Genomic DNA, 72,089 nt, shown 5'->3' with positions numbered 1-72,089 from the left:
CTTTTCTCGAACGAAATGACAATCGAGATCAATATGTTTCGTGCGCTCATTGAAGACATGATTTTTAGCAATAAAAATTACTGCTACGTTATCACATTTTAAAGGAATAGGTTCAATGTCTGGTATCTCAAATTCAACCATGAGTTTACTTAACCAAGCAAGCTCCGAAGAAACTCTACGCATGGACCGATATTCGACTTCAGCTGATGATAATGAAACCGTGACTTGTTTTTTAAACTTCCATGAAATAGGACTTCCACCCATAGTAATGAAATAACCACTTATAGATCTTCGTGTAGAAGGGCAGGCTGCCTAATCAGAGTCGCAGAACGCTTCCAGCTTAAAGTCATTCGTATTATTGAAGAAAATTCCTTGCGATATTTTACCCTTTAAGTATTTAAGAACATGTAGAGCAGCATCCATGTGTTATGTAGTAGGTTTGCTATTGAATTGGCTTTGAAAATGAGTTGTAAAAGCAATGTCAGGTCTTGTGTGAAGTAAGAAATTGAGTTTCCCAACAAGGTGTCGATATTCTGTTGGATCACACAGGGATGCAGAAGAATTGAACAAGTATTTTAACTTGCTTGGAAGAGGAGAAATTACAGATTTGGAATCTGTGATATAATAAGCTTCTAGAAGTTCCTTGATGTATTTATGTTGATGAACAATCATTCCATCATTAACATGTATGAATTCCAATCCCAAGAAGAAATTGATACTTCCCAAATCCTTTATTTTGAACTTATCATCAAGAATTTGTTTGAGTGAATTTATTTCTTCAATATTGTCCCCTGTGACTAATACATCATCAACGTATACAGCCGCAATTACAATGGAATTCTCAAGCTTTTTGATGAACAAAGAATGATCATTTTTGGATCGAATAAAGCCTTTAGCATTAAGTTCAGAAGAGAGTTTATCATACCATTGTCTAGAAGCTTGTTTAAGGCCATAAAGAGACTTCTTTAACTTGCATACAAGTTGTGAAGAAGAATTATTCATGCCAGGGGGAAATCTCATATATACATCTTCATGTAGATCTCCATGAAGAAACGCATTATTAACATCAAATTGATGTACTTTCCACTTCTTTTTGACTGCTAAGTTGACCAAAAATCTAACAGTTTTGAACTTTACAACAGGAGAAAAAGTCTCTTGATAGTCAATACCTTCCTTTTGAGTGAATCCCTTAGCAATAAGCCTTGCTTTATATCGTTCAATACTACCATCTGCCATATATTTGACTTTGTATACCCATTTGCAAGAAATTGGTCTTTTTCCTTTTGGAAGTGGGACAATTTCCCATGTTTGATTAGCATCAAGTGCATCAAATTCTTTTTGCATAGCTTCTTCCCATAATGGATTACCCTTTGCTTGATGATAGTATAATGGTTCAACAACTTTGGAATTGACATTAAATGCTGAAACTTCTGTCAAATTAACAACATGAGAACATAATATAGAATCAGGAATGAACATGTTTGTGATAGTATGAGGACAATCACAACCATTATAATCATGATTTGTGACATTTTTACATAGGTAGTCATTGAGATAAGTTGGAGGATGAGTTGCTCGTGTTGATCTTCTTAAAGGATCATTTAGATAAGACTCATAGTATGTAGGGGTAGAATTGTCATTTGATGGAGCTGCAGCAGAATGATCATTGGTTGAAGAATCATTATGATCAGCTGAACCATTTGAACAAAAATCAGAATCTGGACAATCGTAAGCTTTAGGAAAACATGAAGTAACACCTTCTTAAGAATGATTGTTGTGTAAGGGAAAAACAGTTTCAACAAACTTAACATGTCTAGAGACAATGATTTCATTTGTGGAAAGATTGAGAACTTTATACCCTTTTTGCCCAAATGGGTATCCTATGAAAATACATTTCTCAGCCCTTGGCATAAATTTATCCCTATTTTATGAAATAGTAGACACATAGCACAAACAACCAAAAGACCTCAATAATTCCAAATTTGGTTGTTGTTTATGTAATATTTCATAGGGTGTGAGATTATTTAGAATCTTGGAAGGAATTCTATTGATTAAGTAAGCAGCAGTTAGAACACATTCTACCCAAAAAAAAATTCCTAGACCAGATTGAAAAAAAAAGAGCTCTAGAAACTTCAAGAAGGTGCTTGTGTTTTCTTTGAACAACCCCATTTTGTTGGGGTGTATGAGGGCATGATTTTTGATGAAGAATTCCATGAGTTGCATAAAATTGAATTCCTTCTTTGCTTGATCCCAATTCAAGTGCATTATCAGAACGGATGATTTGGATATGGGTTTTAAAATGAACTTGAGCATACTTAGTAAATGCTTGTCTAAGAGAAAAAGCATATCCTTTATTTTTGAGTAAGTGAACCCAGGTGCATCTTGAATAATCATCCACACGAGTAAGAAAATATCTATACCCATTATATTTTGGAATTTTGTAAGGTCCCCAAATATCAACATGTACAAGTTCAAACAACACATGTGAAATGGTATTACTATCAGCAAAAACCAATTTGTGTTGCCTAGCTTGATAACAAATAGTACAAGTATCAAAATTCTTGTCATTACAATGTTTAGACAACAAAGAAATGGATTTCATCTTATAAAGAGGAAGATGTCCCAATCTATTGTGCCAAATATTGTGAAAATCATTCTTATTACAAGATTGACAATTATTGAGAGAATGAACTAAAGGACTAGGATTCTTGATGAATTTGTAATCTCTAATGTAAAGATTCCTCACTCTTTGTCCAATGATGATTTTATTATTCGACAAAGGGGCCTGCATTGCACATAATTCATCAGTAAAAAGAATCCAAACCTTGAGTTGAGAAGTGACACAAGCAACTGAAATAAGATTTTGTTTGAACTATGGTACATAAAGAACTTGATGAAGCAAAATATTCTCGTGAATTGGAACATTACCATTATGAGAAACATGAATAGATTGCCCATTTGGTAAACCGATTAAATGAGGTCGTGTAAATGTTTTCGAAGATGAAAACATTGATTTGTTTGAACAATTGTGATATGATGCTCCCGAATCGATTATCCATGATGTAGATTCTTGGCTATTAGAATCAATTACATTAAAAATGTAAGAAACATGCTTGCCATAAGAATTGACAAAATTACCTGCAGTATCCATAGCTCCATCAGTAATAACAGAATTGACCCGTGTAGATTCATTGACATTATTATTGAGAAGATGCATCAGCTGTTTGTACTGTTCAGGAGTGATGGATTGAGAGCTAGATGAAAGTGTATATGGAGCACTTGATGAAGACAAATCATTCACATTTTGAATTGTAGACTCAACTTTCTTTGTCTTAGTGAATTTAAAATTTGCAGGAAAACCATTTAGTCTATAGCATTGAGACTTAACATGACCTGTCTTTCTGCAATGAGTACATTGTAATTGTTTCTTGTGTGAAATATGAGTACTGTTAACATTCATAGCCATTGCTTCAGACACAATAGTAGGGCTAGTAGTGAAACAGTGCAGAAGCTTCATCAGGTTGAACTTGGGATCCATCAACAAATCCAAGTTTATTCTTGGCTAAAAGTGCTAGAATCATCGATCTCTTCCACATTGAAAAACCAGATCCATCAAAAAATTTTGAAACTAAAATTATGCTAGGATTATCTGAAGGTCCTAGAAACAACGGATTAGAAACTTCAATTGTACCAGATGAATTTGTAGATGAAGATGAATTTGTAGACATGATGCAAAATTAGATCGAAAAACAAAATCGATCTAATGAAAATGAAAAAAAATTGAATTAGATTGAAGAACAATAATCAATCTGTGATTTGAATTAATCGAAAAAAAAATTATGTAGATTGAAGAACAAGAATCAATCTACAGAGTGAAGCACGAAGAACGCATGATCGTATTTTCCATGCTCTGATACCATGTAGAAGTTCAAGATTTGCAAAGAATTTCTCATCTCATTAATTTTTCTAGAATCACCAATACAATCTATATAAATCAAGTGAAAACAACTAATTAACTTAACTTTGATCAACTAACTAAACTATAGCTAACAAACAACTAACTAACTAACAGAAAGTCAAATATAGTCAAGAAGTCAACGTTGACTAACTTCATCTTCTCCAATAATTTCATTGTATTTTTTTTCCTTTTTTAACTAGCTTCTTAGCAGTTATTCTTAAGAAAATATGGTTATTCAAAAAAGAAGTCATATAATGTCTAAGTCTAACCCTATATGATTCACTAGACTTTTAAACTACTACTTGGAAAATGCGACTCAAGTTATAGGCACCAAGAATAGTAGAGTGGAAACGGTAATAGAAGAAATGAAGGGGGGGGGGGGGGGGGGGGGGGGGTATTTAATTGGGCTAAGTGGGTAGCTGCACATGATTTAATTTTTTTATTATATATTTTTGTTTAGAAATAAAAATTTATAATAACGATAAGCGTCATTTTTTTTTCTAGTTTGTTCTGAGCATTTTAGGATATTTAATTTCTAGGACTGCTTGATGAAAATAATCTAGTAGGCCAGAAAAAGTAGAGATAATATATCTTGTATATGAAATTATGAATGAATTATCACTCCTATTTGTTTTTAAACATTATTGGAGATTATGTTTTAAACATTAGACAAATCTTGAGACCCTTCCAAAATATTTTGAAACAAGCGTTTTATTTTTTGAACTTTGAAAATACTATTTCAAATAGATTCTATCGAAGGTGTTTCTCACATTATGCAAAAACTTTTTCCTATATGCCTACTTGTATTTCCTTTAATGATATTAGGGGCTTCCTAATGAGTTCTTTCGCATAATGTTGGGCATTCTAAGATGGTGTTACAAGGGTCAAGGAAACCATAATAAGCTACATCCAGGAACCAAATGAAACGCACAAACTGTAATCAATACATTTTAGAAATGCAACAGGAATCAATACATTTTTTTAACAGGAAACATGATACCAAAAAAAAAAAAAAAAAAAACAATAACGCTTACAAATTCACACCTATAAGGCTATAATATAATATTTTAAGAATCCACTTAGAGATATTATTTATATATGCCATGTCACTTTTTCCTTCTTCCCTTTCTGACGTGTATGCAAAAGCCCGGATAACTTTTCACATTTAGTGCATGTTTGGAAACGCTCACGTGTTAATTAAATATTTTAATTAATTTTATAATTGGTTTAGATTTTTCATGATTATCTCATAAGGGAGTCATGTTAATGAACATTATTTGAAAAAAGAACTATTTACTCTGTAATTTTCTTTTTTGGTTTTCTTAAAAGATACGGTAAAATAATAAAATATAGTAAAACGTGTGAGGATCGAAAACTTATACAGTAAAATAATAAAATATCAGTTGCTACAAACTAAATTTATAGATAAGTGTCGATAATCTATTATAATAAATGAAGAGTTTTTTATTACATGTCATTTTTTTTTATCTGGATACATGACATTTTTTAAAATTTCTAAATTTTTTATTTTCCACTTGTCATTTTATTGTATTTTTTATTTTATTAAATTCAAATTCCACATTTAATATGTAAGGTAATATATATGTAACATATTTATAAGAAATGATTTATATATGTAATGTATTCAATACATTAAAGCCTCATTAATTTTAATAATTCAAAAATTTTCTCATTTTTCTTATAAATTCAAACTTTTCAAATTATTAAAATTTCATATTTTTTTTAAATAAACTCATATGATACATGAGTCTCACGCCTTGTTCTTATAATTAATGTTTTGATGTTTGAATCCAAAATTAACACTTCATAAATATTTTTGATATATATAATGTGTACTAGAGTCTAGAAGAACACATTAAGCAAATAAATAGAATGACAACAAATATAAATATATTTTTAATATATACATACATTTTGTGAGTATTTAAACTCTATTAAATGCACGGACAAAGTTATGCAAACACAAACTTTGAATTAACCTTTAATATCAATGGTTGCTAGTAATTAAGATCCAGTTAAGTCTGGTCAAATCAGTCAAGACTTAAAATAAATAGCTCAACAAAGTATTCAAGAAAATTAAATAAAACAAAATATAAACGAAATAAAGTAATTAAGAACAAGAGTAATTTATGAGAGATGATTGATAGAAATATGAGAGTGAAGTGAATGATTCTGTAACGTCCCAAAATTCAAGACTAAAAATTTTCTTTTAATAAAACATTACTTAAAGCAAAATCATCAATCCAAAACATAATCAGAGTATTAATTTCCAAACATATGTTCATTATCAGAGTAAAACATTCTCAGGCTGTCTAATCTATGGTGTGTGTCATGCGATCACCCCGAGCTCTTCCCTCCGCTACCGGAAGTACCTGAAACCAAAACTAAAAACCGTAAGCACAAAGCTTAGTGAGTTCCCCAACCTACCACACACCATGCATAACCACATATTGCACATATTGGGCCACGCCCGCTATTTTGGGCCTCGCCCCTACCTTTGGGCCTCGCCCGCTACAACGGCCCCGCCGCTCCAGGCCCCGCCTGGCTTCGAGCCCCGCTTGGACACAGATCTGTTTCACTTAGGCCTCGCCTGTCATAGGGTCTCACCCGCTAACATATAATAGCATATATCACAACACATAAGCTAAACATATACTAATGGATCCTGTCCTAAGGCCTCGCCTATCCTGGGCCTCGCCCTTGTCCTGCTACTGATGAGTCATGGAACCCCCTCCATGCTCCTACTGATAGTGAGATACGGGCCCAACCCACACTCACTCTTTCCCTAACTTGGGCCTCGCCCCTGATCTGCTGCTAACAAGATGTGGAACACCATCCACACTCTGCTATTGGTGAGATACGGGACCTCGCCCACACTCACCTCCCTACCAGGCACATACAAGTATCACACAGACAACAAGTATAAACTATCACATAAACCATTCCTTGGGCACCCACCCGTTATCATTGGACCTCGTCCTGAATATCATACTAGCATACTATGCCTAGGGCTAACCCCCGGGTCTTCTACTCATAACTACATGGGCCGGTATTATGGCCTTAGACCCATTCACACAAAGGGAAACTCACCTGCACTTGCTGAACTTGCTGATAACCTTTCTAGCTGTTGCCCGACAACTCTCTGAACTCCTGCTCCACTAGCTCCCTGAGCTACCAATATCAATGCAACACTTAATCTAACTGTCCCCCGAAAGTCAACTAAGTCAACTCTGGTCCAAGTCAACGTCCTGGTCAAAGTCAACCTTCCATGTCAACCCTACTCGCCGAGTCTGCCTACTGACTCGCCGAGTTCAAATGCTCAGATTCCTTCCATTCACGATTTGACTCGCCGAGTCAGTCCATGACTCGCCGAGTCCACCGATTTCCGAGTCCAGACCTGTCCAACTCATTGAATCTCCACTCGACTCACTGTTTCGAGTCTCAACTCGAAGGGTTTGGGGTTTCGCGACTTGACTCGCCAAGTCCAAGAACAGACTCGCCGAGTCCAAGGCAATCTTTAACAAACTCGCCGAGTTGTTCTTCCAACTCGTCGAGTTCCTGCCCAACTTCATCCAACTCGCCGAGTCCACCCATGTGACTCGCCGAGTCGCTCCAGTTCTTAATCCATTCAGTAGGTTTTCGAGCCATGCAGGGGTTCCAAATCATAGATCCATACTTCCAGAGCTCAATCCTTACCTAAAGTTGCAGACTTTACGTATAACTAAAGAGATCTAGGCTCAAAACACACTAGGTCTAGGTTTTAGGACAAAAGGGCTTCACCAACTACTCAATATCTGATGCTTTATGACATATTAGATCATCCCAACATTAGATCTGAAGTGGCACCCACATATCTAAGCCCCAAGCCTGAATTGGGTCTCAAACAACCATAAAACCCCTAAATCTCATAATAAAAATAGATCTAGATACAATGGAGGGAAGATAGCAGCTTATTACCTCCAAGATGAACACTAACTGAAGTAGATCTCGGATCTACACCTCTCCTTTGAAGCAACCTTCTTGATCTTCAAGTTCCTTTCAAAGTTTCCTTCCTCCAAGGCTATTTCTCTCAAGTGATGGAAGCTCACACGAAATCTAGGGTTTACAGGCTCTCTAGGATGATATGGAGGCTGAGGAAGGGACATAACACCCTTTATATAGGATACAAATCCCGGGATTAGGGTTTTCCTTGTTCAGACCAGACTCGCCGAGTCCCCTTAGTCGACTCGCCGAGTCGGTCACTTACTCCTCGACCCGGATCCTGCCCGGACTCGCCGATTTCCTCCTTGGACTCGACGAGTCGGCCCTTTAACTTAGGGTTTCCTTTCCTTCTTAGGCTTCCTGATTTTGGGTGTTACAGATTCTATTTGATACACAAAAGAGGTGTAAAGGATGTATATATGGTACAAAGTTGACATTCCTTTTATACCCACACGAGTCAATACATGACAAATACATAGAATAGAGAGTGTTTGCAACAGTAAACAAAATTGTGATAAAGTGGATTTTCTCTAAATCGATGGTATACTAAAATTACAACCAAAATAACTTTCTTCATGTCAGGGAAAGTTGACTAAGTTCCAAATCCAAGGCATCTCGAAAATAGTCATCTCGGAGTTGTAACACTTGAATTTGTGAAACGTCCCAAAAATAAGACCCAAAAATTTTCATTTTTAAATTAATAAAACAGTAAACCTGTAACGTCCCAAAAATATGAGCCAAAAATTTCATTTTTAAAACATATACTTTGCAAAACATTAGAAATAAAACATTCACCGATCATATCATTTCATAAAAGATGTCGTGTGTCTGGAAACCATTTCATAAAACATAATAATATCAGAGTACAAATCCCCAGGAGGATCTCATAGTGCGGAATACAAAGCATGTATGTGATGTGCCGCTACCGCGCCAGCTCCTTCCCCTTCGAAGAAGAGGTACCTGAAATCAAAACTATAAACGGTAAGCACGAAGCTTAGTGAGTTCCCCCCATCATACCACATACCATACAATCACATATCATACATACTGTCGGGCAATTCTGGGGTGCCCGACCTACCCGGTACGGCCATTATGGGGTGCCGACCTACCCGTGTCAAGCCGTTCTGGGGTGCTGACTACCCATCGGTCCTAACAACCGATCCTCAGGGACTATTTCACCCCTTACTGCTACTATCACATATATCATAACGTAACATATTATCAGACATATCTGGGGTGTCCGATCTACCCTTCGGTCCTAACGACCGAACTTGGGGACTATTCCCCTCCTACTACCACTATCGCATATAACATTTCATGCCAGCATATAAACATATCATCACATACTGTCAGACATATCTGGGGTGTTTGACCTACCATTCGGTCCTAACAACCGAACTCTTCTACTATCACATATACATATCATGCCAGAATATAACATATCAGGTAGTAGCAAACCTACATGATATCACAAAGACAATCATCCAACATACAACTCCTACTAGTGGGCCGACATTGTGGCCGTAGACCCACCGCTACTGGAAGGTAACTCACCTCAAAGTAGTTGCTGATCTGCGTGGGAACTGACTGTCTACTGCTGCTGCTGCCCCATAAATCCTCTAGCTATAACTCCCACAAAACACTCAGTCAAAAACTGCTAACTGACCTCAGGGTAAAATGACCATTTACCCCTAACCAAACTAAGAGTCAAAGTCAAAGTCAACTTCCAGTTGACCCGACTCGTTAAGTTGGCTCGCCAACTTGTCAAGTCCCTATCCATTCGATTGACCATAATCTCGTCTCTACTCGTTGAGTTTGGCATTGACTCGACGAGTTTTCCTTCTAAACCGAAGTCCAAAAGTCCTTCATCCTACTCGTTGAGTTGTATGAACAACTCGTCGAGTTCATCTTCATCCGAAGAACATTCTATGCTGAGTCTCGTTGAGTTGTAAGAACAACTCGCCGAGTATGTTCTTGAGGCAAGAAGATTACCTTGGACTCGCCGAGTAAGGGCATTGACTCGCCGAGTTCCTTCATGGGTGATTCTGGCTTCCGACTCACTGAGTCACACCCCATGACTTACTACTCCACTCAACAAACACGTAGGGGAAAACTCGGGGACTCGCGACTCGACTCGCCAAGTCCGATGAACGAATCGCCGAGTCTTTCACATGCAAATACTATATAATCGATTTTACTTGAATACAACTCATGCCATACATAGATCTGGGTTCTTAGGGCTTGATTAACACGTAAAGTTTCCAAATTTACGTGTAAATAAACACCAATGAAGGTTTTAGGGCTCAAAATGCACTAAAAGAGTAGATCTAGGGCTTTCCTACAATATGGCTCCATAAAGGCAGTAGATCCGAGCTCCTGGAGCTCAATCATGCCTAGATCTAAAGGTTAATCAACTTATCACAAACCCTAATTCATACCCAAGCTTGGAAATGGCTCAAGAAGGACTTTAATGGAGCTCTAAGGGACTATAAGCATGAAAACAGGGGGAAACTGAGTTATACCTCAAGGAAATCTCTGAAATAACACCAAGATGTCTGGCCTCCTTCTTCTCCTCTTGATCTACTCTCCCTTTCTCTCTCAAAGTCTTCAAGAAAACACACCAAGGCACTTCAATCTCACAAGTAACGATGTTAGAACGATATAGGGGGCTCTGAGGGTGAAGGGGGCGAGCTTGGGGGCGCACATGATGGTTTAAATAGGGTGCAAACCCTTGAAATTAGGGTTTCATCAGACAGCGGGGACTCACCGAGTCCAAAATATGGACTCGCCGAGTCGCCAACTCAAACGTGTTCCAACTCCCGTCTCTACTCGGCGAGTTGGGCCTGCAACTCGCCGAGTCCAAGGCTAAAAATGCAAAATACTTAGATAAATTTTACATACCAGGAACCAGGTGCTACAAAACCATATCATTGTCACAAAACCAAGGTAATCGAATTTTATCAATACATCATCATCATCAGAGTAAATCACAAAATGCGGAAACGAATGGTGTGTGCTCTGAAATCATCCCGGGCTCTTCAATTTGAAACCAGAAGTGTATGAAACATAAACTGAAAACTGTAAGCACAAAGCTTAGAGAGTTCCCCAAAAGACCACATACCAAACATACATAGCACATAACGGGTCCCGCCCAATGAGTATAACGGGCCCTTCCCTCACAGCATAACGGGCCACACCCTAACTCGCATAACCTGCCCCACCTAATGAGTATAACGGGCCCCGCCCTAACTCACAACACATATACAAATCATATACACATAGTAAGATAATTATATAAGATATTAGCACGTGCAAAAATCACAAAGATAATAGCATACCGTACAACCATCGGGCCCCGCCCAGTAAAAATACAAGCACATACACATACAAGAGTCACGCAGACATCTAGCACCCTACATAACAAACCATGGGTTGGCATTGGTTCCTTCGACCTGCTAAACATAGTGAGGAAACTCACCTCAATCCGCTAATAATCAAATAACTGCTCGGACCGCCGAACGGTATAACCTCGCGCCAACAAACAATAAATATAATCTTAATCCATAATTAACCCGATAACCCAAAATACCCTTAGGTCAAACTTGGTCTACACTGGTAAAAGTCAAAGTCAACGGTCAAGGTCCAAAAGGCAATATTTCTTCCCAGTGGAGTACGCCCTGCATACCAAAAGAGTACTCTAAACGTACTCTGAGGTTGACCAATAGCAAGGCGTTGACCGCATACGAGGCGCATACCACCGGGTACGCCTAGTGTACTCAACCTAGTCCCAAAACTCCATTAAGAGCTTATTTCATTAAGTTCTTACTTCCAAAACTCAGATCTAAGCCCAAAATGATGTCCTAAGTCATAAAGTTTCCAACTTTATGACTTTGCATGGCTATAATGTAGCACCCGGTTCCTGGTACATAAATCTTATTTGAATTATTTCCTTTCTTTTAGCCTTGGACTCGGCGATTCATAGGTCCGACTCGCCGAGTAGATGCGGGACCCGGGACACGTTTAAGTTGTCGACTTGGCGAGTCCATATCCTGGACTCGATGAGTCACAGCTGGTGGATGAAACCCTAAGTTTCAGGGGTTTGCACCCTATTTAAGCGACTTATCCGCCCCAGGCCAGCCCCCATTCTCTCCCCAGAGCTCCCAACCCTCGTTTATGCTTGTTCTTTGAAGAATTGAAGTTGTGTTGTGTGCATTTGAAGGCTTTGAAGGAGGAAGGAAGTAGATCCAGAAGAAGGGAAGCTATCCAGGCATTATTGTATTCCTCCAACAGTTCCTTTGAGGTATAACCCGTTTTCCCCATGATTTTATGCTTAGTACTTCATTTAGGTCTTTCTTGGACAAATCCCCAAGCTTGTATGTGCCTTATATGTCGTAATAAGATGTTTGGCCTCTGGATCTAGGCAAGATTGAGCTCCAGGAGCTCAGATCTGTTAGCTTTATGGCCCCATGTTGCTTGTTCAACCTAGATATACCCTTTTAAGGCATTTTGAGCCCTAAAATCCATATTGGTGAATATCTACACGTAAAGTTGGAAACTTTACGTGTGATTCGTGGCCTAGAAGTCCAGATCTGTGAATGGCATGGACTGGAATCGAGCAAATCTGTGTATTTGGTGGGTGCATGGCAACGACTCGGCGAGTCGTTCATGTGACTCGGCGAGTCTGTTCGCGAGTCTCCGAGTTTGTCCCCTTTTCATAGTGTTGAGTGAGCAGTGAGTCACGGGGTGTGACTCAGTGAGTCGGAAGCTGAACTCATCTATGGAGGTACTCGGCGAGTTAATGCCCTGACTCGGCGAGTTCAAGGCAATCTCCTTAGATCAAGAACAGACTTGACGAGTTGTTCATACAACTCGACGAGTCTTAGCATAAGTGTTCATCAGATGAAGATGAACTCAATGAGTTGTTCATACAACTCGGCGAGTCTTAGCATAAGTGTTCATCGGATGAAGATGAACTCGACGAGTTGTTCATACAACTCGGCGAGTAGGATGAAGGACTTGAGTATCTGTTAAGAAGGAGAACTCGTCGAGTCGTCGCCTAACTCGACGAGTAGGAACGAGATTCAGGGAAAACGTTTGGGTAGGGACTTGGCGAGTTGGAAAGCCAACTCGGCGAGTCTGGTCAACTGGAAGTTGACTCTGACTTTGACTTAGGGCTGGACCAGGGGTAAAATGGTCATTTTACCCAAAGGACAGTTAGCAGTGTTTGATTGAGTATGTTGTGGGAATTGCAGTCGGAGGATTTCCGGAGCAGCAGCAGCAGCAGTCAGTAAGTTCGCGCTCAGATCAACAGCTATTTCGAGGTGAGTGACCTTCCAGTAGCGGTGGGTCTACGGCCACAATGCCGGCCCACCAATAGGAGTTGCATGTAGATGATTGTCTCTGTGATATTCATCTAGGGATTACTACTACCTGTGTTGCGTTTATATGCTAGTATGATATGATGTTATATGCTAGTGACAGTAGGGGGAGATAGTCCCCGAGATATCCGATCATTAGGGCCGAAGGGGTAGTCATACCCAGCCATGTTAGATAGATACTGATATTGCGATACATGTTATGTGGTAGTAGTAGAGGGGAGAAGTAGTTCTCCAGTATCCGATCGAGAGGACCGAAGGGGAGGCCAGCACCCAGATATGCTAGGCAGAATCCGGTCGAGAGGACCGAAGGGGAGGTCAGCACCCAGATATGCTAGGCAATGTCCGGTCGAGAGGGCCGAAGGGGTAGGTCAGGCACCCAGATATGCCTGACAATATGTGTATGTTATGTGATTATATGGTGTGTGGTACAGTGGGGGAACTCACTAAGCTTTGTGCTTACGTTTTACAGTTTTGGTTTCAGGTACCTCTTCTTCGAAGGGGAAGGAGCTGGCGTGGTAGCGGCACATCATACACACACACACTGGTTTCCGCATTTACGAGATTTTCTGGGATTTGTACTCTGACATTTTGATGGGTTGTATGGTTTGGCCTTTAGACATGGATTACGTAGTGTTATGTTTTGATCAAACAATGTTTTTAATTATTAATGTTTTCTAAGTAATGTTTTTAAAACGAGATTTTTGGACGTGAAAATTGGGTCGTTACAAGTTGGTATCAGAGCCTTGGTTTGAGGGATTCGGAATCAACTTCGGGGGTGTCTGAACTCAAATCGAGGGATTAAAAGAATTTCTAAAAGAAAATGTTTTCAAAAAAAATTGAGAAAAGAGTTTAAGAAAGAACGAAGTGTGTGATGTGCGCGACCGGCCGAGCTCAAGTAAGTATTCCCCAAAGTACCCATACAAGTTTATGTTATGTTTATCAGCTTTTGTAGAACAGCATGCTAGAATAGGACTAAGGATCTAGGAGTGATGCCTTATGTGCCTGCTTTATGTGTTCCAGCTGTATGAGAATTGCATGCTAGTATCGAGTAGACAGCAGTAGGGTAGCCTGTTAGGGTTGTGCCCGATAGTGTGAGTTAGCACTGTGTGCTAGTTCAGTTTCCCTCCATGAAAGCGGAGTTGCTTGAGGTTGTTTCCCTTGTCTGAATGCTGCTTGCTTCGTGCTATATGGGACTCCGAATAATGGGAATTAGCCATTAGACGAATACGTCACGTCACATGTGATCAGAGTTGAATAATCTTAGAGTGTCGTATTTGATCCTACTGCGCAGCTCTTGTTTGAGTCCAACCATTGTAGGGACGAGTCGGGTACTCGAAGGATTATCTGAGTCTCGTCGCATGTGATGGTATTCGGGTGATGGCTAATTGGCATTACAATGAGGTCTGCAGCAACTAAGGACTGGATCGAGTAGAGTCGGAGATTTCCTAGGGCGAGCCTGGGATGAGTATAGAAGTGATCAGCGATAGGGAAAGGGATCTGGTGGAGTCGAGGTGGTCCTTGAAGAAGGTACGGATAGATGTGGAAGGTAGTATGGGCCCGTACTACTGAAAGCAAAGGATCCGTACCCGAACCAAGGAAGGCCAAGACAAGACCGGGGAACTTGTAAGTAGTTGTGATCCTTCAGGAAGTATCAGTATCTCTAATTATTGTTGTGATGTATTGCAGAATGGTGGTACTTCGATCGAGGCCGGTAGATGGCGGTTCAGGAGAGGGGTCAGGTTCGGGATCGGGTTCCGAGCCGATAGATGAGGGACTACGCAAGTTCATCGCGTCAGAGATCACCAGGGGCATCCTTGAGTTGACCCCCATCCTCTTTGGGTCGATCAAGGAAGGGATCATGGAGTTGATGGAGGATCGCCTGCGGGCATTCAGGAGTGATTTGGCATCTAGCCAGTCAGGATCTCGCACACTGTCCTTCAAGGACTTCAGGGGCAGTGGTGCGCCGGATTTCCATGGGGTGAAAGACTCCATTGCTGCCAGGCGATGGATTGCAGACATTGAGTCTGCACAGTTGACTAGCTTCTGCCCCGAGGGGTCGAAGGTGAGGTATGCAGTCGGGTGTTTACGTGATCGAGCCTGAGATTGGTGGGAGTCAGTGGGTGACTCGTTGGGGGCCTCAGCTATTGAGGCTATGACCTGGTTGGACTTTGTGACCAGGTTCAGGGAAGAGTTTGCGTCGGCTGTCGAGCTTCAGCAGCTGGCCAGGGAGTTTCTGGACATGAGACAGACGACGGAGACTGTGACGGAGATCACCGCCAAGTTCCGGGAGAGGGCTTTGTTGGTGCCCCGGTATGCTGGTGACGAGGACATAAGGAGGACTCGTTATCACGATATGCTACGAGCTGACATCCGGGAGCATGTTAGCTTTTCTGCTTGCCCTACCTTGGACTCTATGATTGCCAGGGCGAGGGAGAGGGAGATAGATTTGGAGCACATCCGGAAATGGAAGGCAGAAGAGGGTCAGTCAGGAGGGGCTTCGGGGAAGAAGCCCAAGGGATCGGATGCGGGGCCGAAAGGCCAACAGGGACGGGGACGCTGTAGGAAATGCGGCAAGACGCACGAGGGAGTGTGCCGGTTGGGATCATCAGGATGCTACAAGTGCGGCAAGTCTGGGCACTTTAGCAGGGATTGCACTGTTCCGACAGCAGTTATTCAGACATCGGAGTTGCTGTGTTTCCACTGCAACCAGAGGGGCCACAAGAAGGCCAATTGCCCCCAGTTGTCAGTTTCAGCGCCGGTAAAGGCGCCAGCTCCAGCGACCATGCGGATCACGGATGGCCGACAGGGCAGGGCAGAGGCTCCGGTGGTGAGGAGCCGAGCATTCCAGTTGACTACCGAGGAGGCACGTGCCGCACCCGATGTGGTGACGGGTATGATTCTTTCCCTCTATTTTTATTTTTGTGATGTTATGATATTGATATGTGCTCCATATATATATATATATATATATATATATATATATATATATATATATATATATATTTGTATGCATTAAGATCGTTCCATGTGAACGGCATCCCAGTTCAGGTATTGTTCGACTCGGGTGCATCCCGATCGTTTGTTTCTCTTACGCTTAGCAAGAGGTTTCATGAGACTTCAGGCGAGTTAGATTGCCCTTTAGAGGTAGAGATTGCTGATGATCGATCGGTGCAAGCATCGATGGTGTTTCGAGATTGCGTTCTGCGTTTGTTTGAGGAGCGTTACCTGGTAGACTTGGTTCCCATTCCGTTGCGTGGGAACAAGGTGATTATTGGCATGGATTGGTTGAGCCCTAATGAGGCGGTGATAGATTGCGCGCAACAGCTAGTGTGGGTCAGGACCCCAAGCGGGGGAGAGTTAGTGATTCATGGCGAGAGGCTGCAGTGTGGGCCCGCTGTATGTTCAGCAGCGAGGGCTAGGCGCTATATCCAGCAGGGATGCGCAGGGTATGTCGCGTATGTGATGGATACCCGGGAGGCGGGTAAGGCGACAGTGAGCGAAGTTCCGGTGGATCGGGATTTTGCAGATGTTTTCCCAGAGGAGCTACCTGGGATACCCCCGGAGTGACAAGTGGAGTTCAGGATTGACCTTATCCCCGGCGCGGCTCCGATAGCCAAAGCACCGTATCGGTTGGCTCCTCCCGAGATGCAGGAGTTGTCTATGCAGCTGCAGGAGCTGCTGGACAAGGGATTTATTCGTCCGAGTAGTTCGCCTTGGGGAGCCCCGATTCTATTTGTGAAGAAAAAGGATGGGTCGCATCGGATGTGTATAGATTTACCGGGAGTTGAACAAGGTAACGGTGAAGAACCGTTACCCACTCCCGAGGTTAATGACCTCTTTGACCAGCTTCAGGGAGCATCTTGGTTCTCCAAGATTGACTTGCGTTCGGGATATCATCAGATGAGGGTCAGGGAGGAGGATGCGCAGAAGACTGCGTTTCGGACGCACTATGGCCACTATGAGTTTGTGGTGATGCCGTTTGGGCTCACCAATGCTCCTGCCGCGTTCATGGACCTCATGAACCGCGTGTGCAGACCGATGCTGGATCGGTCTATGATAGTCTTTATCGATGACATCTTGGTATATTCCAAGACTCAGGAGGAGCATGAGGAACACCTGAGGGAGGTGTTGGAGACCCTGAGGAGGGAGAGCTTGTATGCCAAGTTCTCCAATTGTGAGTTCTGGTTGCGCGAGGTGCAATTTCTTGGACACCTCGTCAACCAGAACGGGATTCTGGTCGATCCGGCCAAGGTCGAGGCTGTGATGAGATGGGAGGTTCCGAAGTCTCCATCTGAGATTCGGAGTTTCCTAGGATTGGCAGGCTACTATCGGAGATTTATTCCGATTTCTCCAAGATAGTCGTGCCCCTGACGCGGCTGACGAAGAAAGCCGTGGTTTTTCGGTGGGGACCCGAGCAACAGGCTGCATTTGAGACGCTGAGACAGAGATTGTGCGAGGCGCCAATCTTAGCCCTGCCAGAGGGCGTAGAGGATGTTGTGGTTTATTGTGATGCGTCCATTTCTGGGTTGGGCGCGGTACTGATGCAGAGGGGGCATGTCATTGCCTACGCTTCGAGGCAGCTCAAGCCTCACGAGGCAAACTACCCGACGCAAGATTTGGAGTTGGGGGCGGTGGTTTTTGCCCTCAAGATTTGGCGACATTACCTCTACGAGGTTCGATGTACCATCTACACGGACCACAAGAGTTTGAGGTACCTCATGGATCAGCCAAATCTAAACATGAGGCAGCGTCGGTGGTTGGATGTGGAGAAGGATTATGATTGCGAGATTCTTTACCACCCGGGTAAGGCCAACGTGGTGGCTGATGCGCTTAGCCGCAAGGCAGCGCCGATCAGGGACGTCTGCTTGAGGATGACCGTGGTGACTCCCCTGTTGGAGCAAATTCGGGAGGCTCAGCAGGAGGCTATCAAGGAGGAACATCGGAAGAGTGAGCGTGTAGTGGGTCAGGTGTCCTCCTTTGGTTACGATAGCCGAGGACTATTGACACTACACCGTAGGGTGTGGGTGCCGTATCACGGAGGTGTGCGCCAGACTTTGATGGAGGAGGCACACAAATCCCGATTCTCTATTCATCCCGGGGCGACGAAGATGTATAGGGATCTTCGTCTGGATTACTGGTGACCCTGCATGAAGCGGGATGTGGCATGGTACGTCTGTTGGAATAATGTCTAAGGCTGTAACTATATTAGTCAAGTATTTGATCCGGTTGTGCATAGTCCTTTTGGGTTGCCTTCACCATAGCAACTTGATAGGATGATTTAATAAGAGAGAGTAAATATTATTAATATATTATGGGAATAATATAATGAATAATATATTGTTATTTGATTAATATAAGTCATAGAATTAATTAGAATTAATTTGGTGACTTAAAGAGATTAATTAAATAAAGGGGTATAAACTGTCAATTGTTTGATAGTTAAACTTTAGACTGTAAATCCATTGGGATATGCTTTGGACGAATTCTAAGAGTGTTAGGATAGCCAAAATCGTCCAAAGGCTTATCTTAGGAATGGATTTGGATAGCCTTAAGAGAAGATTATCCAATTAGGGTTTAGGTTGTAACCCTTAAGGAGTCTACAAGTATAAATAGACCCCATGGCATAGGGAATTCGACACATCTCAAAAAGTAAGAGAACCCTGGACGAATTCCTCCCCTCTCCTCTCTCCTAAATCATTCTTCTTGCTATTGGTGTTTGTAAGCCATTAGAGGAGTGACATTTGTGACTCTAGAAGCTCCAAGACCTCAAGATCAACAAGGAACTCAAAGGTATGATTCTAGATCTGTTTCAATGTTGTTATTTAACCTAATTAGTCATTAGAAGACTTGGATTCAAAGCATGTTTATTAGAAAGCCTAGATCCAAGCATTAGGGTTTTGCATGCGCACATAGGAAACTTCTTATGGCTAAAACCCATCAGTGGTATCAGAGCCTAGCTTGGTTTTCTTTAAATTGTTGCTTGATTAACTGAAACAAACCTGCAAAATTCAATTTTTAGGTTTCTGAGTCACTGACTCGGCGAGTCCCAAGGTGGACTCGGCGAGTAGGCCTGACTCGGCGAGTCCCCTTGTGCACTCGGCGAGTCCAGGCGTCAGGAATGGCCAGATTCGGGATTTTTTCATAATTATCTTATGGAAACTTACCTTAATCATAATAGATCAATCTAAATCCGATTTTTTGATATATATATGACTATTATGTTGATCTAGTTAAAGGTATTTATCAACTAATAAAATATTTAATTTCCTTATATGATAATTAATTAATTATTTTAATTATGTTGGTAATTATCTTTCAAAGAAATCTTGAATAAAATCAAATATAGATAATTAGGATATTAATTGTTAATTGGAATTATTTGTTATTTGATCCTCCATGTTTTAAATGTTTAAAACTTACCTTCAAGTTTTGAAATTTATATTTGTGATTAAAAGTTTTAATTTAGACAACTTAAATTTCAAACCCTAGATTTTAAAAGGTTTAAAATACAACCCTATACTAATATGATATTACTAGAATAATATATATATGTATAACTAAATGCTAGTCTTACCGTTAGTAGGCCTCATTCATGAAGTCGATCTATAAGGTGGGTATAAGGTGGCGGCCTATAAAATGGCGCTTAATGGGTGTACACTCACATCCACCGCTTGCTTGATTGGTGGAGGGTCGTTAGCCGAACGGGTAGGATAGGGCAACCTCATCCTCTCATTAAAAGTATAATAAGAAATATAATGTAACTACACATATTTTTAAAAATTTCCCAATCCTAGTTACTTTAGGAAAAGTGAATTGATGCAATCCCATGAAATTACACTTTGCACCTTGCTAAGATGTTAGTGGAGCGTGTGTGGTTTACCGGCACACTAATTGGTTCTAAGCAAAGGTGGCAAAGGGTGATTCATTGTATATCATAGTTCGATGGAGCGTGTGTGGTTTACCGGCACATCGAATAGGTGATCGTTACAATGAAGGCACCATGTGAATTTGCATGGTAATTCACACCCGCTTTGTGATCCTCGGCATCCCAGTCACAAACAAGAGGGGCATATTGAGATTTAAACATGCCATTGAATAGTTTCAATGAATCTTATCCGAACCTAGGAATTCTCAAAACACTTAGGGCTAATAGTTTAGGTTTTTGTGATGGAGAATTAGTGAATCGTCATTCACTTACCTTCAATTTATTTGCATGTTAGATTACGGCATCCCTTTTCTAATATGTAAATGTTATTGTTGAATCCTAGCCCTAATTTTTCTTATTGGGTGATTATTAGGGATTCTTATTCAAATCTATCTTTGTCCTTTTCTAATTATAGATGTCGAACGCAAACAACGTTGCTGCTAGTTCTTTCACGTTGATGAGCCTTTGCCAAAAGGTCACCTTCGATGGAACGAACTTTAGCGAATGGATAAGATACATTCGCACCATTGCTCGCTATGAGGACAAGGAGTATGTCCTTGATGAGAAGCTCGAGAAAATCAACACCGAAATCGCTACTCCAGCCGAAATCACCGCCTTTGAAACTCATGAGCGAGATGTAACGAAGGTACATTGCATCATGATTGCTACCATGAACTCCGAATTCCAAAAGTCCTACGAGGACATGTACCCGTACGAGATGCACCAAGACTTATTGGAGAGGTACCACCAAAACGCGAGACAAGAGCGGTATGAGATTTTCACTAACATGATTTCCGCGAAGATGGGTCATGGAGAATCTCTTACCGTGCACTTGCAAAAGATGCAAAGGTATGTCGACCGCCTTCGCAAGTTAAATGTTAACTTCGGTGAAGACTTGGCGATCGACATGGTGCTTCACTCTTTGCCTCCGATGTACAACCAGTTCAGGATGACCTACCACATGAACAAAGAGGAGGTCACCCTAAGCAAACTCCAAGGTCTCTTGAGAGTCGCTGAGAGCAACTTAAAGGACAAGTCTGTTGCACCTACTCCCAATCCGCCCGCTGCTCCTATCTTGGCTATTGGTCAAGGGAAGGGAAATAAGAGGAAAGCTTCATCGAAGAACTATCGCAAGGCGAAAGCCCGAGATGGTGCCTCTTCTAGTGGGACCAAAGTTGATCCCGCTAAGCCCTGCTCTAACCCGAAGGAGGCAGAGTGCCCCCACTGCCACAAGATAGGACATTGGAAGAGAAGCTGCCCAGATTACCTGCAAGCAATCAAAGAGGGAAAGATCAAGCCATCTTTCGTAGGTATATACACAATCAAATCTAACGATTCTAGTCATGCTATTTCTTGGGTCTTGATACCGGTTGTGGTTATCACATTTGTTCTAATGTGCAGGGACTAAGAAGAAGTAGGGATGTGGAGCAAGGAAGGATCAATCTAATCATGGGGAACAGAAGATCGTCGCATGTAACCAAGATTGGAGTGTATTCTTTAGTGCTTATGAATAGTTTGGTTTTAGATTTGAACAATTGTTGCTATTCGCCAGAAATGGCAAGAAACATCATTTCATTTCATGGTTTTTATAGACAAGGATTTAGATTTTCTTTTAATAATGAGAATGGTTCTATTTTGGCTTATCTAAATGGTGTCTTTTACTTTGAAGCTATACCATGTAATGTAATATATGAAACTGTTATGATTGTTGATAACTTAGGAAATGATGTTTTGAATATTGATTCTTCCACTAGTATGGATAAAGCATCCTTGTGGCATTGTCGTCTTGGACATGTCAACAAGAAACGCATAGCCCAACTCCAAAAGGATGGAGTGTTGGAATCATTCGACCTTAGAGAAGATGACACATGCGAGTCTTGTTTACTTGGGAAGATGACTAAATCACCCTTCACGAGTACATGTGAAAGGGGCGAAGGTCTATTGGACCTAATACATACCGATGTATGTGGACCGTTTAGATCAACCACGAAGGATGGGAACCGCTTCTACGTGACTTTTACCGATGACTATAGTAGATATGGGTATATCTACTTAATCAAGCAAAAGTCAGAAACCTTTGAAAAGTTCAAAGAGTTCAAGAATGAAGTGGAGAATCAATTGGGCAGGAAAATCAAGATGCTTCGATCCGATCGAGGAGGAGAGTACCTAAGTCTTGAATTCCACGATCATCTCAAGGAGTGTGGAATAGTTTCGCAATTGACGCCTCCTAGGACACCGCAGTTGAATGGTGTGGCCGAAAGGCGTAATCGAACCTTATTGGATATGGTTCGCTCTATGATGAGTCGTGCTTCACTACCTATCTCTTTTTGGGGGTATGCCTTAGAGACTGCCGCCCATATCCTTAACCGAGTCCCTACCAAGAAGGTTGCCAAAACACCTCACGAGATGTGGACAGGGAAAGCTCCCTCGTTGGCGCATATCAAGGTTTGGGGTTGCGAGGCTTTCGTAAGACGAGATACTCACGACAAGCTTGAACCTCGAAGTGAGCGATGTATTTTCATCGGCTACCCGCAGACATCCTTTGGATATCTCTTCTATAGACCGAAGGACAATGTGGTCTTCGTTGCGAGGAGAGGAGTTTTCCGAGAGCGAGAACTCATAAGCCAAGGAGACAGTGGGAGGCAAATCGAGCTTGAAGAGATTCAAGAGTCGATAGATGAAGGAACCTCTATCGCTGGCACTCAACCCGAGGAGGAAACTCCGGTTGAACCGATTGACGAATCCTTACCTCTTAGACGTTCCGATAGAGTTAGAGTTCTACCCCAGTTTTATGGTCTTCATATTACTACCGAAGGGGACACGTATATTAGTGATGGTACACTAATAAATCGTGATGAACCTGATAGCTATAAGGAAGCCATGGCAGGCCCGGAGTCTGCGAAATGGAAAGAGGCAATGGATAGCGAGATCCAATCCATGTATGATAACCAAGTTTGGAATTTGGTTGATTATGTGCCCGGACGTAAGACCATTGGGTGCAAATGGATCTTCAAGAAGAAGACCGACGTGGATGGAAACGTGCACACATATAAAGCGCGATTGGTTGCGAAGGGCTTTACTCAAACTCCTGGAGTTGACTATGATGAGACCTTCTCACCAGTTGCGAAGATTAAATCTATTAGAGTGATGCTAGCTATTGCCGCATTCCATGATTATGAGATTTGGCAAATGGATGTCAAGACCGCTTTCCTTAACGGGAAGTTGGCTGAGGATGTTTACATGGCTCAGCCCGAGGGGTTTGTGGATCCGAAGCATCCGAATAGAGTGTGTAAGCTTGAGAAGTCCATTTATGGACTTAAGCAAGCATCTCGCAGATGGAATCTTTGCTTCGATGAGAAAGTCAAAGAGTTTGGATTTGTACGAAGCGAAGACGAGTCTTGTGTATATGTCAAAGCCAGTGGGAGTATAGTAAGCTTCCTCGTTCTATATGTCGATGACATATTACTCATAGGAAACGACATCCCGACTCTGCAGGAAGTTAAATCCTGGCTCGGGAAGTGCTTCGCTATGAAGGACCTCGGAGAGGCTTCTTACATTTTGGGAATATGGATAGTGAGAGAAAGAAGTAAGAGACTAATTGGACTTAGTCAAAACACTTACTTAGAGAAGGTACTAAAACGTTTTAGTATGGAAAACTCAAAGAAGGGAGAATTACCGATACAAAGCAATGCCAAGTAGAGTAAGACTCAAAGTCCGAGTACCGAAGCTGAGATAGCAGAAATGAGCCGAGTACCATACGCTTCTGCAGTTGGCTCAATCATGTACGCTATGACTTCTACTCGCCCTGATGTAGCTTTCGCTTTGAGCATGGTTAGCAGATATCAAGGGAATCCTGGCAAAGCACATTGGATTGCGGTGAAGAATATCCTTAAGTACCTTCGGAGGACGAAGGAATGGTTCTTAGTCCTCGGAGGGAGTGATGACTTGAAGGTGCGAGGGTATAGTGACGCCAGTTTTCAGACCAACAGGGACAATTACCGTTTGCAATCGGGCTGGGTCTTTACCCTAAATGGAGGAGCAGTGACATGGAAGAGTTCCAAGCAGGAAACCGTAGCTGATTCAACGTGCGAATCAGAGTACATTGCAGCGAGCGAAGCGTCGAAGGAGGCGATATGGCTAAAGAACTTCATCGGTGATCTTGGAGTCGTACCTGCCATAAAGGAGCCAATAGAGATTTTCTGTGATAACGAAGGTGCGGTTGCCTTAACCAAGGAACCGAGGGATCATGGTAGATCAAGACATATCGACAGAAAATATCACTTCATTAGACATCGTGTAGAAGAAGGACAACTCGTAGTAAAGAGGATATCATCAGAAGATAACCCAGCAGATCCGCTTACGAAGGGACTGAGTAGGGTTAAGCACTTGCAGCATGCTAGGAGTATTGGGCTGAAGGATGATCTTAGCATAGATTAGATAGTATTAGAAACGTGTAATAGATAAATGTAATTGACATTTGATGATTAAATAAAGGAGTTTTATTTATGAGTAATGTTACTGTCTTATGTTAATTGTTTAACTATTGTTTCACTTTGCATGTTTTGACTTCCAGAATAATTGAAATTATTAGGAATAATAGAATTGTTCAAATGGTCCACAATCGTTCATATGTTGGGAGTAGATATGAATGAAGATTGTCATGAATTGGTGTGTAGAATGTCTAAATGGTGTTAGACATAGCAAAAGATTGCTGCAACGTTCATGAGTGCTTATGAACTAGTTTTGAGCATTGGAACAAACCCGCGCTTGCTGGAATCACCTTATGGAATAAGATATAAAAGGGTGATCGCAAGACGATAATATCATATAGTCTTAAAACCTAGATATATGGTTTGTTATTTGTTAATTGGTTGTACATTGATAATGCGAAAACGCATCAGTAACTCGGTGTCATAAAACGCATTGTTGTGTATAGTTGGTTAATGAATAAGTAAATGCATATAAGTCGAAGTTTATCTGTAACTTTTATCTAAGAAGGTAAAAGCGATATCTCGGCCGCTCGATGATTTGATTTGACTTATGTGCCGGGCCCGGTCAGAACTGAATTGATGTGTTCGATTAAGTTCTATGTCAAATAAATCAGAGATCGAGAAACCTAAATGCTTGACTAACCATTCCATAGGATTGTCAGCATGATATCTAACAGAGGACTGTACGTTCCCTTATCTAAAGGACAAGATTGATTAGATCAGAGTTTGACAGCCTCTTTGAGAGCTACGATTGCAAACCGAATTGTACTTGTATAGTTACTAGACTTATCCAAGTGGGAGACTGTTGGAATAGTGTCTAAGGCTGTAACTATATTAGTCAAGTATTTGATCCGGTTGTGTATAGTCCTTTTGGGTTGCCTTCACCATAGCAACTTAATAGGATGATTTAATAAGAGAGAGTAAATATTATTAATATATTATGGGAATAATATAATGAATAATATATTGTTATTTGATTAATATAAGTCATAGAATTAATTAGAATTAATTTGGTGACTTAAAGAGATTAATTAAATAAAGGGGTATAAACTGTCAATTGTTTGATAGTTAAACTTTAGACTGTAAATCCATTGGGATATGCTTTGGACAAATTCTAAGAGTGTTAGGATAGCCAAAATCGTCCAAAGGCTTATCTTAGGAATGGATTTGGATAGCCTTAAGAGAAGATTATCCAATTAGGGTTTAGGTTGTAACCCTTAAGGAGTCTACAAGTATAAATAGACCCCATGGCATAGGGAATTCGACACATCTCAAAAAGTAAGAGAACCCTGGCCGAATTCCTCCCCTCTCCTCTCTCCTAAATCATTCTTCTTGGTATTGGTGTTTGTAAGCCATTAGAGGAGTGACATTTGTGACTCTAGAAGCTCCAAGACCTCAAGATCAACAAGGAACTCAAAGGTATGATTCTAGATATGTTTCAATGTTGTTATTTAACCTAATTAGTCATTAGAAGACTTGGATTCAAAGCATGTTTATTAGAAAGCCTAGATCCAAGCATTAGGGTTTTGCATGCGCACATAGGAAAGTTCTTATGGCTAAAACCCATCAACGTCGAGCGGTGTTTGACCTGCAGGAAGGTGAAGGCCGAACATCAGAGACCGCATGGCAAGATGCAGCCGTTGGATATTCCACTGTGGAAGTGGGAAGATATCACGATGGATTTTATCACGAAGCTTCCCAGGACCGCACGTGGAGTGGATACGATTTGGGTCATCGTGGATAGATTGACCAAGAGTGCTCATTTTATTCCGATTCAGGAGAGCATATCGGTCGAGAAATTGGCCGACATCTATATCAGGGAGATCGTGGCGCGGCACGGGGTGACAGTATCGGTGATCTCGGATAGGGATGTGCGTTTTACTTCCAGATTTTGGAAGAGATTCCATGACGAGTTGGGCACTCGTCTGCATTTCAGCACTGCCTTTCATCCACAGACGGATGGTCAGAGCGAGCGGACCATCCAGACTCTGGAGGATATGCTGCGGGCGTGCGTGCTAGACTTCAGTGGTAGCTGGGATACCTATCTTCCCCTGGCCGAGTTCTCATACAACAACAGCTACCACGCGAGTATTGATCGTCCTCCATTTGAGTTGTTGTACGGACGAAGGTGCAGGACCCCGATATGCTGGGGTGAAGTTGGCCAGAGAGTCATGGGGAGCACCGAAGTGGTGCTCAAGACGACCGAGAGGATTCAGCAGGTCCGGAGCAGGCTTCAGACTGCTCAAAGTCGGCAGAAAAGTTACGCCGACAAGCTTCGATCCGACTTAGAGTTTCAAGTCGGGGATATGGTTCTTCTGAAGGTGTCGACTTGGAAAGGCGTCATCCGATTCAGGAAGCGGGGCAAGTTGGGCCCGAGATTCATCAGACCGTTCAGGGTTGTAGCCCGGGTGGGCAAGGTGGCGTATAGGTTGGATCTGCCAGCCGAGCTCAGCCAGATCCACATCACTTTCCATGTTTCTTAGCTGCGAAAGTGCTTAGTGGACGATTCAGCGGTAGTGCCGTTGGAAGATATTCAGGTTGATGACAGCCTGAATTACATTGAGCGCCCAGTCGCAGTCCTCGACAGGAAGTCGAAGGATTTGAGGAACAAGAGGATGGAGCTAGTGAAGGTGCAATGGCAGCACCGCAAGGGTTCAGAATGGACTTGGGAGCCGGTGGACGAGATGATGGAGCATTATCCCGAGCTGTTTCAGGATCGAGTAGCAGACTTCGAGGACAAAGTCTGAAATAAGTGGGGGAGATTTGTAACACCCGGTTCCTGGTACGTAAATCTTATTTGAAGTATTTCCTTTCTTTTAGCCTTGGACTCGGCGAGTCATAGGTCCGACTCGCCGAGTAGATGCGGGACCCGGGACACGTTTAAGTTGTCGACTCGGCGAGTCCATATCCTGGACTCGGCGAGTCACAGCTGGTGGATGAAACCCTAAGTTTCAGGGGTTTGCACCCTATTTAAGCGACTTATCCGCCCCAGGCCAGACCCCATTCTCTCCCTAGAGCTCCCAACCCTCGTTTATGCTTGTTCTTTGAAGAATTGAAGTTGTGTTGTGTGCTTTTGAAGGCTTTGAAGGAGGAAGGAAGTAGATCCAGAAGAAGGGAAGCTATCCAGGCATTATTGTGTTCCTCCAGCAGTTCCTTTGAGGTATAACCCGTTTTCCCCATGATTCTATGCTTAGTACTTCATTTAGGTCTTTCTTGGACAAATCCCCAAGCTTGTATGTTCCTTATATGTCGTAATAAGATGTTTGGCCTCTGGATCTAGGCAAGATTGAGCTCCAGGAGCTCAGATCTGTTAGCTTTATGGCCCCATGTTTCTTGTTCACCCTAGATCTACCCTTTTAAGGCATTTTGAGCCCTAAAATCCATATTGGTGAATATCTACACGTAAAGTTGGAAACTTTACGTGTAATTCGTGGCCTAGAAGTCCAGATCTGTGAATGGCATGGACTGGAATCGAGCAAATCTGTGTATTTGGTGGGTGCATGGCAACGACTCAGCGAGTCGTTCATGTGACTCGGCGAGTCTGTTCGCGAGTCTCCGAGTTTGTCCCCTTTTCGTAGTGTTGAGTGAGCAGTGAGTCACGGGGTGTGACTCAGCGAGTCGGAAGCTGAACTCATCTATGGAGGTACTCGGCGAGTCAGTGCCCTGACTCGGCGAGTTCAAGGCAATCTCCTTAGATCAAGAACAGACTCGACGAGTTGGCGCGGTAGCGGCACATCATACACACACACTGGTTTCCGCATTTACGAGATTATCTGGGATTTGTACTCTGACATTTTGATGGGTTGTATGGTTTGGCCTTTAGACATGGATTACGTAGTGTTATGTTTTGATCAAACAATGTTTTTAATTATTAATGTTTTCTAAGTAATGTTTTTAAAACGAAATTTTTGGACGTGAAAATTGGGTCGTTACATATAAAGTGCTTAATATACAAAACCCTAAGTTCTTAACCCAATAAGACATCACAACTCTTGCATAGATGGGATATAAGGGCCAACATCACATTTTTATAGTTCATAATAGCTTTATAATGGATCAAGTTTCAAAGGGACCCAAAAGTTCATATTTTTTAACTTAACCTGATAAGTACAAGTCTCCAACTTTCAGATCTGAATCAAAATGGTGTTTAGATGGATAAAGTTTCCAACTTTATCCATAATAAGGTCACAAACCTTCAAGATCTAAACTTATGCAAAATGACCAAAAGCTTATAACATCCAAAACTAAATAGATCTAACAAATGTAACATCAAGATTCAAACTTTATACCTCTAAAAGATAGATCAAGGTGAACAAAGTCGAGATCTACAAGATCCAATGCAACCAACACTTCTCCAAGAAGTTCCTTCTTCTCCAAGGTGCACCATGCATACTCCAAAATACTTAAAAACACAATATTTTAGCACACAAGGCTCAACTAGGGTTAGGGTTTCATGGAAGGGGTGTTGGAGGGGTGGAGGCTGAGAATGGATTGGGTTTGGCGGAGTTAAAGAGCTTAAATAGGGCTCAAACCACGAAAATACGGTTTGGGCACTGATTGCGTATGCTTAGTGTACTTTTGGTACGCTGTGCATACTCCAAGTGTGTAACGGCCGTAGATCCAGGCTAGTCAATTTAGAGATAATAAGGGTCGAAAATGACTTTTCGACAAAAGATTATTTAGAATAAATAATATTAAACAAGTTTTAGAATATGTCTCAAGGGTTCCGTACATATAAAGAGCGTCGAAATCTAAGTTATAACGAAGAAGTTATGGCCCGTCGAAATTTTATGGCTAAACCGACACGACACATGGAGACGTAAATAGTGAATTTACGATGGAGGACTTTTTAGCCTTAGTAATCTAAACAAAAGTTGTATAATATGTTAAAATGACAGCGTCCATAAAAAGAATGCCCAAATCTGACTTCGTATAAGGAAGTTATGATTTTTCTAAGATTTAGCATAGCAGTGCACAACCCGAAAATTCGAATTTTAGATCGGTCGATTTTCAGCCAAAATAATCTAAACGAGAAATGAAGATATCGTTAATAGGAGTTAAAAGATAAAAAGACAGTAAAAAACGGAGCTCGTATGCGAAAGTTATGGACTAAGCTTGGTCTCTATTTTTCGAGCACGGCAAATTTGATACAATTTTGTAAATCCGAGATAGATTGAGAATTAGCCAAAAAGGTCTAAATGAAAGTTGCAGTACTCGTAAATACCAACGGATGGATATAAATAACATTGGAAACGGAGCTCGTATGCGAAAGTTATGGACGAAGCTTAGTCGCTACTCTTCGAGCGCGATAAATTCGATACAGTTTTATAAATCCGAGATAGAATGAAAATTAGCCAACGGGGTCTAAATGAAAGTTGTAGTACTCGTAAATACCAAAGCGTGGATATAAATAAAGTCGGAAACGAAGCTCGTATGCGAAAGATATGGACGAAGCTTAGTCGCTACTCTTTGAGCGCGATAAATACGATACGGTTTTCGTAAATCTGAGATAGAAGGAGAATTAGCCGACGATGTCTAAATGAAATTGTAGTCCTGGTAAATACCAACGCTTGGATATAAAGAACATAGAAAATAGAGCTCGTACGCGGAATATACGGACGAAACCTAGCAGCTACTTTACTATAAAATCCCTATAAATAAAGGGTGAACCCTTCATTATTTCTTCACACCATAAGCATTTCTTTCGCTCTCTAACTTCTCTCTAACCTCCATAAACCCCTTCCAAGTCTAGGGAACCTCCCTAGCACGAGAAGAAAGCCCCGGAGTGCCCGACGGCTCCGAGAAGAAAAGCTTTCGGCTCGGAAACGCTGCTCCAGCGAAGCCCGATTTTTCATAAAAACCCGTTGTAAGTGAGCTACACCTATACTATATTTAATATACCTTTTATTTAATTATAGTAACATTATTAGGACCTTAAAATAATTATTTGGGATATTATTATGAGTTATATTGAGTGTTATTTAACGCTTATATAATAGTAATAATAGCTAGACTGTTAATTAGTCTCGGTTAACGTTAAAACTAAACCCTAGTGGTATTGATACTAGGTTTTGTCGAGGAAAATTGTTTTAAGAGTAACGAAGTGTTGTTCAAGTACCGAGTCACCACCGTATCAAGTGAGTGCATAGTTACTTTCATCTTACACATAGATATGAAGTATTTTATATAAATTACATGCTATGTGTGCATATTATCTGAGTACTTGCTGTCTATGCTGGATGAACGTTTTTATACATGTTTTAAATGATTTAAACTATATACATATTTTATATATGCAAATATGTTGGGGATGACATGGGTAGATGAATGATGAGAGAGAAAAGATGATGTGAGTAAACATAAGCAGGTATAGACTTAGTGCCTAATAAATATGTGACATCCCCATTTTGACGGCCAGAAAAGACCGATTTTGTTTATGCTTTGTTTAAAAATCAGAGTAATATTTTAAATAAAAGTGTTGCGGAATTTGTCCCAAAACAAAATATGATAAAGATTTATCAAAAGCATTTCTGTAGAAATGTATTTCATTTAAAAAGACTCGGGATGTCATGCTCGATACAGATCATAAGCATAAACAATACAACATAGGCCTTACTACATTATTCAGTATTTACAGGCCTAAAATCCATTAATCTCTCATCCCAAGACATCACATCTATGCTCATGCGCCACTACCTGTAATACAAGAAACTGAGTGGGTCAGGATTGGGAGCCTGGTGAGCACATAGGGTTTTCAACCCACAATAAATAAGTTATTAACTTTATCAAACCAAACAAACCCGATTACCTGTTCCCGGTATCCTCACTTTACGTCCCTAAAACATCTAACACAAGGGACCTAGTCTAAGGACTATCATCGGGATGGAAACTACTGCTAAGGGGATTCCTCAGCAATAAATGGCCTTATGGCAACCATGTGGGGGATGGAGTACATCTGGTGAGCACACAGTTCAAATAAACACAGTTCAAATAAACACCTACAGGTTGCGAGCCTGCTAGTGTTCCATTGGATTGTCTAGAATAGTCCGTGGTCGTCATCTATACTCCGCTAGATGACTGGATCATCAATAACATCTATAACGAGGCCTCTCATTATTTTATTTTGTCACACAACAACTATTACATCTACCCATGTTTTACCTAACACATTTTGTAGGTATAACATACATATACAGTTTAAATCATTGAAAACATTTATAAAACATTCATCCAGCATAGATAGCAAGTATTCAGATAATATGCACACATAGCACGTAATTTATATAAAATACTTCATATCTATGTGTAAGCTGAAAGTAACTATACACTCACTTGACTAGGTGGTGACTCGGTACTTGAACAACACTTCGTTATCTCAAAACAATTTTTGTCCTTGACCAAAACCTAGTATTAATACCACTAGAGTTTAGTTTTAACGTTAATCGCGACCAACTAATAGTCTAACTATTATAACTATTATATAAGCGTTAAATAACACTCAATATAACTCATAATAATAGCCCAAATAATTATTTTAAGGTCCTAATAATGTTACTATAATTAAATAAAAGCTATATTAAATATAGTATAGGCGTAACTCATTTACAGCGGGTTTTTATTAAAAATCGGGCGCTAAGGGGCTTTCTTCTCGTGATAGGGAGGTTCCGTAGACTTGGGAGGGGTTTAGGGAGGTTAGAGAGAAGTTAGAGAGAGAAAGAAAGGTTTGAAGGTGTGAGGAAATTATGAAGAGTTCATCTCTTATTTATAGGAATTTTATAGTAAAGTAGTCTCCAAGCTTCGTCCGTAACTTTTACATACGAGCTCCGTTATTTTCTGTCTTTTTACCGTTGAGTTCCTATTAATGAGATATTCAACTCTCATTTAGACCTCGTTGGCTAATTCTCATTCTATCTCGGATTTACAAAACTGTATCGAATTCGTCGCGCTCGAAAAGTAGAGACTAAGCTTCGTCCATAACTTTCGCTTACGAGCTCCATTTTTGTCTGTCTTTTTAACGTTGAGTTCCTATTAATGAGATCTTCAACTCTCATTTAGACCTCGTTGGCTAATTCTCACTCTATCTCGGATTTACAAAACTGTATCGAATTCGCCGCGCTCGAAAAGTAGGGACTAAGCTTCGTCCATAACTTTCGCATACGAGCTCCATTTTCGATTGTCTTTTTATCGTTTAACTCCTATTAACGATATCTTCATTTATCGTTTAGATTATTTTGGCTAAAAATCGACCGATCTAAAATTCAGATTTCGGGCTGTGCATTGTTATGCTAAATGTTAGAAAAATCATAACTTCCTCATACGAAGTTAGATTTGGATGTTCTTTTTATGCACACTATCGGTTTAACATATACTAAGACTTTCGTTTAGATCGCTAAGGCTAAATCTTGCTCTATCGTAAATTCACTATTTACGCCTCCTGGTATCGTGTTAGTTTCGTCTCGAAACTTCGACGGGTCATAACTTCTTCGTTATAACTCGGATTTCGACGCTCTTTATATGTATGGAAACCTTGTAACATATACTAAAACTTGGTTGAGATTATTTATTCTTAATAATCTTTTGTCGAAAAGTCGTTTTCAACCCCTATTGCCTCTAAATTGACTAGCCTGGATCTACGGGCGTTACAAAATAACACTGGCAGCTATGGACTTAGTGCCTATTGGACAAACACTGGTAGCTATGGACTTAGTACCTGTTAGGAATTGGTAGCTATGGACTTAGTACCTACTAGATAAACACTGGTAGCTATGGACTTAGTACCCGTTAGGAATTGGTAGCTATGGACTTAGTACCTACTAGATAAACACTGGTAGCTATGGACTTAGTGCCTATTGAATAAATGTTGGTAGCTATGGACTTAGTACCTGATAGATAAACGTTGGTAGCTATGGACTTAGTACCTTGACACTGGTAGCTATGGATTTAGGACCCGATGAATGAACTTTAGCAGCTATGGAATTAGTGCTTTACGAACGAGCATTGGCAGCTATGGACTTAGTGCCAGTCCTATAACCCTAGAAGCAAAGGACTTCAGAATAAACAAATGTAGGATAGATGACTCTTAGGATAGATCCTTAAGAGTAAATAAGATAATGGGGATGGGTAATTGGGTTGATTGTTTGATTGTTTAAACATAATAATTATATTATTGTAGGTTGAATACCCTATGTACTCACCAGGTTTCCCAACCTGACCCACTCAGTTTATTTATATCACAGGTGTTGATATGAAGTCACATTACACTGAGAGATTAAGGAGATATAGATCACTAGTGATAATGAATATAAGTTATGTTTATGCTTATGTTTCTATATTAACGATGACATACCAAATGTTTTTAAATGAATAAAAATACATTTCTTTGGAAACGCTTTGATAACGTTTTTATCATGTTTTACTGGGAACAAATTCCGCAACACTTTTATGAAAAAATATTACTCTGATTTTCAAACAAGTATAAAAAATATCGGTATTTTCTAGCTGTGAAAATGGGGATATCACAGGGTCCCTCAGTACGCCCAACGTACTCCCTTCTGTATGCCCATCGTACACAACATAACCCAAAACCGACCAAGGTTCAAACAGGCACAACTTCTTCATTCTAATACTGATTTGACGTTCTTTATATCCTCAAAAAGGTAACGAGAAGCTCTACACATCTATCAACTCATCCTTGCCTTAAAACTTTCCAAAAAAAATCTAAAATTCATAAAATCCAAAATTGACACTTTACCGAATTACCCCTTGGTGCCAAAACACAGACTGAACTCCCGAATCATCCAAATTACATTACCCATGCCTAAATGGGTCTAAATCTATTTTCCTCAAAGGACCTAAGCTTGATGATACTCGGTATTCGGGTCACCACCCCTACATAGGAAATGATTCGAAACAAGGCGTTACAACTCTCGCGCACTTAAATTTGATTTCGTCCTCGAAATCACTTCTTACCACCCTCCTGAGAACCAATGTTCCGAACAAAACCTTATAGTGCTGAACAAACCCATAATTGTCAATCCAAAACACTACTTCTATAATTCTGAAGCCCTATAACTTGCCTGACCTCCACACTAGTAGAACCATTCTGAAACACAATCACAAGGGTCTCCTCCTACCATCATAACCAAAACATCCTTTTGACCCTAAACCTTCCAACTGATAACCCGACATACAAATTCCTAAATCCATAACTTTTGAGATACAAATTTTGAACTTATACACCAATGATTCCTGATGTGAATCTCAACCAAGAGAAAACTCGGTACATAACCCATAACCTGAGATCCATGGATTTACACTTGTGTTTCACCCGAACTCTTCTGATTCACGACAACTGTTGAAGCATAAAAGTGACCCTCTTAAACTTGACAGATCCGAAGCCATCTCAGATCCGCAATCAGTATCTCAAACGCAATCAAGAACCGCATCCGCAATCGACATCATTAATACTTAGTCTTAGTTTATCTGTTATCTTATGTCTTTACATTTCTTTATCCATTGTGCCTTGCATGGCCACCTTAGAAAGATTAGACTTTGCAATCTTCAAGACTCTATAAATAGAGTTCTCTCGTCTGAATGAATACACATCTCGATTATCTCTATCCTGAATATCATATCCTTCTTACTCTCTCATCTTGAAAGATCTTTAGAACTTAATTGATATATTAAGATCATAATCTCTCTTCGGAGCACGTCAGTCTTCACTTAATCAGTAAGGTGTTGTTTGTTTTTTCTGAGGCAAAATGTTTGCAGTCTGCGAACCACATCTGTAGACCTCTGCAGCAGAAAAGGTGGACCAAATATATGCAGTCTGAAAAAAAAGATTGTTTTTTTAACATTTGCGGGGTACTAAAATAAGCTAAAATCTAAATAAACTGATTGTTCTGACTACAAAGTAATTTTTTAATATTTTTATGACTTTATTATAAATAATTAACAAAACTATATCAGCTTTTATGTATTATTGTATAAAAAGTTAAAATAAAAATGATACAAATTAACGTATATATTAGATAAAAACCAACAATTTTGATCGTAAAGTTATACCTAAACATTGTAATTGTGAATCAAAGAATTTAATACATTAATGGATGAAAATAAAATTTGATTTTTTTTTCAATTAAATCAATTAAAATCGTACCATAAATATTTTTCTAAGAAATTGACGATACTGTATTACATAATGTTTTATAAAATTTGGTACAAAAAATATAAGAGTATATTATGATTTTTTTTTCATATTTATATAAACAACTTCAATGACCATTATTGTAATAAATATTTATATATTAATTTGTCAAAAATATCATATTTGTGTCGTCGAACTTTTTTTTTAAAGTATTGTAACTTTTTCTTTTCAAATTATTTATCACTAATAAAGTTGGAATAAATATAAATTCAAAAAAACTAAAAAATAAATCAAGATATAAGTGTTTTTTTTAGGTTAGAAGATGTTAGAAGACTCTGATCCACATATGCGCCAAGAAGAGGGCGCGCAGACATTTTTAGGTGTGCAGTCTTCAAAAAAACAAACAGTCTGCGAAGACTAATGTTTGCGCATGGTTTGCGCCACTCAGACAGAAGAGGCTAAGAAAATCTGAGGGCAAAAAACAAACGCCACCTAAGTCTGATCTCACTTACTAACTTGGTTTGTTTGCAATCTTCGTTAAGAATCAGCTTAAGTGGCTTCTTGATATAATACTTGTTTTCATTTATATTTCCTTATATTTCCGCACCTAACTATCTAACTATCTATTTCTGACTTATTATTGTTGAGCTTTATGATCCTCTGGTTTAAACTTTATTCCGCAATATTACTTCTACTAACGTTTGTTCAAGTGTGTTACTGAAGTTTTCCTCTCAACAATTAGTATCACAGCCAAAGTGGTTGCTTTTTAAACAAGAACTCTGATTTTAAAAGGCCTTCTATACCACTAGAGCTCATTTCTTAAAAAAAATCTTTTCAAAACAAGGAAATATGACTCAAGCATTATCTCTCAATATTTCCAACAATGTTAGAGGTTCGAATTGAGCTCCAATACTGGTGGCAAACGAATATCATCACTAGTCTCAAAGAATGGAGATGTATCTAAGAAGACTTAGAAGAGATGTATGGAGATCTGTAGAAGAAGGACCTCATGTCTCTATTCTTATTCCAGTTCAAAACGACGACACACAAGCTATACTGGGAGGAGGTCAACCAGTCATGAATCGTCCCACCAAAGATGATCTTGATAAGATGGAAAATGATGTTATTGCTTTTTATGAGATATCTTGTGGAGTTGCACCTAACAACTTCGACATTATCAGAAATTGCAAGTCAGCCAAAGAAATATGGGATGTTCTTAAGAACTTGTTTGAAGGTACCGAACGGGCTCAAGATAAGAAGCTTACAACCACACTCAACGAATTCAACAACTTCAAAGCTCATGCTGATGAAAGTCCGGAAGACTCCTTCAAGAGGTTCAATTTAATTGTCACAAAGCTATCAAATGATAGCACCATCCGAAGTAACCATGAGACAAATCTTCATTTCCCTCAATGGTTTGGGTAGACATTAGACTTCGGCTAAGATGATAGTCCAAGGAGATAGAAAAATTCATTCTTTATCTCTTTACAAGCATTATGGTGAACTACAAGCACAAGAATCAACTGTACTCAAAGACTATGCTGACTTTAGAGGACCACTCGCTCTCGTAGCACAAGCACCTCACACTTAATATTACTCTCCCTTGTATGAGAACCCTCCGCAGTCATACAAATCTGACTCAGAATACGATGATGAATAGGAATTCCAAAATGCTATTGCTCTAGTTAGTCAACAATTCAACAAACTACCACCCTCATCTTTCCGAAAAAATCAGCAGTTTCCTAAACCTACCTTCAGCAGTAACTTCAATCCTCAGAATAATCACTCTCGATATCCCAAAAACCGCCACCCATCACCACAACCTCAAAACACTCAACCCAAAGAGGCACCACAGCCTATCAAGACAACTAACTCCGGTACCTCAACAGAAGACAAAGGTGATGTTGTAATTTGTCACAAGTGCAACAAGGAAAACCACTTTGCAAAAGATTGCAAAGCCAATATAGTGAAAGACAGAGCATTCTACCTTAGAATAGCTCAAGAAATGGAAGAAAAAGAGAAAGCAAGGGCATACGTATCTCAAGTAAAGAGAGACCATCAAGTATGGTCATCCGGAGATGAGGATGAAGATATCAACAATATCAAGGGAAAAGGAAAATTTTGCATGATGGCAACTGCGGATGAGGATGGGTCAACCAAGCTGGAAAAGAACTACTGCTACATGGAAAAGAATGGAACTCAGAGCATCATTGAGCAGGTAAAACTTATGATTCAAACTCTCAGTTATAGCATACATGATTGACAACCATTCATAGACAATCTTAATGACACATGTGCTGCTGTCCTTTCAGACTATAACAAAGCCCTAGATGAGAAAAATATAGCGTTCCAAGAAATGTTTCATGTGAGAGGATGACTGGAGGAAAAGAGAATCAAATTAGCTATGTTAGAAAAAGATCTAGTTCTAGAATGCTAGAATGTTATGTGAAACACAGTTAGGAATAGCTTTGAATCAAAGAGATTTAGCTCAAAATGAAATTGTACGCTTAAATCTTCTAATAGAAAAGTTGTTTAATGAATGTGAAGCTATTGAGAATCTTGTGAATAATGGAATTGTAGATAACACATACAATTGGGGTTGGTCCAATGGGTACTCCACCGCAAAGGATTCATCACCCCAATTTAACAAAGACCGTCCGTATGTCCCTCCGGACCGAGCATTCCATTTCCCAGTTAATGGCAAAACCTTTCCCGAGGACATCAGAGCTCATTTTGGTCGACTTCATAATCTGATTAATAATTGTGTTATTGAGGAAATTTTTCCTAAATTTTTGGGTCACTCAAGTGATCAAATTCCTATCTATGGCACAATTTATCCTGAATCTCAGACTTCATCAGTTGTTGATGAAGAAATTCTTATGGAAGAATCCGAAGTTCTTGTGAACTTCCCATTTCTGCCTTCAGACCGCAGTACCACTCACTGCAATCCTGAACCGCAGTCTGACCAACTTCCTCTCATCAAATGTCCCACAAAGAAATCAATTCAGACTTACTCTGCGGTAGTCCACTCTTCCTTACCGTATATCGCAGTTAAGAGCTTAGTGACCATTCAGCCAATTCATCATGAGTGTCCTATAGAAAACTTCAAGTATGGTCAATGTTCCCAAAATACTAAACTTTCTAGTTCATATGAATCAAGTCCTCGTTTTAAAAATCACTCTAAGGACTCTAAGAAACTACAGTTGAACCTCAATGACTGTGGTTCTCCAAAAACTCAAGCAAAAATGATCTTCAAAAAGGAAATTCAATCTCGTGGTAAAAAGCGGGAAATCTTTTCGAAAAACAAAAACCAAGTCAAAAGTTCAAAACCCAAGAGTCCAGAAAAACTTGTTTTCTCAAACTATTTTTCTAAAAACACGGCAGTCAAGAAAACGAGCAAAAAGGAATGTACAGTTCCTAAAACCTTTTCAAGATCTTCTGACAAAACCCAAAAACAAGTAAAGTCTTTTCAAAGTAATGGTTTTCTGATCTATTGCTTAGACGATCCAAAATGTAAAGGGATTTTACCAACTCCAACACATTTCAAGTCACCTCAACTTTTCAGAAAGAAACAACCTAGGAGTGTTGCACATACTCACACTTTCTCAAACCGTACTTTTTCAAATCCCAAGGGTATCAATGTCAAGTCTCAGTCTCGGACTGGTCACAAGACTAATCCTACACCATCTGGACCGTTGACCAAGCATAATGTCCAGATAAATGATAAAAATCTATCATCTGGATTTCATTGTCAAAAGGGGTCATCTTGAGCCCCACCTCGCTCTTCTAAAAAAATTCACACTTTGAAAAAAAACTTGTACTTGTTAAAAGCCTCGTACTTTTCAAAAACCTCATATCTTTCAAAAATCTCATAACTTTTCAAAATCTCACAATACTTCAAAAGTTCACAAATACCCAGGTCTAGGTCTCAAGATTGACATAAAACCTGTCCTTGCAACCTCGGTTCATGCATCTTTGAAAAACTCACTAGTTGCCACGGGCTCCAAACTTGTTTGGGTGCCTAAACTAATCGTGTAATTTTCAGGCAATGTGCAAGGAGGATCAAGAAGAGGAGTGGTTAATAGATAGTGCCTGCTCCTTGCACATGACCGGAAGGTTAGAGTACCTTCGAGATTTCAGGCCTATATGAATACTGCTATATTATGACAAGTGATAGAAGCACCTTCTTGATCAAATCTAAGTCCGAAGGTACCATGTATCCATTAGATGTCTCTCTGATCATTAGGAAACTACAGCTGTGTTTTCTGTCCAAAGCAGTATCTGAAGTTAATTGGTTATGGCATCGGAAACTAGCTCATCTGAACTTCCGATATATCAACAAACTTGTCACCGGAGAACTTGTCCGGGGTCTCCCCATTCTGAAGCTCAAAAAAACACTCTATGCCCAGCCTCTGAGTGTGGAAATTATCTAAAGGAAGCCATCTCATAGTGATTGACTCTTCCATTTCGGAACCACTAGAACTCTTACATATTGATCTCTGCGGTCCATCTACCGTATCCAGTCTCCATCACAAGAAATACATATTGGTTATAGTTGATGACTTCACTCGTTTCACATGTGTATTTTTCTTGAGACTCAAGTCTGAAACACCACAGGTTCTGATCAATTTCATCAAAAATATTGAACTTCAAATGAAATTACCAGTTCACCGCATCCGAAGTGATAATGGAACCGAGTTCACTAATCATCTCCTGAACAGTTTCTTGGTTTCCAAATGTATCAGTCACAATATCTCAGCTCCTTACACACCGCAATAGAATGGAGTAGTAGACAGAAGAAATCGTACTCCGGTGGAAGAAGCTAGATCTATGCTCAACTTCGCAAACCTTCCTCTCTACTTCTAGGCTGAAGTAGTGGCGACAACATGCTTTGTCCAAAACTGAAGCATTGTTTGTAAGAGTCTCAACAAAACTCTGTATGAGGGCCTTAACAACCGCAAACCAAATGTCTGATTCTTTCACATCTTTGGGTGTAGATGTTTTGTGATCAACAACAAGGATCATCTTAACAAGTTTGCACCGAAGTCAGATGAAGGCATTTTCCTTGGCTACTCAACAAAAAAAGTAGCCTATACGTTTCTCATCAGACGCACGAGACTAATAGTCGAAAGCTTTGACGTCAAATTTGATGACTATTACATCCGCAACCCTGCTCCATCAAATGAAACCAAAGCAATCCTAGAAAGTGATATCCTAGCCTCTTCGGGTCCCTTAAACATAGTTGAAATAAACTACGATGAACTTTTCGACCCCTTAGAGACTGCTTAATTATCCGAAGTTCTTGTGTCTCCGAAAGCTGAATAATAGCATGCTGAAGTTTCTGGTCCTACTCCATCCGATGACGTGTCACTAAATACTTCCACCTCGCTGGTTGAGAGGGAAAGCTCCACTCCAGATTAGGCAACAACCATCGAGGTTCCAGTACCGAAGCAGCTTCGGTTCCTATCCGCAGACTTACTCTCCCCATCAAATGTCTCCTCAGACTCAGACGATTAAGTTATAGAGAACATTGACACAATAACCGATCCAAGGATTATCACTCTCTTAACAATCCAGGGGGAACCATCTCAGGTTCAAGGGGAACTCGCATCTGCAATCCAGGGGGAACCTCTCTCAATTGCTCAAGTAAATGTTGATCCCACTCCTATAGTCCAAGACAATTCTACAGGCTGCTCACAAGTCTAGGGGGAACTGCCCTCTTTTGCTGCAGTCTTCGGATATTGAAGACATTCCATCCACTACCACCACTGCTCATCTACAACCTCGTCTTCATATATGGACGAAGGACCACCCACCGGGTCAAGTAATCAGAAATCCATCCTCAAGTATTCAAACTCGATCCTCTAAAGATTTAACTGATCATTGTCACCATGCAACGTTTATGTCCTTAGTCGAGCCCCGAACCATCAAAGAAGCTTTAATGGATCCCGACTGGATATCCGCAACGCAAGAGGAACTGATAGAGTTTGAAAGAAACAAAGTGTGGCAACTCGTTTCGAAGCCAAAAGGTCACACTATTGTTGGTACAAGATGGGTGTACAAGAATAAATTGGATGAATCTGGTGTAGTCCTCAAAAACAAAGCGAGACTAGACGCTAAGGGGTATAGTCAACTTGAAAGGGTTGATTATGATGAAACATACACCCATGTAGCCAGGATGGAGGCCATACGCATCTTCTTAGTGTATGCTACTCACAAGAACATAAAAGTACATCAATGGATGTAAAGAGTTCCTTCCTGATTGGTGAATTGAAGGAGGAAGTTTATCTTCAACATCTTCTAGGCTTCGAATGTCATGAATTCCCAGATCACTGTTAAAAGCTTGAGAAAGCAGTTTATGGTCTAAATAAAGAACCAAGGGCATGGTACGAGACTCTCTCAGAATTTCTTGTCTTGTTTGGATACAAAAGATGAGTGATTGACGCCACTTTATTTAAAAAAGCGGTCGGTGATCACCTTATGCTTGTACAAATATATGTGGATGATATCATCTTCAGATCAACTGACTAAGGGATGGTGGATGAATTTTCAAAGCTCATGACCAACAAGCTACAAATAAGCATGGCTAGAGAGATTAATTTCTTTCTAGGACTTCAAGTGAAACAAGTCACTCAAGGGATATTCATCCATCAAGAGAAATACACCACTGAACCGCTGAAGAAATTCTCAGTGGACAACTATTCCTCTACCAAGGTCCCTATGGCTTTCAGATATAAGATTTCTGCTGATCCTTCCAGAGAATCAGTAGACCACAAAACTTATAGACGAATGATTGTCTTGTTGATGTATCTCACCGCAAGTAGACCATACATTGTCTTCATAACAAGTTTATATGCAAGATACTAGGCCGATCCGAAAGTATCACATATGACCGCAGTTAAGCAAATTCTCAGATAGCAAAGCTCTAGGCCTCTGGTATCCTGCAGGGAACAACTTCAGTCTTCAAGCATTCACTGATGCTGATCATGTTGGATGCAGATTGAATAGAAAAGGAACTTCCGGTGGCTGTCAATTTCTTGGTGGAAGACTCGTCAATTGGTCATCAAGGAAACAAAATTATGTATCATTATCTACCGCAAAAGCTGAATATGTGGCTGCAACCAGCTGTTGTTCACAAGTCTTGTGGATGAAAACTCAACTTATGGACTACGTGTCACACCCCCAAACCAGAATGGCGGAAACATTCGGGGGTGGATGACTTCACGTAGTATCACAACCATTAAATATTGTAAAGAAAGTAACACAACCATTACATATATAATGGTTGTGATACTACGTGAAGTCATCCACCCCCGAATGTTTCCGCCATTCTGGTTTGGGGGTGTGACAGATTGGTATCAGAGCATTGTTTATAGTGAACTAAGTATATCGAACCACATACGATATACAAACTATAAATGCAAAGGGGACCAAAAACCCTCTGACAAAACATTTTCTTGAACAAAATACCCTCTTTTAAAGATATACATTTTTACAAAGCATGCATTAATCTCGTATCATAACAAGTTTTACTAAAAAGTATTAAGGCAAGTTACGACACTACGATTGATCCCCGGGGTATGTAATCAGGTCGAGAATAAATATAGCCTGATCAACTATATTTATCCTGGATTTGACCAACGTACGTCGAGGAATGGTTATAGTGGACAATAAGCCGAAAACTTACCAAATACAAATTATTTTAGTTTCGCCAAGTTGAAATATTATAGGAGTATTATTAAAAATAGTTGTACAATAAAAATTATAGTTAAAAATAGTAAGTCGTTAAATAGAAATTTCTTTTCTTATAAAGTTCTCATACATCTATCCTAGTACAGACAAATGGCCGGATTCCATTTACCAGGAGATCCCTACTACCCAAACCAAGGCAACGGCGGTTGGATAGAAGAAGACCCGGAGGAAGACCCAGAGGAAATTGAAGAAGAGGTCGAGGAAGAACCCGAAGGGGTTATCGAGGAAGAATTCGAAGTCGAATTCGGAGAGGAATTCGAAGTCGACGAAGAGATCGAGGAGATTTCTAGCGGGACAGACTCCGAGTCAGAAGTGTACGACCCTCCCATCCCTCATCCTCCCGAAATCAGACCATATCAACCGGGACCCATTCCCATGTGGGGAAGTCACCTCTACTACTGGAGCCGCCAGCAAGGTGTACGCCCTCCTTTCGGCATGTGCCGAGATTTTTACAATGTCAGTGGGGGAAGCTCAGCTGATCGAGCACTTCCTGTTATTGTGAATGCTATAGCTACCCAGAACTACGAGACGGACAAGCAAGCAGCCAGAGTTCGTGAGGTCAATGCTGCTACCCAAGGTAACGCTGCTGACATCCGCCGTTTGGAAGGAATACATGAGAATACCCAAATCTACACGGGGACACTTCAAAACCAAATGATAACGGCTCTGGCAGAAATAAGAGAGATGAAGGAACAACAAGCAGATCTTGAGAGGCGACTAATGGGAGTCAAACGGTCGGATGCCGAATCTAGCTCCAAACTTCGCAAGTAGAACTTGTTCGAGCCCCAACAATTTTGTTATAGAGTAGGATTTCGGATAAAAGTTTTTCCTTTATTTCCCTTGTTTTCCCTATTGTATCCGTAATCGGAGATCTCTAGGAGGATCAAATTTTCCCGAACAAGATATGCAATGTAACACACCTCAGGTGTGACCTATATGTATGAATATGAAGTATTTCTTATTATATACCTCTCAAAAATTACGAGTTTTAAATTTCTATGCCTACCTTGAAACCATAAACTAAAGCCAAAACAAATTACAAGATACAACTAAACGCACGATTGTCAAAACATTAGAAACTTATAGTATTCATTCTTATTTTTCTCCACCAGAACATGCCTCCTCGTAGATCAACATGCAGAAACTCAACTTCAACACCACCTCCACCACCTCCTCCAATTATGGACACTGTTATGTTCCAGACTGCTGTAACCGCTGCTGTAACTGCAGCAATGGCACAAATGAGCAACAACGGATCGGAGGGAGGAACAAACAGTTTTACAAATGGCCAAGGTCAAAGCCGTTCAGGGGTATGCACTTACAAAGACTTCACCAACGGAAAACCTATTCCCTTTTACGGGACTGGGGGAGTATTGGCTCTATATCAATGCATAGAGAAAACAGAAGCTGTATTCGAAATCTATGCATGTCCTGAAGAAAGCAAAGTAAAGTTCGCCACTTTTACTTTCTCCGAACGCGCCCTGACATGGTGGAACGGCCACGTCCAAACACTAACCCTAGTGGTGGCTAACTCCATGGGTTGGGAAAACCTGAAAAGAATGCTCCTTCGAGAATACTGCCCAAGAGGCGAGATTCAGAAGCTTGAACAGGAACTGTGGAACCTCTCGATGGTAGGTTCGGACATAGCAGGTTACACCAACAGGTTCAGTGACTTAATAACACTTTGCCCAGGAATGTTAACCCTGGAGAGCCAAAAGGTCGAGAGATACATCTGGGGACTATCACCCCAACTTCGAGGAAGTGTGCTAGCTTCCAGACCCTTGACTTTCGCCAGCGCCAAGGAACTAGCGCAATCTCTTGTTGATCATGGTGTCTGTCAAGGAGTCGCGACTATTATGGCTGAACCAACCAAAGGGAACAGCAACAATGAAATCAATGCCAACAACAACAACAAGAAGAAACTTTAGAACAAAAGGAAGGGGCAAACTCCGCAAGAACCTTCAAAGAAGCAAAGGGTTGCGGTTCATGCTGCTACTACCCCCACCACAACTCCTGCTACCTCTGCACCAACAAAACCATATGCGGGGAATCTGCCCAAGTGCAGCAAGTGCAACTACCATCACCATGGTATTTGTCGCGAGATGCACTGCAAGAACTGTGACAGGAAAGGGCACACAGCCCGTTTCTGTAAAGCACCGGCACGACCAATCACTCAAGTTTCTGGCACTGGAGTAAGCCGGGCGTGTTATGGGTGCAGAGAAACTGGACACTTCAGGAGGGATTGTCCCAAGGAAAGGAATATGGGCGGTGTGGGGAGAGTGTTGGCAGTAGGACAGAATGAAGCAATAGCAGACCCGACGGTGGTTATGGGTACATTTCTACTCAACAACACTTATGCATGCATACTTTTTGACTGCGGTGCGGAGAGAAGTTTTGTGAGTCATAAATTCAAACACCTACTTAATCAAAAACCCCAACCACTCAATAAAATATTCACTGTAGAAATGACAAACGGTAAAACAGAACACGCAAACGATTTATAGGTAGGGTGCACACTAAATTTAAACGAGCGCTTGTTTCGGGTCGATCTTATGCCCATTTCCATAAGAAGTTTCGATGTCATCATCGGTATGGACTGGTTGAGCCTTCAACATGCTAATATCCTTTGCCACGAAAGGGATGTTCGCCTAAATCTGCCAAACGGCGAAACTCTTAGCATTTATGGCGACAAACCTAGTTCAAATTTGCAAATCATTTCCTGTATTAAAGCACAAAAATATCTTCGTAAGGAATATCATGCCTTTCTAGCCCACGTAGTAGACAAGAAACAAGAATCGAAAAACATTAAAGACATTCCGGAAGTCTGCAATTTCCCAGACATCTTCCCAGAAGATCTTCCAGGAATCCCACCGGAACGTCAAGTTGAGTTCAGAATCGACTTAATCCCCGGAGCTACCCCTGTAGCAAAGTCACCGTACCGTTTAGCCCCAGCCGAGATGCAGGAACTATCCAGTCAATTAAACGAACTGCTAAGCAAGGGGTTCATCAGACCGAGCTTCTCACCATGGGGAGCGCCAGTCCTATTCGTGAAAAAGAAGGACGGATCCTTTCGCATGTGCATCGATTATCGGGAACTGAACAAACTCACGATCAAGAACCGATATCCCTTACCGCGCATAGACGATCTATTCGACCAACTACAGGGAGCAAGCTACTTCTCAAAGATCGATCTAAGATCTGGTTATCACCAACTGCGAGTACTGGAGGGAGACATCCCCAAAACGGCTTTCTGAACACGTTATGGTTACTACGAATTTGTAGTAATGCCCTTCGGATTGACGAATGCTCCAGCAGTGTTCATGGACTTAATGAACCGAGTATGTCGTCCCTTCCTGGATAAATTCGTGATCGTATTCATAGATGATATACCCATCTATTCAAGAAACCAGGAAGAACACAGCCAACATCTCTGCCAAGTACTGGAAACATTAAGCGCAGAGAAACTTTACGCAAAATTTTCCAAATGTGAATTTTGGATTCGCGAAGTGGATTTCCTAGGACATGTTGTAAGCAAGGAAGGAATACACGTGGACCCTTCCAAGATAAAGGCGATAGATAATTGGACTACTCCAAGAACCCCTACAGAAATCCGACAATTTTTGGGACTCGCCGGGTATTACCGAAGATTCATACCGAACTTTTCAAAGATTGCCAAGCCACTTACCATCCTAACCCAGAAGAATGTGACCTTCGACTGGGGAGAAAAACAAGACAGCGCATTTCAGACACTAAAGCGAGCCTTATGTAGTGCACCCATCCTAACCCTGCCAGAGGGAACGGAGGACTTCGTGGTCTATTGTGATGCATCAAACTAAGGACTTGGGTGTGTCTTAATGCAAAGAGGGAAGGTCATCGCCTACGCCTCAAGACAACTAAAGACGCACGAAGTGAACTACACAACGCACGATCTTGAGCTAGGAGCAGTCGTCTTCGCTTTGAAGATATGGAGACACTACCTCTACTGCACAAAATGTACAATCTTCACCGATCATAAAAGCCTCCAACATATCCTCAACCAGAAGGAACTCAACATGAGACAGAGACGATGGGTAGAACTACTTAGTGATTATGAATGCGAAATTCGATATCACCTCGGAAAGGCTAACGTAGTGGCTGATGCACTCAGTCGGAAAGAATACTCAGGTCGCCGAGTGAAGTCCCTAACTATGACGATCCATTCACACCTGTCCACGCAAATCAAGGAAGCCCAAATAGAAGCCTTGAAATCCGAAAACGTGACAGGAGAAGCCCTAAGAGGAATGGATAAGAACCTTGAAGCCAAGAGCGATGGAGTTCGTTATTTCATGGATCGAATATGGACACCGAAGTTTGGTGGGTTCAGAGAAATCGTCATGGACGAAGCCCATAAAACACGATACTCCATACATCCCGGCTCCGATAAGATGTATCTCGATCTCAAGAAGTTGTACTGGTGGCCGAACATGAAAGCCGATATTGCTACCTACGTGAGCAAATGCCTGACATGTGCCAAAGTCAAGGTGGAATACCAGAAGCCTTCGGGTTTATTACAACAACCAGAAATACCCGAATGGAAGTGGGAGCGGATAACCATGGATTTCATAACAAAATTACCCAAAACAGCAAGCGGACTCGACACCATTTGGGTAGTTGTCGACAGGTTAACTATGTCAGCGCATTTCCTACCGATCAAAGAGACGGATAAATTGGAGAAGTTAACAAGGACATACCTCAGAGAAATTGTACGACTACATGGTGTGCCCATATCCATTATCTCAGACCGAGATAGTAGATTCACCTCAAGGTTCTGGCAGTCGCTACAAAAAGCTTTGGGGACAAGACTAGACATGAGTACCGCTTATCACCCACAAACCAACGGCCAGAGCGAGAGAACTATACAAACCCTAGAAGACATGCTGAGAGCTTGCGTAATCGATTTTGGAAAAGCATGGGACACACATCTACCATTGGTCGAGTTCTCGTACAACAATAGATACCACACCAGTATCAAAGCTGCCCCGTTCGAAGCCCTCTATGGCCGCAAATGCAGGTCACCTTTGTGCTAGGCCGAAGTGGGGGACACGCAACTAGCAAAAGGACAAGCAACTGACAACACGCTCACTGGACCAAAAATCATAAGGGAGACTACGGAGAAGATTGTTCAAATCCGAGAACGTCTAAAAGCATCAAGGGATAGACAAAAGAGTTACGCAGATAAGAGACGCAAACCCTTGGAATTCCAAGTTGGAGACCATGTCCTACTCAAAGTCTCACTTTGGAAAGGTTTAATACGCTTCGGAAAATGTGGAAAACTGAACCCTAGATACATCGGACCATTCGAGATCCTTGCCAGGATCGGTCCAGTGGCCTACAAACTTAGACTACCTCAGGAACTCCACAACGTACACCCTACCTTTCACGTATCAAATCTAAAGAAGTGCTTATTCGACGAGACCCTTGTCATCCCTCTAGACGAAATTGCAATAAATGAAAACCTCCAGTTTGTGGAGGAACCAGTAGAGATCATGGATCGGGAAATCAAAAGGACTAAACAAAGCCGAATACCCATTGTAAAGGTTCGCTGGAACGCCAAGCGAGGACCTGAATACACCTGGGAACGCGAGGATCAGATGAAACAAAAGTACCCACATCTTTTTCCTAAAGCTGTAAACACTATCTTAGATTAAATTTCGGGACGAAATTCCCCTAACAGGGGGATGATGTGACAACCCTATATTTCCCAAAAGCATTGTAAACACTCGAAAGCTAAAAACAACGAAATTAACCTCGAAAATAAAGTGTTCAAGTATCTAAGTTGGGATACATCAAATATTAGATATCATGCCAAGGTTTCCAAAAACATAAAGAACGCTCAAAACCGGGTTATATTGAAGAAATTATAACCACTCGTATATTTACGACACGACGTTAAAACATTATTTGACGTAAAAAGTAGAATCTCAATAAAATGCATTTAGCCTTAAGTATCTAAACCAAAGTCGTAGATCTCGTTGAAAGGTGAGCGTACATAAAAAGATCGCCCAAATTGGACTTCGTATGAAGAAGTTACGAATTTCCTAAGTTTCGTAACAGTAGTAGAGGGCTAAAAACTCAAATTGAGGATTGAGTGTTATTTAGCTATCGCCACCTAAACGGAAGTTGAAGATCTCCACAGTAGTATTAAAACGATAAAAAGACAAACGAAAACCGACGTCGAATAAAGAACCTATGAATTTTTAACGAACTTTAGGAGGCCCGGCCTATTAAAATTATATCATTAAAAATAAAGTCAAAACTAACCGACGGAGTCTAAATGAAAGCTGTAGAGCATAATCTCACCTACGCGTGGATATAAAGAACGCGAAAAACGGAGCTCGTACGCGAAAGTTACGGGATTTAGAAGTCAGAAGCCAGGATTACGCCCCAAGTAATATGGGAGTACGCCCCGCGTACTAGACCCAGAGTCGAGTCCCATCGGCCCGCCCAAGCTACGCTTAGCTAGACCCGAGTCGTAAGCCATGACGCATTATTACGCCCCCCGTAACTGAGTACGCCCAGCGTACTTCGGAGGTACGCGCCGCGTACGAGGTATTCCCAGCCTATAAATAGAGAACTTGAGCTTCGAGTTTTTGCACACCTTTCTCAATTCCTCAGTCAATCCCCCATACTTCTAAGCTCCAGAGACCATTCCACGACCTCGATTTCCGCACTCGAGCCCCCGACGAAAGATTTACGCTGCAGAGATCCCCGAAGAGCCCAACGACGCAACCATCCGCGGTCAAAGTTCTGTTCAACCCTAGCCTCTATCTTCAAACTTGACGAGTGAGTTCATACCCCTACTTTTCAATTCTTTTCACGTTTTAGGGGGGAATACAAGTACATTACAAATCAAAGTATCATTTTTATAATATCGTTCTTATAGAGTTTTGATACAAAAATAACTTTATGTTTAAAGGGCTATTATATCACCAAGTTGTTATTACCAAATGGGAACATACTTTTGAGAAACTATAATGAGTGTAGTATTCAAGTGATTCATACATTTTACATATACATCTCGACAAATGAAATGTTTTCAAAAGAAGTAAAGTCTTTATTATCATAAATCTGTTTATACCAAGTAATGTGAGACAGCTTCACGTACGTTCGAGTATGCATTATTAAGTCCTGTATTATATAACATAATCCCTTGTAGGGGGAGCGTGATACTTGTGTATAGATCTATACGGGATTGACAATCCCACACCTAAGTTGTTAGCTACAGCTAGGCCGGCAGGCCTGGGGTGACAAATGTCATAACAGTTCCAACGCCTGAAGAACGTTGTTACAGGCCATCAGTGTCAATAGCATGGTTATAAAACTCACTTAAAAGTATAAAAACAAGTTTGATTTACGAGATTCATATATGGATTTCAGTTTTCCATTTTATCGTTAACACAAATTTTATCAGTATTATTCAAGTATGGAAAACACAAACGCACTCCAACACGGGAAACTTTTCAAATCATTTATAGAAAATATTGGATTTTCTAAAAACCTCGTTCATCGGTTTACTATCAAAAAGGACATACTTTTCAATGCAAAACACTTATGAACTCACCAACTTAATTGTTGACACTTTTTCGAAACCACTTGTATTTCTCAGGGAATCAGTAATACAGGTAACCACCAGCTTTTGGCGAAGGGAACACTAAGGATGTTTTATTATTGAACATTTATCAACTCATTGTAATATACTTTTGCTAATATGTATAACGCAACAACAAACGTTTTCATTATATATGTGATGGTTGTGTTACTTTCTTTATAATATTCAATGGTTGTGATACTACGTGAAGTCATCCACCCCCGAATGTTTCCGCCATTCTGGTTTGGGGGTGTGACACTACGGATACAGGATGCTGCGGATATCGATTTACTGTGACTCAGAGAGTGCTATAGTGATTTCCTACAATCCTATTCATCGCTCTAAGACGAAGCATATTGAACTACGATATCATTTTATTAAAGACCATATTTTGAAAGGTAACATTGAACTAATTTTTGTTAACACTCATGAAGAGATCGCTGATGTGTTTACTAAAGCACTTGACTCAAACTTGCACAATTTCACCATATAGAGGCAACTCTTTAACCTACCCCATCGATCCTCACAATGACACGATTTAAACTCTCGCATCAAATATTTTTCCTCTTTACTTGATCACTACTCATGGATCTAAAACTACCTGATCCATACTCACGGATCTAAAACTACCCGATCCATACTCATGGATCTAAAACTAACCTCCTGGTCTAATCCATACTCCCGGATCTAAACTAATCTCTTGGTCGGATCCATACTCGCGGATCTAAAACTGTGCCCAATCCATACTCCCGGACTAGGGACAATTAACTATGTCTTAATCTATACTCCCGGATTAATAACAAGTTTACCTATTGGTCTGATCCATACTCCCGGATCTAAAACTGTGCCCAATCCATACTCCCGGACTAGGGACAATTAACTATGTCTTAATCCATACTCCCAGATTAATAACAAGTTTACCTATTGGTCTGATCCATACTCCCAGATCTAAAACTGTGCCCAATCCATACTCCCAGACTAGGGACAATTAACTTAGTCTTAATCCATACTCCCGGACTAATAGCAAGTTTATCTCTTTACCTGATCCATACTCACGGATCTAAACTAACCTCTTAATCTGATCCCTACTCACGGATCTAAACTGACCTCTCGATCTGATCCCTACTCACGGATCTAAACTAACCTCTTGATCTGATCCCTACTCACAGATCTCATCTACCCATGTCCTACCCAACATATTTGTAGATATAAAATACATATATAGTTTAACTCATTAAAAATCTATATAGTTCATCCATTCCACTAATACCTCAATTAAACAACAATATATAAACACATAGCACGTATTTCGTAGCAAATACTTCATACTTATGTGTTAGAAGAAAGTAACCACACACTCACACATATAAATCACAATATACTTAATACACTCAAACCATACTTGTATTATTATCGTGTTTATGAAAGGTAGTATACACTCACTTGATCAGAAGATGATCGGACATCACTACGACTTGCAGAAGTAGTAATCCTCAGCAGATCTGGAAGATCTCTTCAAAAATCGAACTTCTCGCGGGCAGAGCTTCGGCTCGGGAACCGCACTTCTCGGGATCTTCGGGATCTCGGGACTTGCCTCGGGGCTCGAGAACAATACCGGGGCTTCGGGGTATTTCTGGCACGCAAATCGATGCAAAATGGGAGAGGGAAGAGAGAAAATAGCAACCCTAAACGGCTGGCCCTTCAAATCTATTTATAGGGCAAATTTGGCCCTTGCCACGTCGTGGCAACCTTGTTCCACGTCGTGGGCTTGGTTGTCACTGCATGCGTCATCCCAAGTTGCATCTGGGGGCCTCCCGGAGGTGTCAGGACACTTGCCACGTCGTGGCAACCTTGTTCCACGTCGTGGGCCCTGACAGTTTTGGGGTTTCGCGCCCCGAACTTCAGAAATTCATAACTTTCGCATACGAACTCCGTTTTCGACGTTCTTTATATCGCCGCGAAGGTGAGATTATGATCTAGAACTCTCGTTTAGACTCCATTGGCTAATTTTGAATTGATTTTTAATATATTATAAGTATATTACTTATATAGTATTTTTAGTAGGCCGGGACAGGAAAACTGCGTTCGAAATTCATAACTCCTTCATCTGAACTCCGTTTTCGTCTGTCCTTTTATCGTTGGACTACTATCGAAGAAATCTTCGACTCTCATTTAGATTACTAAGGATAGATATCTATCTACCTTAAATTCACTATTTACGCGCGCTGGGTCGCGCTAGGTCGTGTTGGTTCTGTCGCGAAACTTCGACAGGTCATAACTTCTTCGTTATAACTCGGATTTTGGCGTTCTTTATATGCACGGAAACCTTGTGACATATACTACAACTTGGTTAAGATTAATCCTTCTAAATAATCTTCCATCAAAAAGTCATTTTGATGCTTATCGTCTCTAAATCGACTAGCCCTGATCTACGGGCGTTACAATTTCCTTATCACAACGCGTTTTAAAGCCGTGAGGGCAGCAGATCACATAAGAACTCTGCAGTTAAGCGTGCTCGGGCGGGAGTAGTACCAGGATGGGTGACCCCCTGGGAAGTCCTCGTGCCGAGTGGCCCAAAGCGGACAATATTGTGATACGTGCCGGAGGGGGATGTTACAAATGGTATCAGAGCCAGGGCACGGGTCGATGTGTTCGACGGGGACGTCGAACCCTATAATGGGGGGTGAAAGTGGGTTAGATCTGATCCCACATCGGCTTGGAAGGAGAACTAAACACTCCTTATAAGGGGTGTGGATACCTTCCTTGTCACAACGCGTTTTAAAGCCGTGAGGGCGGCAGATCCCATAAGAACTCTGCAGTTAAGCGTGCTCGGGCGGGAGTAGTACCAGGATGGGTGACCCCCTGGGAAGTCCTCGTGCCGAGTGGCCCAAAGCGGACAATATTGTGATACGTGTCGGAGGGGGATGTTACAAAAACCTAGTATTAATACCACTAGAGTTTAGTTTTTACGTTAATCGCGACTAATTAATAGTCTAGCTATTATTACTATAATATAAGCGTTAAATAACACTCAATATAACTCATAATAATAGCCCAAATAATTATTTTAAGGTCCTAATAATGTTACTATAGTTAAATAAAAGCTATATTAAATATAGTATAGGCGTAACTCACTTACAACGGGTTTTTATTAAAAACGGGCTTCGCTGGAGCAGCGTTTCCGAGCTGAAAGCTTTTCTTCTCGGAGCTGTCGGGCGCTCCGGGGCTTTCTTCTCATGATAGGGAGGTTCCCTAGACTTGGGAGGGGTTTAGGGAGGTCATAGAGAAGTTAGAGAGAGAAAGAAAGGTTTGACGGTGTGAGGAAATTATGAAAAGTGCATCTCTTATTTATAGGAATTCTATAGTAAAGTAGTCTCCAAGCTTCGTCCGTAACTTTTGGATACGAGCTCCGTTTTTGTCTGTCTTTTTACCGTTGAGTTCCTATTAATGAGATCTTCTACTCTCATTTAGACCTCATTGGCTAATTCTCATTCTATCTCGGATTTACAAAACTGTATCGAATTTGTCGCGCTCGAAAAGTAGAGACTAAGCTTTGTCCATAACTTTCGCATACGAGCTCTGTTTTTTTCTGTCTTTTTACCGTTGAGTTCCTATTAATGAGATATTCAACTCTCATTTAGACGTCGTTGGCTAATTCTCATTCTATCTCGGATTTACAAAACTGTATCGAATTCGCCGCCTCGAAAAGTAGGGACTAAGCTTCGTCCATAACTTTCACATACGAGCTCTATTATCGACGTTCTTCATATCCACGCGTTGGTATTTACGAGTACTACAACTTTCATTTAGATCCCGTTGGCTAATTTTGACTCGATTTTAAATTTTATATTATTAACAGGCCGGGACAGGATTGGTCCGTTAAATCCTCATAACTTCTTCATCCGACGTCCGTTTTCACCCATCTTTTTCTCGTTACGCTACTCTTAACGAGATCTTCGATTCTCGTTTAGGTCGTTTCGGCTAAAAATCACTCAATCTAATATTCGAATTTCGGGCTGTATACTACTAATCCGAAACTTCGAAAAATCATAACTTCTTCATACGAAGTCAGATTTGGGCGTTCTTTTTATCGATGTTCTTAGTTTAACATATTCTACGACTTTCGTTTAGATCGCTAAGGCTAAATCTAGCTCGATAGTAAATTCACTATTTACGCTTCCTGGTATCGTGCCCATTCCATCGCGAAACTTCGACGGGTCATAACTTCTTCGTTATAACTCGGATTTCGGTGTTCTTTATATCCCCGAAACCCTTGTTTTGACCACTACAACTTTATATAAAGTTATCGGGCTTATATCACACTTTAATTTTGACGCTTATTTCTATTCTTTATTTATTAAATATTTATAAATACATAATAAGCATAAAAATTCACATAATTCACATAACACTCAAATATTTCATCTTTATTACTTCAAAAAGAGTTACAATAGTTGATCTAGACTATTACATTGTCTAAAAATGCTTAGCCCTGAAACCCGGGCGTTACAATTCTCTCCCTCTTAGGATGATTCTGTCCCAGAATCATGCATCAACAAACAGATGTGGATAGTGACTCATCACGTCATCCTCTGTTTCTCAAGTGAGATTCGGCCCATTTGAATGTTTCCATTGGACTGGCACTAAGTCGACCATCTTGCGTCGTAACTTCTTAGTCTTACGGTCAACAATTGCCTCAGGCTCTCGATCAACCTTTTGTTCTCATCCATCCTTAACTCTGAGATTGGAGTTATGTTGGGAACATCTCCCGTGAATTTCCTCAAATAACACACATGGAAGGTGTTATGAATACCATTGAGTTCTTCGAGCAATTCCAGATTGTAAGCTTGGTTCCCAATCTTTTGAAGAACTTTGAACGGTCCAATAAACCTTGGACTCAACATCCCTCGTTTCCCGAATCTTATAAGTCCCTTTTTTATGGTGAGACTTTAAGCAAAACGGAATCCCCAACTTCGAAGGTTATCGGTCGTCTTTTCTTGTCAACATAGCTCTTCTGACGATCCTGGGCTGCTAACATTCTTTCCCTAATCACCTTCAACTTCTCAGCAGTCTCATGGACTATCTCGGGGCCCATAAACTGCTTCTCTCCGGCTTCAAGCCAACAAGACGGCGTACGACACTTCTGTCCATACAAGGCTTGATAAGGTGCCATCTTGATGCTTGAGTGGAAACTGTTGTTGTAGGAAAATTCTACCAGAGGTAAGTGCTCGTCCCAATTCCCTTGGAACTCAAGGGTACATGCTCTTAGCATATCTTCCAGCGTTTGAATCATTCTTTCGCTCTGACCATCAGTTTGTGGATGATAAGCAGTACTCAAACACAACTTTGTACCCAACTCCTCTTGTAGACTCATACAAAACCTCGATGTGAAACGACTATCATGATCTGATACAATCGTAAGAGGAACACCGTGAAGTCTTACAATTTCCTTCACATAAGCATTTGCGAGCTTATCCATAGACCACTTCTCATTGGCTGCTATGAAGTATGCACTCTTGGTGAAACGATCCACGACCACCCAAATCATGTCGTGACCGCTCTTTGTCCTGGGCAGTTTAGTCACAAAATCCATGGTGATGTCTTCCCATTTACCCATGGGTACAAGTAAAGGTTCTAAACTCCCATACGGTTTCTAATGTTGTGCCTTAACTCTCGCACATCTCACACACTCGGCCACATACTTCGCAGCATCGAGCTTCATCGTCGGCCACCAGTAGTAGGATTTTAAGTCCCTTTACATTTTAGTGCTACCGGGATGAATTGAGTACATGGTCTTGTGTGCTTAATCCATCAGAAGATCTCTTATTCCTCCCATCTTAGGTACCCAAATCCGATCTTGGAATACCTTCAGTCCTCGACTGTTTGTTCCGAACATTAACGTTTTGCCCAAACATTCTTCCTTTCGGTCATTCTTCTCTAAAGCTTCTTCTTGAGCTTTCCTAATACTTTCCACAATCGTCGAGACGACTTCAATTCTCAACGCTCTTGGCCTTTTCCTTTCAAGGTTGACTTTCCGACTGAGAGCATCAGCAACAACATTTGCTTTACCTGGGTGGTAAAGTATCTCACAGTCGTACTCCTTGAGTACAGCGTCGCTGCCTCATGTTCAACTCCTTCTGATTAAAGAGATACTGGAGACTCTTATGATCAGTGAAAAGCTTGCACTTCGTGCCGTAGAGGTAATGCCTCCATATCTTTAAGGCAAATACTACCGCTGCCACTTCCAGATCATGAGTGGGGTAGTTCTTTTCGTGCTCTTTCAATTGTTGAGATGCGTATGCTATCACCTTTTCTCTCTGGGTTAGAACACAACCCAACCCGACTCCAGATGCGTCACTGTAAACCGCGAAGTCTTCAACTCCATCTGGTAGAGAAAGTATCGGTGCTTCACATAACTTCTTCTTTAGCTTCTCGAATGCCTCATCGTGCTTCTCACTCCATGTATACGCAGCTCCTTTATGGGTCAAAGCTGTTAATGGAGCAGCTATCGAAGAAAAGCCTTGGATAAATCATCGATAATATCCAGCTAATCCTAGAAAGCTTCGAATCTCCGTGGGACTCTTTCGATGTTCCCACTTCATTACAGCTTCGATTTTTGCTGGGTCAGCCATTATCCCTTCTTGGTTGACCACATGACCCAAGAATTGGACTTCTCGGATCCAAAAATCACACTTGGAGAACTTAGCGTAAAGCTTCTCCTTCTTTAACACTTCCAACACTTCCCGTAGATGCTTACCATGCTCCTCTTGGCTTTTCGAGTAGATCAGAATGTCGTCGATGAACACTATCACAGATTTATCGAGAAAGGGTTTACAAACCTTATTCATCAAATCCATGAATGCTGTTGGAGCATTGGTTAGTCCAAACGACATAACCAAGAACTCGTAGTGTCCATATCTCGTTCTGAATGCAGTCTTCTCGATATCCTGATCTCTCACTTTTAGCTGATGATATCCCGACCTAAGATCGATCTTTGAGAAGTAGCTCGCGCCTTGCAGCTGATCGAATAGGTCGTCAATCCTCGGCAATGGATACTTGTTCTTCACCGTTGCCTTGTTTAGCTCTCGGTAGTCTATACACATTCTCATGTTTCCGTCCTTCTTCTTCACGAATAGCACTGGAGCTCCCCAGGGTGACGAACTAGGTCGAATGAAACCGTTGTCCAACAGCTCCTGAAGTTGTGTCATAAGCTCCTTCATCTCCGTCGGTGCTAATCGGTAAGGTGCCTTTGCTATCGGTGTTGTACCTGGTAACAAGTCTATCCGAAACTCCACTTGCCTATCAGGCGGTAATCCGGGAAGATCTTTAGGAAAGACTTCAAGATAATCACACACAACCGGTATATTTTGCACCTCTTTCTTCTCCTTCTTAGCATCGATTACGAATGCCAAGTATGATGCACATCCTTTGGACAAACATTTCTTGGCTTTCATCAGGGAGATGATTCCAGAATTCACTCTGTGTTTGTCCCCGTACACCATAAAGGATATTTTTTTGGGTGGGTTTACCCTTACTATCTTCTTTCGACATTGAATCTCAGCATCATTGGCGCTAAGCCAATCCATACCCAAAACGATGTCGAAACCGTTTAACTCTATGGGTACTAGCTCTTCCTGGAATTTGCTTCCGTTTAGGTCGATGACTACGTTCTTAATACGATTACTAACAGGTACGAACTTGCCATTGGCAAATTCTACAATCAGGGCATTATCAAGTTTTTCTATAGGCAATGCTAATTTCCCACCAAATTTATGCGATACAAAGGAATAGTTGGCTCCGGAATCAAATAGTATATTTGCAGGCAAACCATTTACAAGAAAGGTACCTGAAGCGACGTCTGATGCCTCCTTTGCAGCCTCGAGTGTCATTTGGAAGGCTCTCGCCTTCGGCTTTGGTGGTATGTTGGGCCTTCCCGCATCTTTCTTCTTTGGGAAATCCTTAGCAATATGCCCTTCTTCACAGAAATCGTAGCACACCCTCTTGTTGGTGGTGCACTAATTGGTGTAGTGCCCCGTTTTCCCACACTTGTAGCAGGTTACTTCCTCGCCACATTTTCCCGAGTGCTTCTTCTTGCACTTCTCGCACCATTTAAATTCATTTCCTCCTCCCCCGAGCTTTTTTGAACCGAACTTACTCTTCTTTTTGTTGGGTTTAGCTAACCCTTCAAATTTCCTCTTCTCGCCAACCTCAACTTTGTTGGCAGCTCTTCCCTTAATCATATCCTCCACAGACTTGGTAGCCCAGATAGCTGCCTCTAGAGTAGGTCCCTGACGCACAGGCACCGCATACTCCCATGGGAGTCCCTTAGCGTACTTGTCGATCTTTGTCAGCTCACCCGGAACAAGACGCAAGGCAAACTCCATCTTTTCTGTGAAGTTGTTCGTGTATTCATCGATTGACATGCTTCCCTTTTTCAGGGTTAGAAACTGGTTCTCTAGCTCGAGCAAGTTTTGAGCTGAGCAGTACTTTCATTTGAATTGCACCAGAAATTTTGCCCATGTCAGTTGCAAGGGCTTAAAGTCTTCCCCAAGGTATTCCACCAACGTACAACGCCTACTCGAAACTGACGCACTACAAATGTGGTCTGTAGCTTTCCTCTGCAACCGCACGTCATGAAAGCTAACTCCATCTCCGAGATCCAATCCATGACCCTGATTGGATCTTCCTTTCCCGTGAAAGATGATGGCTTGCAAGTCAGAAAATCCTTGTACTTGCATCCATTCCTCTCAACTCCGTCATCTTGGTTGTTTTGTTGAACTATTGGTGGGTTGACTTGACCAAGAGTTCCACTGTAGTCTCCCTACTCAGTCTGCCCTTTGTTCAACTCGGGCTGTTCGATCTGAATAGTCGCTTCCTCTCGATTTTGTTGGAGCAAACGTCTGGTTTCCTCCATTTGATGATCCAACGTTGCCTGGATCATCGTTTGCACTCCAGCCATTGTTATTGTCTCAGAGGCGGCTTCCACAACCGGTATTTGCTCAATCACTGGGGGTTGGTTTATGTTCCCATTTGCATTCACGTTTCCACTACGGGTTCTTGCCATCTTGATCTATACATCGAATAAGGTGAATTTAGATATTTATTTAGGACTGATGTTCAAATCATCCTTATCTCTCCGAAAAGTTTATATGCTAGTTCTAATATCGTAGTCGTACGTTTTGAATCCTAAACACCTAAGGTTTCCAGATCCGGTCGGCAATAGACCATAGATCCGAACAAATAATGCATATCATAAAACATTTAGCACATAAAAGCATGTTAGGCATTTTCCTTAAATAAGATAGTGCTTGTGTCTATTTAGGTTTACTACCTAAAATATATTAGACCCACTCCTCACGATCATCGCTTAGCATTGTAAGTTTAACTCTAGAAATAAATCCATATTTCTAGTTCGCTTAAACTAATGATCTGATACCAACTATGACATCCCCATTTTCATGGCCAGAAAAGACCTATTTTGTTTATGTTTCGTTTAAAAATCAGAGTAATATTTTAAATAAAAGTGTTGTGGATTTTGTCCCAAAACAAAATATGATAAAGATTTATCAAAAGCATTTCCGTAGAAATGTATTTCATTTAAAAAGACTCGGGATGTCATGTTCGATACAGATCATAAGCATAAACAATACAACATAGGCCTTACTACATTATTCCGTATTTACAGGCCAAAAATCCATTAATCTCTCATCCCGAGACATCACATCTATGCTCATGCGCCACTACCTGTAATACAAGAAACTTAGTGGGTCGGGCTTGGGAGCCTGGTGAGCACATAGGGTTTTCAACTCACACTAAATAAGTTATTATCTTTATCCAACCAAACAAACCCGATTACCCGTTCCCATTATCCTCACTTTACGTCCCTAAAACATCTAACACAAGGGACCTAGTCTAAGGACTACTCTCGGGATGGACACTACTGCTAAGGGATTCCTCAGCAATAAATGGCCTTAAGGCAACCATGTGGGGGGATGGAGTGTAACGACCCAATTTTTCACATCCAAAAATTTCATTTTTAAAACATTACTTAGAAAACATTAATAAATAAGACATTGTTTAATTAAACCATCTCACACCGAAAAACCAAAATTGAAATCCACAATATGTAAACAACCAAAACATCAGAGTATCAATCCCAGAATAAACTCATAACTGCAGAAAGAAGAGTGTGTGTGATATGCTGCTACCGCGCGGGCTACTTTCCATTAGCTGAAGGGGTACCTGAAACCAAAACTAAAAACTATAAGCACGAAGCTTAGTGAGTTCCACCACTGTACCACATACCACATAATCACATAACATACATAAATTTTCAGGCATATCTGGGTGCCCGACCTACCCCTTCGGTCCTCTCGACCGGATACTGCCAAGCATATCTGGGTGCTGGCCTCCCCTTTGGTCCTCTCGACCGGATACTGCCGAGCATATCTAGGTGCTGGCCTCCCCTTCGGTCCTCTCAACCGGATACCGGGGAAATAATTCTCCCCTCTGCTACTACCAGATAACATGTATCACAATATCAGAATCTAGTTAACATGACTGGGTATGACTACCCCTTCGGCCCTACCGACCGGATATCTTGGGGACTGTCTCCCCTTACTGTCACTAGCACATAAATGCAACACAGGTAGTAGTAATCCCTTAGATGAATATCACAAAAACAATCATCTACATACAACTCCTACTGGTGGGCCGACATTGTGGCCGTAGACCCACCGCTACTGGAAGGTAACTCACCTCAAAGTAGCTGCTGATCTGATCGGGAACTGACTGTCTACTGCTGCTGCTGCTCCGGACGTCCTCCGGCTATAATTCCCACAGAACGATCAGTCAAACACTGCTCGATGTACTTAGGGTAAAATGACCCTTTTACCCTTGACCAAGTCGAAATCCAAGTCAAAGTCAACTTCCAGTTGACTGGACTCGCCGAGTCCGCGAGCAACTCGCCGAGTCCTGTCCTTTACTAATCCGGTCTTACTCGTCAAGTCCCTCTCCCACTCACTGAGTCACCCTTGACTCACCACTCGGTAATATGGGGCCGACTCGAGTCCCGACTCGCCGAGTCCCTCGAGCGGACCCCTACTCGCTCTCAATCCACTCCAGAACACCCCATACGAGGGTTTGGGGTCTCGGGGACTTCGTTACACGGTTAATTCTGCGTGCAGGTACGAAGGGTTGATTCTTCAACGCTTAAACCCCTCTTTCTCTACGAATGTTCATATGAGTTGCCGAGTTTGAAGAACAACTCGACGAGCTCTAGGAAATCTTCATAGGACTCGCCGAGTTGTTCATCCAACTCGCCGAGTCTAAGACCATCTTCATAGAACTCACCGAGTTCCTCGACCCATTTCCTAAATAGGCCAGATCTGAGACATGCAACGCTTCAAAACCACAGATCTATGGTCCTAGGGCATGTTTACCATGTAAAGTTGCAAACTTTACGTGCATGCACGGCCCTTTGAGCTCAAACATGCAATTCCAAGCTCTTTAAGAGGTCCTACACTCAATAAGGACCTCAATCACCTCGTCCATAGAGACTTTATGCTACTAGGATGTCCTAAAGGTCCAAATCCAAAGTCCTTGCAGAACATTAACCATAAAGACAAGGAGATTTAGGTTCTTAGGGCTTAAAACCTCTTTTTAGGGACAAAAAGGGGTTCAATGAACTAAAGATCAAGGTAGGAACTTTTCTACCTGAATAAAAGCCCTTCACAGAGTAGATTCCGAATCTTCTTCCTTTCTTGCACTCTTCAACCTTCTCCTTCTTCTCCCAAGCTCCAAACCACCAGGAACCAGGTGCTACAAATCTCTCCCACTTATTTTAGACTTCGTCCTCGAAGTCTGTTGCTTGCTTCAAAAATAGCTCGGGGTAATGCTCCATCATTTCTTCTACCGGTTTCCAAGTCCACTCTGATTCCTTCCGGTGCTGCCATTGCACCTTCACGAGTTCCACTTGCTTGTTCCTCAAATTCTTAGACTTCCAATCGATGATTGCTACCGGTCTCTCAACATAATTCAGGCCACCATCGACCTGAATGTCCTCTAACGGAACTACTGCAGAGTCGTGTACCAGGCACTTCCGCAACTGAGAAACATGGAAAGTGTTATGTATCTGACGGAGCTCGGCTGGCAGATCCATCCTATACGCCACCTTGCCCACCTGGGCTACAACCTTGAACGGCCCAATATACCTTGGGCCCAACTTGCCCAGCTTCTTGAATCGAATGACGCCCTTCCAAGGCAACACCTTCAGGAGAACCATATCCCCAATCTGGAACTCCAGGTCGGATCGGCGCTTGTCGGCATAACTTGTCTGCCGACTCTGCGCGGTCTGCAGCCTGCTCCGAACCTGTTGAATCCTCTCGGTGGTCTTGAGCACCACCTCAGTGCTACCCATAACTCTCTGACCAACCTCTCCCCAGCATATCGGGGTCTTGCACCTCCGTCCGTACAACATCTCGAATGGAGGGCGGTCGATACTCGCGTGGTAGCTGTTGTTGTACGAGAACTCAGCCAAGGGGAGATAAGTATCCCAGCTACCACCAAAGTCTAGCACGCACGCCCGCAACATATCCTCCCGACTCTGGATGGTCCGCTTGCTCTGACCATCTGTCTGCGGGTGAAAGGCGGTGCTAAAATGCAAACGAGTGCCCAACTCGTCATGAAACCTCTTCCAAAAGTTGGAAGTAAAACGCACATCCCTGTCCGAGATAATAGATACTGGCACCCCGTGCCGCGCCACGATCTCCCTAATATAGATGTCGGCCAATTTCTCGGCCGAAATGCTCTCCTGAATCGGAATAAAATGAGCACTCTTGTTCAATCGATTTACGATGACCTAAATCGAATCTACTCCACGTGCGGTCCTGGGAAGCTTCGTGATATCTTCCCATTTCCACAACGGGATATCCAACGGCTGCATCTTTCCATGCGGTCTCTGATGTTCGGCCTTAACCTTCCTGCAGGTCAAGCACCGCTCGACGTACCATGCCACATCCCGCTTCATGCAGGGCCACCAATAGTCCAGGCGAAGATCCCGATACATCTTCGTCGCCCCTGGATGAATAGAGAATCGGGATTTGTGCGCCTCCTCCATCAAGATCTGGTGCACGCCTCCATGATACGGCACCCACACCCTATGGTGTAGTGTCAACAACCCCCGACTATCATAATCGAAAGAGGTGACCTGACCCACTATTCGCTCACTCTTCCGATGCTCCTCCTTCATAGCCTCCTGTTGAGCCTCCCAAATCTGCTCCAACAGGGGAGTCACCACAGTCATCCTCATGCAAATATCCCTGATTGGCGCCGCCTTGCGACTAAGCGCATCAGCCACCACATTGGCCTTTCCTGGGTGGTAGAGGATCTCGCAATCATAATCCTTCACCACGTCCAACCACCGACGCTGCCTCATGTTCAGATTCGGCTGATCCATGAGGTACCTCAAACTCTTGTGGTCTGTGTAGATGGTACACCGAACCCCGTAGAGGTAATGTCGCCAAATCTTGAGGGCAAAAACCACCGCCCCCAACTCCAAATCATGCGTCGGGTAGTTCGCCTCGTGTGGCTTGAGCTGCCTCGAAGCGTAGGCAATGACATGCCCCCTCTGCATCAGTACCGCGCCCAGCCCTGAAATGGACACGTCACAATAAACCACAAAATCCTCTACGCCCTCTGGCAGGGCTAAGATCGGCGCCTCACACAATCTCTGTCTCAGTGTCTCAAATGCAGCCTGCTACTCGGGTCCCCACCGAAAGACCACGACTTTCTTCGTTAGCCGCGTCAGGGGTACGACTGTCTTGGAGAAATCTTGAATAAATCTCTGATAGTAGCCTGCTAATCCCAGGAAACTCCGAATCTTAGATGGAGACTTCGGAACCTCCCATCTCATCACGGCCTCGACCTTAGCCGGATCGACCAGAATCCCGTTCTGGTTGACAAGGTCTCCGAGAAATTACACCTCGCGCAACCAAAACTCACACTTGGAGAACTTGGCATACAAGCTCTCCCTCCTCAGGGTCTCCAACACCTCTCTTGGATGCTCCTCATGCTCCTCCTGGGTCTTGGAATAAACCAAGATGTCATCGATAAAGACTATCACAGACCGATCCAGCATCGGTCTGCATACGCGGTTCATGAGGTCCATGAATGCGGCAGGAGCATTGGTGAGCCCAAACGGCATCAACACGAACTCATAGTGGCCATAGCGTGTCCGAAACGTGGTCTTCTGCGTATCCTCTTCCCTGACCCTCATCTGATGATAACCCGAACGCAAATCAATCTTGGAGAACCAAGATGCTCCCTGAAGCTGGTCAAAGAGATCATCAATCCTCGAGAGTGGGTAACGGTTCTTCACTGTTACCTTATTCAGCTCCCGGTAATCTATGCACATTCGGTGCGACCCATCATTCTTCTTCACAAATAGGATCGGGGCTCCCCAGGGTGAACTACTCGGACGAATAAATCCCTTGTCTAGCAGATCCTACAGCTACGTAGACAACTCCTGCATCTCAGGAGGAGCCAACCGATACGGTGCCTTGGCTATCGAAGCCGCACCAGGAACGAGGTCGATCCTGAACTCCACCTGTCACTCCGGAGGTATCCTAGGAAGCTCCTCTGGGAAAACATCTGCGACATCTCGCACCACCGGAACCTCGCTCACTATCGCCTTACCCGCCTCCCGGGTATCCATCACGTACGCGACATATCCTGCCCATCCCTGCTGAAGGTATCGTCTAGCCCTCGCTGCTGAACAGACTGAGGGTCCACACTGTGGCCTCTCGCCATGAATCACTAACTCTCCCCCACCTGGGGTCCGGACTCGCACTAGCTGCTGCGCGCAATCTATCACCGCCCGATTAGGGCTTAACCAATCCATGCCTATAATCACCTTGTTCCCGCGCAATGGAATGGGAACCAAATCTACCAAATAGCACTCCTCAAACAACCGTAATACACAATCCCGAAACACCATCGATGCTCGCACCGATCGATCATCAGCAATCTCTACCTCTAAAGGGCAATCCAACGTGCCCGGAGACTCAGGAAACTTCTTGCTAAGCGCAAGGGAAACAAAGGATCGGGAGGCACCCGAGTCGAACAACACATGAACTGGAATGCCGTTCACATGGAACGATCCTAATGCATACATATACACACACATCACATATCAATATCATAACATCATAAAATAAAAGTAGAGGGAAAGAATCATACCTGTCACCACATCAGGTGCGGCGCGTGCCTCCTCGGCGGTCAGCTGAAATGCCCGGCTCCTCACCACTAGAGCCTCTGCCTTGCCCTGCCGGCCATCCATGATCCGTAGGGTCGCTGGAGCTGGCGCCTTTACTGGTGCTGAAACTGTCAACTGGGGGCAATTGGCCTTCTTGTGGCCCCTCTGGTTGCAGTGGAAACACAACAACTCAGACGTCTGAATAACTGCTGTCGGAGCAGTGCAATCCCTGCTATAGTGCCCAGACTTTCCGCACTTGTAGCAGCCTGATGATCCCAACCTACACGCCCTCTCGTGCGACTTGCCTCATTTCCTGCAGCGTCCCCGTCCCTGTAGGCCTTTCGGCCCCACATCTGATCCCTTGGGCTTCTTTCTCGAAGCCCCTCCTGTCTGACCCTCCTCTGACTTCCGTTTCCGGATATGCTCCAAATCTATCTCCCTCTCCCTCGCCCTGGCAATCATGGAGTCTAGGGTGGGGCAAGCTGAAAAACTAACATGCTCCAGGATGTCAGTCCGTAGCATATCATGATAACGGGTCCTCCTCATATCCTCGTCACCGGCATACTGGGGCACCAACAAAGCCCTCTCCCGAAACTTGGCGGTGATCTCCGCCACAGTCTCAGTCGTCTGTCTCATGTCCAAAAACTCCCTGGCCAGCTGCTGAAGCTCGACAGCCGGCGCAAACTCTGCCCTGAACCTGGTCACAAAGTCCGACCAGGTCATAGCCTCGATAGCTGAGGCTCCCAATGAGTCACCCACTGACTCCTACCAGTCTCGAGCTCGGTCCCGTAAACACCCTGCTGCATATCTCACCTTCGACCCCCCCGGGGTAGAAGCTAGTCAACTGTGCAGACTTGATGTCTGCAATCCATCGTCTGGCGGCAATGGGGTCTTTCACCCCGTGGAAATCCAGCGCACCACTGCCCCTAAAGTCCTTAAAGGACAGTGTGCGAGACCCCGACTGGCCAGATGCCATGTCGCTCCTGAACGCCCTGAGGCGATCCTCCATCAACTCGATGATCCCTTCCTTGATTGACCCGAAGATAATGGGGGTCGACTCAAGGATGCCTTTGGTGATCGCTGACGCGATGAACTCGCGTAGTCCCTCATCTACTAGCTCGGAACCTGATCCCGAACCTGACCCCTCTTCTGAACCGCCATCTATCGGCCTCGATCGTAGTACTACCATTCTGCAATACATAAATAACCATCATTAGTGATACTGATACTTCTTGAGGGATCACAACCACTTACAAGTTCCTTGGTCTTATATTGGCCTTCCTTGGTTCGGGTACGGATCCTCTGCTTTCAGTAGTACGGGCCCATACTACCTTCCACATCTATCCGTACCTTCTTCAAGGACTGCCTCGACTCCACCAGATTCCTCCCACTACTGCTGATCACCGCTATACGCATCCTAGGTTTGCCCTGGGAAATCTCAGGCTCTATCCTACCGGGTCCTCAGCTGCTGAAGGCCTCTTAGTAATGCCAGTTAACCATTACCTGAATACCATCACATGGGGCCAAATCCCTACAACGGTTAGACTCAAACGAGAGCTGCGCAATAGGGCCAAATCCAGCACTCTAAGATTATTCAATCCTGATCACATGTGACGTGACGTATTCACCTAATGGCTAACTCCCACCACTCAGAGTCCCACAAAGCACAAAGCAAGCAGCATTTGGACTAAGGAACAGTCTCAAGCAAATCCGCTCTCATAGAGAGAAACTGGTCTAGCATACAGAGCTAATACTCATACTATCAGGCATAACCTATCAGGCTATCCTACTGTTGTCTACTCAATTCTAGCATACAATTTTCATACACTGGAGCACATAAAGCAGGCACATAAGGCATCACTACTAGATCCTTATTCCTATTCTAGCATGCTGTTCTACTAAAACTGATAAACACATCATAAGCTTGTATGGGTACTTTGGGGAATACTTACTTGAGCTCGGCCGGTTGCGCACATCACACACTTCGTTCTTTCTCAAACCCTTTTCTTAATTCTTAGAAAACATTTCTTTTTGGAAAATCTATTACTCCCTCGATTTGAGTTCAGACACCCCCGAAGGTGAGTCCGAATCCCTTAAACCAAAGCTCTGATACCAATTTGTAACGACCCAATTTTTCACATCCAAAAATTTCGTTTTTAAAACATTACTTAGAAAACATTAATAAATAAGACATTGTTTAATTAAACCATCTCACACCGAAAACCATAATTTGAAATCCACAATATGTAAACAACCAAAACATCAGAGTATCAATCCCAGAATAAACTCATAACTGCGGAAACAAGAGTGTGTGTGATATGCTGCTACCGCGCGGGCTCCTTTCCATTAGCTGAAGGGGTACCTGAAACCAAAACTAAAAACTATAAGCACGAAGCTTAGTGAGTTCCACCACTGTACCACATACCACATAATCACATAACATACATAAATTGTCAGGCATATCTGGGTGCCCGACCTACCCCTTCGGTGCTCTCGACTGGATACTGCCTATCATATCTGGGTGCTGGCCTCCCCTTCGGTCCTCTCGACCGGATACTGCCGAGCATATCTGGGTGCTGGCCTCCCCTTCGGTCCTCTCGACCGGATACTGCCGATCATATCTGGGTGCTGGCCTCCCCTTTGGTCCTCTCGACCAGATACCGGGGAACTAATTCTCCCCTCTGCTACTACCACATAACATGTATCACAATATCAGAATCTAGTTAACATGGCTGGGTATGACTACCCCTTCGGCCCTACCGACCGGATATCTTGGGGACTGTCTCCCCCTACTGTCACTAGCACATAAATGCAACACAGGTAGTAGTAATCCCTTAGATGAATATCACAAAGACAATCATCTACATACAACTCCTACTGGTGGGCCGACATTGTGGCCGTAGACCCACTCCTACTGGAAGGTAACTCACCTCAAAGTAGTTGCTGATCTGATCGGGAACTGACTGTCTACTGCTGCTGCTGCTCCGGACGTCCTCCGACTATAATTCCCACAAAACGATCAGTCAAACACTGCTCGATGTACTTAGGGTAAAATGACCCTTTTACCCTTGACCAAGTCGAAATCCAAGTCAAAGTCAACTTCCAGTTGACTGGACTCGCCGAGTCCGCGAGCAACTCGCCAAGTCCTGTCCTTTACTAATCTGGTCTTACTCGTCAAGTCCCTCTCCCACTCAATGAGTCACCCTTGACTCACCACTCGGGAATATGGGGCCGACTCGAGTCTCGACTCGCCGAGTTCCTCGAGCAACTCGCCGAGTCCCTAGAGCGGACCCCTACTCGCTCTCAATCCACTCCAGAACACCCCATACGAGGGTTTGGGGTCTCGGGGACTTCGTTACACGGTTAATTCCGCGTGTAGGTACGAAGGGTTGATTCTTCAACGCTTAAACCCCTCTTTCTCAACGAATGTTCATATGACTCGCCGAGTTTGAAGAACAACTCGGCGAGCTCCAGGAAATCTTCATAGGACTTGCCGAGTTGTTCATCCAACTCGCCGAGTCTAAGACCATCTTCATAGAACTCGCCGAGCTCCACTTTGGGACTCGCCGAGTCCCTTAACCCATTTCCCGAATAGGCCAGATTTGAGACATGCAACGCTTCAAAACCACAGATCTATGGTCCTAAGGCATGTTTACCACGTAATGTTGCAAACTTTACGTGCATGCACGGCCCTTTGAGCTCAAACATGCAATTCCAAGCTCTTTAAGAGGTCCTACACTCAATAGGGACCTCAATCTCCTCATCCACAGAGACTTTATGCTACTAGGATGTCCTAAAGGTCCAAATCTGAAGTCCTTGCAGAACATTAACCATAAACACAAGGATATTTAGGTTATTAGGGCTTAAAACCTCTTTTTAGGGACAAAAAGGGGTTCAATGAACTAAAGATCAAGGTAGGAACTTTTCTACCTGAATAGAGGCCCTTCACAGAGTAGATTCTGGATCTTCTTCCCTTCTTGCACTCTTCAACCTTCTCCTTCTTCTCTCAAGCTCCAAACCACCAGGAACCAGGTGCTACATGGAGTACATCTGGTGAGCACACAGTTTAAATAAACACACAGTTCAAATAAACACCTACAGGTTGAGAGCCTGCTAGTGTTCCACTGGACTGTCTAGAATAGTCTGTGGTCGTCATCTATACTCCGCTAGATGACTGGATCATCATGAACATCTATAACGAGGCCTCTCATTATTTTATTTTGTCACACAACAACTATTACATCTACACATGTTTTACCTAACACATTTTGTAGATATAAAATACATATACAATTTAAATCATTGAAAACATGTATAAAACGTTCATCTAGCATAAATAGCAAGTATTCAGATAATATGCACACATAGCACGTAATTTATATAAAATACTTCATATTTATGTGTAAGCTGAAAGTAACTATGCACTCACTTGATTAGGTGGTGACTCGGTACTTGAACAACACTTCGTTATCTCAAAACAATTTTTCCTTAACCAAAACCTAGTATTAATACCACTAGAATTTAGTTTTAACTCTAATCGCGACTAATTAATAGTCTAGCTATGATTACTATAATATAAGCGTTAAATAACACTCAATATAACTCATAATAATAGCCTAAATAGTTATTTAAAGGTCCTACTAATGTTACTATAATTAAATAAAAGCTATATTAAAGATAGTATAGGAGTAGCTCACTTACAGTGGGTTTTTATTAAAAACCGGGCTTCGCTGGAGCAGCGTTTCCGAGCCGAAAGCTTTGCTTCTCGGAGCCGTCGGGCGCTCCGGGGCTTTCTTCTCGTGATAGGGAGGTTCCCTAGACTTGGGAGGGGTTTAGGGAGGTCAGAGAGAAGTTAGAGAGAGAAAGAAAGGTTTGAAGGTGTGAGGAAATTATGAAGAGTTCATCTCTTATTTATAGGAATTGTATAGTAAAGTAGTCTCCAAGCTTCGTCCGTAACTTTTGCATACGAGCTACGTTTTTGTCTGTCTTTTTACCGTTGAGTTTCTATTAATGAGATCTTCAACTCTCATTTAGACCTCGTTGGCTAATTCTCATTCTATCTCGGATTTATAAAACTGTATCGAATTTGCCGCGCTCGAAAAGTAGACACTAAGCTTCGTCCATAACTTTCACATACGAGCTCCGTTTTTTGTCTGTCTTTCTACCGTTGAGTTCCTATTAATGAGATCTTCAACTCTCATTTAGACCTCGTTGGCTAATTCTCATTTTATCTCGGATTTACAAAACTGTATCGAATTCGTCGCGCTCGAAAAGTAGGGACTAAGCTTCGTCCATAAGTTTCGCATACGAGCTCTATTATCGATGGTCTTTATATCCACGCATTGGTATTTACGAGTACTACAACTTTCATTTAGATCCCGTCGGCTAATTTTGACTCGATTTTAAATTTTATATTATTAACAGGCCGAGACAGGATTGGTCCGTTAAATCCTCATAACATCTTCATCCGACGTCCGTTTTTGCCCATATTTTTCTCGTTACGCTACTCTTAACGAGATCTTCGATTCTCGTTTAGGTTGTGTCGGCTATAAATCACT

This window comes from Lactuca sativa, chromosome 5 (genome assembly GCF_002870075.4).
Source record: "Lactuca sativa cultivar Salinas chromosome 5, Lsat_Salinas_v11, whole genome shotgun sequence".
In the NCBI taxonomy this organism is placed as follows: Eukaryota; Viridiplantae; Streptophyta; class Magnoliopsida; order Asterales; family Asteraceae; genus Lactuca; species Lactuca sativa.
This window is presented reverse-complemented; position numbering follows the sequence as displayed.